This window comes from Gymnogyps californianus, chromosome 11, assembly GCF_018139145.2.
Source record: "Gymnogyps californianus isolate 813 chromosome 11, ASM1813914v2, whole genome shotgun sequence".
In the NCBI taxonomy this organism is placed as follows: domain Eukaryota; kingdom Metazoa; phylum Chordata; class Aves; order Accipitriformes; family Cathartidae; genus Gymnogyps; species Gymnogyps californianus.
Window position 1 is genome coordinate 632,424 of NC_059481.1, and position 69,586 is coordinate 702,009.

The window sequence follows — 69,586 nt, forward strand, 5'->3', positions numbered from 1 at the left end:
CTGCTTTGGGAAGATCAAAGTACAGTGGTAAACTACGCCTGCATGAATCATAGAATCATAGAATGGTTTGGGTTGGAAGGGACCTTAAAGATCATCTAGTTCCAACCCCCCTGCCATGGGCAGGGACACCTTCCACTAGACCAGGTTGCTCAAAGCCCCATCCAACCTGGCCTTGAACACTTCCAGGGATGGGGTATCCACAATCTCTCTGGGCAACCCATTGCAGGGCCTCACCACCTGAATCCCTGAAATGCAGGCAAAAACGGCAGGTTCAGTGATCCCCTAGCAAGGACCGAGCTCCATGGTGCCTGCGTCCCCGCTTGTGTGCCTCTGCCTGGGTGCTGCCTGGGGGATCCCCCAGTTTGGGAGGTAACAAAAATAAATTTACTCTTTGCATTTCATCCATGGTTTTGTGATTGTTCCTGCGTTCTGCCTGTGTCGGCTCACACACACGGTCAGAGGAACATGGAGCCCACCGGAGCCAGGGCTATTCGGCCTCTGCGGTGAAGTTACAGCCAGCAAAGCTCCCTCTTGATTCAGAAGTGACCACGGGCACCTCCAGGTGCTCTCAGTCCCCGTGCCAGGGATGGGGAAGCCCTTTTCGGAAGCTGTGTGACCATTTTGCAGAGCAGGGGTAGGATAGACCCTGCAACCAGCCTCGGCCAGGCCATGGCTGTGAGCACCAGCTCGCGTTTCCCAGACACAGACCCTGCCCTGGGGTTTAATCCTGCCCCCAGACCCACCCTCCGAGGGCTGCGCAGCACTTACCGACGATCACCACTCCCACGAGGAGGCTGAGGAGAACCCGGAGAGTCCAGTACAGCCTCTGCAGGGAGAGAGGTGGGACATCAGGCAGGGAGGAACAGCCCTGGTTGTCCTCCTGCCTCACCCCAAACCAGCCAGGAGTGTCCCAGCATCCAAAACGTGGGGAGCAGATGCTTATCCCCAGGGAGAGGGGTCACGCACCGCCCGTCCGCGGATGCCCGGGATGATGAGCAGGAAGCTGCAAGCGAACGTTAGGAAGACCACGATCACTATGATGGTGCTGACGTCGAACACGAAGGCCTTCCTCTGCTGCGGGTAGAAGGGGTAGACACCATTGAAGAGAGTCATCCTGCACCTCCAGGAGCCTGCGGGAGAGAGGCAGTCACAGTGGGGGCCCTGCACTGCCCTGCCCAGCTGCCTCGAGCCCGTGGTGGCCAGCCCCAGCTCAGCTCTGGAATAACCAGCCGTGGGAGGTCCACTTCAAAACTCCCCAGAGGGACAAGGAAATGTGATGCTGCAAGGAAACAGGCAGGGTGAAATACTCCCCAGCAGAGAAGCATGCCACCCAAAAGCTCTCAGTGGAGGAGAGGAGGTGCCTGGGGCAGGGCTCCACCAGCCTGGAGGGATTGTGGCAGCCCAGGGAACCATGAGCCGCTGTCCTGCTGCAGCTTGAGGAGCAGTCCAAGTGCAGAAACCTGTTGAGCAGCTCCTCCCCAGACAGAGCCGGGTCTTTCCCTCCAGCAGATGCAGCTAGGGCTTTCCGCTTTGTGGCACGCCCTTAGAGGAAGTCCACAAGCTGGCAGCCACTGGCAGATGCAGCCTTCCTCCAAAATGACAAGGAACTACTGAGAACATCGATTTCACAGTAGCAAAATTATCCCCAGCCAGGGGCCACCGTTGCCAAGCGGAGCAAAGCCCACCACCCCCATTTCCACCCCCTCTCCTCGAAGAGGCTTTTCCCCAGGAGCTGCAAAGTACAATCTGGGGAGGGAAGACTGTTCCTGCACGTGGTCCAGAGGGGCCAGAAGCAACCCCTAGAGTTGGGATGTTGGTCCAAGGAGCACACGAACATCAGGAGCACATCTCAAGGCTAAAGGAAACTGAGCTATATGAGACGACGAAGTGTGTAATTCCCATAGATGGCTTCGAACTCCCATCAACACTTTAGTTCTAGCAATTACAGAGCTTCCCTCGTTCCTAGGTTAGATCTTTTCTACCAAAACTGATTACATGCTTACTCCATTTATTTTTCTTATTTAATAGCATCTCTGCGTGTAACTACCCTGGGAAGTCTTCTAAAGTCAGGGAATGCCAGAGCTAATGTGACTCATGACCAAATACAATTTCATTCTGTCCCTGCATGGAGGAGTTGATTTTATTCTCATTTTCTGAAAACGGTATTAATTATATTTTTAGGTAAGATCCAATCCAGAGCAATTCAGCCACAAAAAAAAAGAGGGTCCCAAATCCCTAGAAGTGGGTGGAGATTACAATAAGTATCATAAAACAGTTTACCTGGGCAGCTGAAGTCACTTTTCAATGCATAAAGCAATATTTGGTTTCAGAATAATTCTCTGTCCAGTAACCCAGATCATTACAGCAAACAGTTTAACAGAGACTGGGTTTTTACAACTGGCTCACAACTGATCTGGACCTGACCTTATCTTGACTCTCTGCTCCGGACTAACAGAGCTATCATGTGTACTTACAAATCTTGTTTTGGGCTATTTTGCTGCAATTGTTTCAGGCTATTTCCCTGGAACTGTTTCAGGCTATTTCCCTGGAAAGCGAAGCCCAGAGAAGGGCAGCCTTCAAGCGCCATTCCTGCTATGATTACCCAGCAAGCAGGAGCTGTAACTGATTCCCAGTGCTACAATGTCAGACTGAAGTCCAGCTGTGGGGTCCCCAGCCCAGCAAATGTGCCCACAAAACAGTCTGAGTGGCTGTAAGAGAAGAAATAAATGAGCAGTTTAGCCTACACAAGTTAAATCTTGATCACTTGAATTCCACTGGTTTCATTGTATCTTTGCCCAAATTTCATATGAGATGCAATGAGGGAAGGAATGATTTCTAAGTCTGTATTCACCGAAACGCAACTCTTCACAGCTTAAAGCAGATCAACAACACATAACAATAGAAAACCCAGAACGTAACATAGAGAATGTTGCCTTGTTAAATCTAAATTTAACTTTCAAGCAATATCAAGGGATGTTTGCATTTCCTCTACGCTTTGCAACTTCTGGGAATAGTTTTATAGAGAATTTCCGGAGAAACAGCTCTTTATGTTGCTGTTAGCCCAATCTTTCTCAGTTGATTACCCTGCACAGAAGACCAGCTCCTTGGCATTTTTGCAGCTTTGAAGTGGAAAACTGGTGCCTGCAGCTCAGGGCAGGAGAAACTGAAGTTGTTGCACCTTGGAAAGCATCCTCCATGCAGAAGCATGGCTGTGGCCCTAGAGCCCCTGTGGTTTCCTCTGTCACAGTGTATGGAGAGGGAAAAGACTAGAGACGTCTTCAAGGAAGAATCAGTAATTTAGCAGAAATGGACAACTTATCTCTTGTTTAAAATATTCTGGACTGGCAGGGGAGAAAGGCAAAGGAGGCAGAAAGTTTGCCCAAACTCCAGAAGTTTCTCCTTACAGAAACCCCATTTTCCTGCCCCAGAATGAATGGAGCTGGAAAGGACCTTTTGTAAGTGCCCAGCCAAAACCCTCTCAAAGCAGAGCCAACAGCAATCCTAGATGGGGTTGCTCAGGGCTGCAGATCGGTATTTTCCATTGAATCCTGTCCCCTGGAAATTGAATGATCAGAGCTGCAATTCAGGGATGGAGGGGACTCCCTGCATTTTCCTGCCCCTGCAAGAGGGTCAAATCGGGATAGGAAAAACCGTCGGGTTAACTCAAGATGGGGATGCATCCTCTCCTCCCCCCCCTCGCCTAGCCGGGACCCCTCGAGCGGGGTAGGCAGCGTCCCGGGGGGCAGCTCCCCGGAGCGCGGAAAGGGCCGGGGCAGGAGCGGGGCGCCCCGCTGGGGGGCAGGGGCAGGCGGGCAGCGGGGCGCGGGGAGGGCGGCTCGGGGGGCGGCGGCCCTTTCCTATCTATCTATCTATCTATCTGCCTACCTACTTACCTGCCTGGTGACGGTGACGACGGTGACGGTGACGGCGGCGGCGGCGGCGGTGGCGGTGGCGGCGGCGGCGGCGGCGGGGCTCGGGCGGGACCGTCCCGCACCCCGCTCTTATAGGCGGCGGCGGGCGCGGAGCCCTATGTAAACGCCGGAGCGGCCCGCCCCGCCGCACTGCCCGCCGCACCGCTGCACAGGTGAGCGCCGCGACCGGAGGGCCACGGACACGCATGTCCCCGTTTGCGTGCAGGCTGGGGGCCACGCGTGTCCCTCCTCCCCCCGCATGGGGAACTGGGAGCCAGGGCCATGCACGCTGCTACCCCCGGGGGGGGGGGTGGGGGGGGGGTCGGGCTACGCGCGTTGTCGCCAGTGGAGGGGGCAGGGGTTCGTGCTACTCCGGTCTCCTCCTGCTTGGGGGACAAGTTGGGATGGGGCCACGCGTGGGGGGATGGAAGGGGTCGGGCGACATGTTTCTTTCCTGTGTGATGGACAGGGTGGGATGGGACCATGTGCCCCCCCCCCCGACTTGCATGGGAACCAGCGTGCTGGGCTACCGGTGTCCCTGCCTGCTTGGCACAGGGTGAGATGGGGGTACACGTCCCCATCTGCATGGGAGACCAAGGGACCAGGGCCACTGGTGTCCCTGCCTGCTTGGGGCACACACCTGCATGGGGCACTAGGAGATTGGGGCCACCCATGTCCCTACCTGCATGGAGGACTGGGGGCGTCCGGGTCATGTGTGTCTTCACCTGCAGGGTGCGATGGAGCCACGCACATCCCTGCCTGTGAGGGAGCAGGGCGCAGGACAGAGTGGGTTGGGACTATGCATGTCCCTGCCTGCATGGGCACAGGACACCGTGGGGACTGGCAGGGACCCCTTATGTCCCACCGGGGGAGGGATTCCCTGCTGTGCACTGTGGTGGCGCTGGGGCATCTGGCCCCAGGGGTGTCCCCAGGTGGGAAAGCTGGAGACACCGCTGGTCCCTGTGTGCATGCTGTCCATAGCATGGGCACAGGTTTGGGATTTTCTGGATGACATCCAAGGCTGGGGATATGCAGCCTGTTCTGAAACCCCAGGGCTGGGGGAAGGTGGTAGTCCTCCAGTCTGTCCCACCAGCACTGGGGAGAGCTAGAACTAAGCTGTGACTAACAAGGACTGTAGGAATCAGGCTCCAGGCTTCTTGAATGCCTTGAAACTGCTCTCCTCTACCTGTATGGTCACACAAAGTTCTGCAGTGGGGCTGCTGCTCTCTCAGGATGCTGATGTGTCCCACAGTCCCAGCTGACATGTGGCTCTGGCGAGAGCTCAGGAGACATTTGGAGGCTGAAGCCCTAACTTTAGGGGAGCCAAATCTGCTGAGATCAGGTGGAGCAGGAGATCCTTGCTCTGGGGGGAGCCATGTGTTTGCACTCTCTGCAGCACGGTTTTTGGAGGGATGTGAAACTCCAGGCCTTGAAGGGGACAGGGATCCTCTCTGATGGGAGAAGACAAGGCTGGGGAAGCAGGTGCTTGATTTCACTAGGTGCAGAGGGAGGGAATGTGTGGAAAAGCAGAGACTGGAGGGCTCATCAGACCTTACAAAATTCCTGGAAAGCTTGATAAGTCTGTGGAACTAATCCAAGCTTGCAAAGCTTTCCCTCAGCAAGCTGCACCATGGGCTTCCAAGGTCAGTCTGGTTTCATTATGTCAAGGAACACCCTGGGTGGTTTGCAAGATTTGGGAGGCAGGTGTGAGAGCAGGGGGCTCTTTCTGAAGAAGCCTGGCAACTGGTCCTCAACACATGGGAGAGCACACTGGGGACTGTGAAGCTGGAGCGCTCAGCTGAAGCATGGGAAAGGAGCTTGTGGGACAGCTGAGTGCCACTCATGAGATGCCCATCTTCCTTGGGCATGAGGTCCATAGCCCAGATCTCCATGTTCCTCTTCTTGAGTGCATCCTGTAAGGACTGCTGTGACTCAGCCTTGCCTGTGAGGAGGTTCCCAGCAATAGCTGGAGAAGGTTTGATGGGCAGGGGAGACATGGTGTCAGTCTCCTCATGCCTTTACAGACCAAGTTCTGCCAGGGAGAGCTGCTCCTGGGGAAGGGAAATGGTTCTTGAGGTTTGGTTGGGAGACAAACTGCTGATGTGCCCAGTAACTTGTAGGAAGACATAAAGGCAGTGTAGAGGCATGGAAGAGAAGTTCCACGTTGGTGGGAAAGGCCCTCAGAAGTCTGTGGCCCAACCTCCTGCTTGGAGCAAGACCACCACTGTCACTGTATCACGTTGGCCATGGTCGAGGCTGGAAAGCCTCCAGAGACCTCCCCACAGTCTTGGATTGACTAGGCAATAAGTGGGTTTTCAGTGCTAGGCCATGGAGAGATGAAAAGTGCATGAGAACTGGCATGCCATCTCATGGCTTGGGTCAAGAGCAAATCCCATATCTGAGGCAATGGGAGGTTTGCTCAGTGACAGAAAGAATTTTAAAACATATCTTCTGCTGGAGCCCTGTGAGAAGACCCAAGGGGAAGGGGGAGACGTGCTACGCTGTGACGGTGGTGATGTGCTTTGAGCCTTGGCTTTGCCCCATGTTTCCTGAGCGACTTTGGTAAATCTTCTGCAGCACCTTCAGGCCTCAGCTCTAGATGGGGGTTGCGACTCTGTACATTTTGAGTCAGCAGGAGATAAATGCAGCTGTGTCTATGGGGACTTCCTTCCTACAGCGCGGGAGGTCGCGTGGACCTCTGCGCGCAAGCAAACCACAACTGCTGCAGGTTGCTCAGGGTGTCTCCAGCCACCCAGCCCTCCATGTTGGTTTCAGCAAGGAACAGGCTGTTTCAATGGGGAGAGCTTTCTGGCAAGGAAGTCCCATGTGGTGATGGTGACTTGGCTCTGCCACTCCTAGCAGAGGTCCTAGGCATCTCCGTGCTTCACCCATTGGCCAAACTTTCATGTTCCTCCTACGGGATGGGGCTCACAGAGCCTCTGCTTCCCACCAGCTGCACAACCCAAATCTCATGTCCAGAAGACCACGCTCAGCAGAGGGCTGTGGGATGGAAGAGCTCTGGGGCCCCTTCCACAGGGCTGTGCTCCAGGAGGGCAGGGGTGGCACTGGGTGACCAGGAACACTACTCGATGCTGCTCTCAGCAGCTCTGAGGCTTTCAGCAGCCCCAGCTCCCATGTGCATGGAGGTGAGGCCACAACTGAAAATGCAATCAGTGCACAAGTATTTCAACAGTGATTTAATGTTAAATCCATGTTATGGAAAGCTAACAAAGCAGTTTGCCTGTAATAACATTTTGTGAGGTGTAGAGTGGAGGTGAGCTGTTGTGACAGAGGAGGAACGTGGAAATGTCACTTCTTGAGAAAGAGCTTGTTTTCTAATGCAAAAGGCCAAAAGTAGAGAAATCTCTGGTGGAAGGGAGTTAACACAGGTTATACGCTATGCTCACAACCTGGCAATGAGCGTTCAGTTTTATGAACACAATTAATGTGAGCGCAAATGACAATATTTAAGTAACAAACCACTTTATTTGCCAAGTGGATAGTGTATTTAGTGACACATTTTACAGTTTGCGCCACTGGTAGTTCTAAGTAAAAAATCTCCGCTGCAATTCCCAGTAGATAAAAAAACCCCAAAACTTACAGAGCTGCTGGCAACGTGTAAGCCTTTCTGAAACTATCATTTCTTTAAGTTTTGATTAAAACAATGAAAGAAAGAAACTAAAAGCATCACTTTGGCTTGCGACAGAGCGACGTAAGAAAAGCTGAAACCTGTGCATCGCCGCATCTCTTGGCAACACAGCTCCTCTGAAATGATGCTAGTCTTTGGATGCACACCCGCAGTGCTGGAACAAGGGACAAAGAGCCATATTTAGTGGAAAACCCTATCTTGGAGTTAAATCCAAGTTTGGCATTCCTGTGCATGGAAAGCCAGCGGCAGCACTGTAGCATTTATGACTGAAAAATGTAGCCTTTGCTGTTCATGGCTGGGAATCCCTCTCTTCAGCCAGGTGTTGGCCAGGGTTTTAAAGGTTCAGGTCCCACTGATGAAATTTGCTCTGGATCCAGGGCCTTTGTGGAAAGTGAGATGGTAAAGCGTCATGAGAAAGGCTGGTCATGAGAGAGTGCCATCGAGTTAGCCCAGAGGTGATCAAGAGGTCTTGATCTGCAGTACTAGCACACTTTGGGATGCCTGACTGCATGCTGAGGCTGTTCCCATCGTATTCACAGCTGGATTTTGCTTGGATGGGACAACACGTGCGCAGAGAAATTGCCAGCTGAAACCCGTCTGTTTCTGTAACGAAGAGTGTGTTTCTATAACGGAGCTGGCATAGCTTAACATCTTCCTGCCGTGGATGATGAGTTGTGAACCTACCGCTGGAGCACCCCAAGGCAGGGGTACTGGTGCTGCTCCAGCAGAAAGGTCTTCTCAGGCCAGCTGACACCTGCTGACAGAGCTTTCCCAGGGTGATTGGGTCTCGCGTGCCCCCTGCCACCTTCCCACAGCCCACATCGGGAGACACTGCTGATGGATGATGATGGCAGCGGGGTTTTACCAGGCAGCAGAAACCAGAAGAGGGAGCTGAGATTATGGTCTGTGCATGCTCCCAGCCTCCGGGAGCAGGCCAGCTCCAGCTTCCTCCTTCTCCTCTCCGTTTGCAGGTCGCTGCTTCCAAAGACCCAGTGGCCGATGCAACCCGCAGAGATGATGTTGAGTTCGACCGTGGTTCTGCTGGTGACGTGGACCTTGGGGAGTAAGTACGGTTTCAGGGAAGGGGATCCAAGGGGAGATCCTGGATAGTTTCTGCCCCTCAGAGCAATTTCCTCTAACTCATGGGGCATCATATCAGAGACGGGGATGACTCAGTTTGTGATAAGAAAAAAATGGAGCAAAGTGCTGAACTTGCAGAGCCTGCAGGTTGGGAGACTGTTTATATGTGTACACAGCTTGTAACCAGGAACTGGAGCTTCTTGCTAGTATTATAATAAAACCAATAGAAATTAACACAAAGGAAAGAAAATATATTTCTTGACAAAGGCTGATGCTGATACACAATGCACAGAGGAGAGCATAACTCCAGCGTCAAGGCCTTTGTTTGACTCACATGGACATTGTGGGGGTCAGAAGTAAGGAGAGACTTCTGATACAATGAGAGAGAAGGAGAAAATGAAGATCCTTTGGGAGTAGACTGGTGGGGGTCAGAAATTGATTTGGGGACATCAGGATCACAAGCATGAATTTCTAATTTTAGACATTGCTTATCCTTCAAAAGGAATGCAAAACTTGTCTAAAAAACTGTTTGTACAGAAAGTTTCAGAAAGAATATGGGAAAATATCACAATATAAATATAATCCTGTAATGGAGATGCTCGTTTCATGCATGTTTTTTTGCTGCTCACCAAGTGGGTCCGGTCTCTTCCAGGAGCCCAGGAGAGCATCTCCTGGGAGGTCCAGCGCTATGATGGCTGGTACAACAACCTGCTGCACCACAACCGCGGCTCAGTGGGTGAGTGCCAGGCCTGGGGATGGGGACGGCAGGGTGGGGCAAGCTGGCACTTTGGCATCTGGCTTGCTTTACGATTGAGAGAGAAACCCTTTCTGACTTGAGCCTGAACCAGGCAGGTGACCAGGCAATGCCACCTCCCGTGGCCCTGAAAGGTGGCTGTTTGCACTCAAGGTAGGTCCCTAGATGTACCTAAGAGCCCCGTTAGAGCAGTCTGGAGGGACCAAGCAGCCCAGCTTTGTCTCCCATGTCCTGGCCTTGCCACTTTTACCTGCTGCCCAGGCATCATCTGCAGGTCACACTGGTGTTGGATCAGTCCCAGAGCAGAGCTGTGCCTTTGTGGGGCCATTCAAAATATTCAAGGCAGGGAGGACCCAGCTCTTCCCAGCAGGCATTTCAGTGATAGTCAGGGATCCCAGAGCTGGGAAAAGGCATCTTTAGCCAAAATCAGCATGCAGTTCAAGCAGCATTCAACACAAGGCCAGAGACAGAAGAGTTCATGGTCCAGGCATGCTGGACCTACTCCTTTTCTGCTCTGCACAGGGCAGATATTGCGCTGTTGGGCTGCTGTGCAGCATGTACTGGTCTGTACTGGGACAGGCATACAGGATTTCCCTGTGCCAGTGGTGAGCTGCTTTCTCATGCCTACAACCAGCCCATGTGCCCACCTCCAGGAGATGTCCCTGAGCCAGGGACCAGGGCAGATCAGGCAGGATCTTATCTAAAATATTAAAGATTATGAATCCTCCTATTTGCTGCAGCCCAGATTGGTCACCTGCACGGTGACACAAGGCGCAGTGGCAATTACACAGCTTCCTCTGAGTCCGAATGGCTCTCCAATGTGACACGTGTTTCGTCAGCCCTTTGGTTACACTGAAGCCTGTCAGGGAGATCCAGTGGGTCCCTGCCAGACAAGATGTCCCTCTTCCAGAGCAGACAGATCAGACCTTAACATTTGGAAACAAACCTATGGAAACTAAGCCCAAAACTAAGCCAGTAATTCAGGATTTCCCCCAGATCTGGGGAGCTCCAGCAAATAAAGCCCACCACGCTGGTGAAGAGCCTTTCAAAATGAATTTGCTCATCAGTGAGAAATGACATCCCACCTCTGGGCTTTTCAGTTACGGGACAGGCAGTGGGTGCAAAGTCAGGGTGTTTCTCTCTCATCTTCTCCCTTGTCTCTCTGCCTCTCTGGCTGTTCCCTCTCCTGTTTCTTATGGTGTTAGCAATCACCATGCTTGTGTAGGATTGCATAGTCAACATGGGCAGCTTAACATCATTCCAGTTACCCACTGGAGCACACCACCGCAGACCTCCAGGAGGCAACGGGGATGCACATGGACCAGAGAAGGACAACTGGAAGGGAACATGCCCATGGAGGATCCCTCCCAGTTTTAAGAGGACTGATCCCAGTATTGCAAGAAGTTTTGGGTGTTCGTACCAAAACTTGCATGTTCTTGGCCACTATAAGCATCTATGCCATCCTCTTGCTCTCTTCTGGGACCCTTGCACACGTTGGTGTACCCCGCTATTGCTGCGTCTCCCCTCTGTTGGGTGCCGCCGGACCCATGCTGTGTTACTTTGGTGCTGCAGGTGCCAGGCTGCTGCGTCTCCTGCCGGCCAACTACGCAGATGGCGTCTACCAGGCACTGCAGGAGCCCCACGTGCCCAACGCTCGTCAGCTCAGCAACGCAGTGGCACGGGGACCCTCCGGGCTGCCCTCCCGCAGGAACACAACCGTGCTGGCTGTCTTCTTTGGTAAGAGCTGGGGCCTGGCACCGGGTGGAAAAATGTTGATTTGGGTGGAAAAATGTTGGTTTCTTGCACCCCAAGGCCACGCGTCAGAGCGCTCCTCACCCACCACTTCATAGCAGACCCACACCTGAAAGATAAAGCCTTGGGTATCACCATACCAAAGTACTGTCCAGCCAAGAGAGTTTGCATGAATTTTCGGTGACCTTTGGCCCCAAATGCTGATATTTATCATTTGCGAACTTCCTCATTTGTTTTAGCAGTAGCGTTACCCCGTTGCAAAATGCCTCACAGATGCAATAAGAGCCGCGCCGTGAGTGATTGCTGGGCAGAATTGCTGCAAGTTGGAGCAGTTTTTGCTGCTGCTCAGGAGCTCGGCGGTGTCTTGGGTGTCCAAGCCCGGGGATGTCTGTCTCTGACAAGCTGAACTTGTCAAAGAAATGGAGTCATTTAGCTCCCCATATAGCTTAAAGTTCATACATGTCCCTGGACACCCCAACCAGGGTGCTCAGCCCCAAGATGGGCCACAGGAGGGGCAGACACTAGTGCAGTACTGTTTAACTTCTCCCTGGAGGTAGTTTTTCCCATCACAGCAAAGCTCAGATGGGCCAACAGCAACAGCAGCCACCGGGCTCAGCATCAGCAGCAACCCTTGGCCTTGAAGACCACTGGCAAGGAGGAGCTCAGGGAAATAGTGGCTAAATGCAGAGCCTTGCTCCTGGTGAAGTGGTGGCCAGCAGAAGGTCCAGCTGCCGGTGGTCTCTGAACATCCACTGGCTGAGTTTCTCCACCCTGGTCCCTGAATGACCCTACCCTACTCATGAGGTCTGGTCACAGGCACCTGAAGCCCTGTTCCTGTGGACTGGAGATCAGCACATCTGGGCTCCAGCCCAAAGTGACTTTTTCAAAGTCGTGGAGCAAATCAGCAGTGAAGGCAGGAAGGAAACCACTCTTGCTGCACAGGGTGGCCCCCTCAGCCCACATATGGCTCAGGCCCCCACCATCATGTCCTGCTCCAGGTGCTGGTGGCAGCCCTCCCAGCTGCTGACCATGCTTGGGTCTCTGGCAGGTGTCCACGTGCTCTTGGACATCCTGGGGACAGAGAAACCCGGCTGCCCTGCTGAGTTCCTGAACATCCACATCCCATCTGGAGACCTCGTGTTTGACCCTGCAGGCACTGGAGATGTGGTCCTGCCCTTCCAGCGCATCCACTGGGCGACGGAGACAGGGCAGAGCCCCAACAGCCCCCGGGAACAGGTAGGTAGCGTTTCCTTTGCTCTTTGCCTTTCGGCTAAATTCCTCTTCACCCAACATTGGGGTCTGTAGCAGCCAAGACAGTGTTTGCAAAAATAAAAGGAGAGCACCACTGTTTCCTTAAAAATACGCATCTCTCAAATGTTTGAACCAATTGCAAATGAACCCAAAGCACAACTTCCAAGATACTGGTTCACACGGAGCAACATTTGTGGTTGCTCAAGGTCAGTGCTTTTCTTGGCCAAAGAAAAAGTAATTACTCTAGATCTGCCTCTTTCATCTATTTTAATGCAAATTTGAGTATCTTGCATGGCTATGGAGGGCAGAAGAGGAAAGGGTAAAGCAGGAGCAATTCGCAGTCTTCCTTGGCTGCCAAAGTTTTTATCACTTCAGTCAAAATGAGCAAGGGTAGGGCTGTCTGTATCTGGTGAAACAAGTGATAACTGGAGCCTTTTTAGTACAAGTGTAATGAACTTCCATAACCAATTTATACACTTGTGCCACTCTAGAAGGTCAGTAATTATGACACATTTTTTTAGGCACCAACTCTTATCTTTAATAATGTATCACAAAACTGAGCCGGTACTGTCATAAAGTTGTAAGGTTGTAAAGCTTCTCTGAATTTCAGTAATTTTGGAAAAAATCCAGATTTTCCCCCAATTTCTCCGTATTTTGCTGTGCTGAGGCTGGATGTGTTCCCAAGCCCATGTGCTTTTTCTTTCATGCTGGAAAGCTTCCCAGTGAAAATCACTGAAGCAAAATACCCCCCCGAACTTTTTACGTGACAAACCATGATGAGACCAGATTAGCAAGTCATGTTTTTAGCAGTATTTCAAGCCTTAGAAAAATGAAAACTCCAGTATGTTTTCAGACTAAAAAGGATGTTTTCATTAAAACATTTGGCAGGGGAGATATTCAACGTGCTGCCAGGGCAGTGGGACTCCCTGCTGCGAGGACAGGGCTCCCCAGAGGGGACAGCTCCAGTGTTTCCAGTTTCCCCAGAGATGGGTTTAATCCCCTGCCAGCTTGATCTTGCCTATGTAAGGATTCACAGGTGTCTGCTGTTGGGCATAGCTGAAAATAATTGGGAAAAAAAAACCCAAAATGTACTTTTGAAAAACCTGTACCCGGTCTTTTCCTGTAGCTGGCACTAATTCCTGCAGTTTGCATAGAGATTGTCAGTGTATATATTTGCATCCTGATAGCTCTTGTTAAAACAGGGGATGGGGTGGCTGCTTTGCAAGACCAAAAGGGCCGGGTTGGGGCTTTTCAGATCTTTTTTCTGCACCTTTCCGCCGAGACTCCGGCGCCTGTTAATGCCCATTCCCTGTGTCTGCCCTAGACCAACGAGGTGACGGGCTGGCTGGACGGCAGCTCCATCTATGGCCCCTCACACTCCTGGAGCGATGCCCTGAGGAGCTTCTTGGGGGGACAGCTGGCATCGGGGCCCAGCGGGCACCTCCCGAGGGAGACAGACGGGAGGGTCCCCATGTGGAAGGCGCTGGATCCGTCCACGGGACAGGGTGGTCCCCAGGGGATCTACGGTAATGGTGGCATCCTCAATGGGTTTTCACCTGCTTGGCTCCATCCCTGACCAGGAGCAGGAGGTCCCTGGAGCTGAGCCCAGAGGGGACACCAGGAAAGGGCAGGGGGGTATCGTGAGCCACGACACATGGGTCAGGAGTCCTGTGGGAGAGCAGGCAGTTTCCCAGCCCATGGGGGAGAAAGATGCATGCCCCAGCGAAGGCTTCCCAGCAAAGACACGCCGTGAACTTAAGGTGCTGCATCCCTGGGAGGCAACTGGTCATATCTCAGCCAACATGTAGAGACCGGCGGGTGCTGGTCCCTCTGATCTGAGGCAACCTCCTCTGGGGAAAGGGGCTGCTGCCGATAAAAACCTGCTCAGCTTGCTTTGAATTCCTCACCTGCCCGACCTTTGGTCCATGCTGGGGGTCCAGTGCTGCTTCTCACTCGCTTAGGCTGCTTGTCTCCCTGGGGGGGAAGGAAGGGCGAGGGGATGAGGGGATGCTGGGCTGCAGCCAGAGGGCTGGGGGTGCTCCTCCAGCCATGGACAAAGCTAGACCCAGTGGCAGCATCCCCCACTGATGGTCCTGGCGGCTCTTGCAGACCTGGGGAGCGCCTGGGGGAACGAGAACCCCTTCCTGCAGGCTGAGAGCATCGCCTGGTTTCGGTACCACAACCACCTGGCTGCGGCGCTGGCCCAGGCACACCCCACCTGGTCCGATGAGGACATCTTCCAGCACACTCGCAAGCGAGTCATCGCCACTTTCCAGGTGAGGGATGGGACCCCCCGGCTCTGCTGGGACCCCAGATGTCCTCCCCAGCGCTGGCCCTGACCCAGCTCCCCTGTGCCCTAGAGCATCGTGCTGTACGAGTGGCTGCCGACTCTGCTGGGGAGACGTGTCCCGGAGTACAAAGGTGAGGGGCACGGCAGGCGATGGTGTGTGAGGAGCAGGGGTGGGGGGACCAGGGGAGCCAGGGGATGGAGCAGGAGAGGGAGCTCGGCCCCCTTTCCCTCCAGCCTGGCTGCTGGACCGTCGCTGCTGCCCCGCAGGTTACCAGCAGCACCTGGACCCCAGCCTGTCGCCGGAGTTCATGGTGGCTGCGGGGCAATACCTGGCCACCATGATGCCACCAGGCGTTTACAAGAGGTAGGAGCGGCCCAGTGGGGCTGTGGGAGAGCGGTGCCCGTGCCAGGGAAGGGGATGCTCAAGCTGGGGTGGTGGCTGGAGATGGTCCCTGTCCCTCTCCCTTCCCTGCATCCTGTCCCTCGCTGGGACAGCCAAGCCCTGTCAGCTCGGGGCAGCCTTGGCCCAGGGCTGTGGGTCCAGCCCTTCTCTGCTGTTCCAGAGACCCCAAGTGCCAGTTTCAGAAAGTGCCTGGCCCCAGTGGCTCATTCCCAGCGGTGCGGCTCTGCAACAGCTACTGGAGCAGAGAGGTATGGGGAAGGGAGCGCAGGGGTCCTGAGGACATGGCAGGCTGTTCGGGGGGGCTTCATTCCTTGCTTTACATTACGGAGGAACCCACAGGGGTCTGAAAGGGAAAGGGAAATTGGGTGCAGAGCATGACAGCCAACCAAGTGGTGTGAGATCCTCCCCATCCAGATATCCCCAGATGCCGCCTTCAGCTGTGGCAGGCTCAGACCTCAAGGTTGAGCTGACATGGAGAAAATGAGCCTGGAAGAAGTCTCTGGTACCCCTACACCCAGGGTCTGCACCCCTATGGGCAGCAGTTCAGGGGTGTGGGGCTGCCCCACGTCCTTGGTCCTGTGAGGAATCACCTGCTCTTCCCATCTCCCCTCAGAGCACCGGGCTGCAGCAGACAAAGGATGTGGATGTGGACAACCTCCTGCTGGGGATGAGCTCACAGATTGCGGAGCAGGAGGACAACATCGTGGTGGAAGATCTCCAAGGTCTGCACTCCCCTGCACTGCAGCTGGCGCGTTGGTGGGGGACCCTCTCTCCTGGGGCTGTGCATGGGCTGCGGTGGGGAGGCAGGTCCCATCACCACTGCTTTCAGCACCCAACCACACGCTCAGACCAGCTTCAACCTTGCTAATGGAGGTGCAGAGAAGCTGCAGGGCATGTTAAGCGTGTTCATGGGACTGTCCTGGCAAGGGCACGGAGATGATCTCCATGTTCAGCATGGCCCGTGGCAGAGGGACAAGGCCAGCCCAGCAGCTATGGCAGTTGGCGTTGCTCCCCTGGCTCTGCCTTACCATCACCACAGCTTCAAATCCACCCACAGATTACTGGTATGGGCCCCTGAAGTACTCCCGCACCGACTATGTGGCCAGCTGGCTTCAGCGCGGGCGAGACCTTGGCCTGCCCACCTATAACCAAGCCCGGGAGCGATTTGGGTTGAAGCCTCTCCAGAACTGGTCAGACCTTGCCCCACACCTGGAGCAAAAGGTAACAGGGAACTGGTCTGGGCACGGAAAGTGTGTGGGTGAAAGGACGTCGGGGCAGTCCAGGCAGTAACTGGCTTCTCCAGCAACATAAGAAGCGGGACATCAGTACGCATCCTGCCCTAGCTTATTTTCATGCCTGTGGAGCTGTTGCATTGGGGTAACTGTGTAATTACACGGCATGAATAAATATATCCTGCCCCGGTGCTAAGCTCCCATGCCACTGGGTGCTCTGCTCCTCCTGGAGCTGAGATGCTCTGGGAGTGATGTTTAGTTGCTTAAGTCCAAGCTCAAGGCTGCATGGGACTGAGTATCCCTCCAGCCCACGGACGTGGGATGCCTGGGAAATACACGTTCCTTGCTCCTCCTGAGGCTTGCCAAGACTTTCTGATGCCCTGGCAGAATTCCCTGTGCTCACATGAGTGCGGTGGGGGTTTCTGGCCAGGTCCTGGAGAAGGTCGCTGCCCTGTATGCCAACAACACGTCTGGGCTGGAGCTGCTCCCCGGAGGCATGCTGGAGGCTGACAGCTCCCTCTTCAGTGCCATCATCCTGGACCAGTTTGTGCGCCTTCGTGATGGCGACAGGTTTTGGTTCGAAAACACCAAGAATGGGTAAATGCCTCTTCCCCATCTGGCAGGCTGCCCACTGCTCTGCAAGCCCCAGTAACACAAAAAAAAATGGGGCCGGAGGAAAAAACATCCTCCAGCTTCCTCAGCTCCTAAAACGGTGCAGGGAGTGAATTCCTCCTGCTGCCGGCTCGTGACACCCAGGGCCACCACTTGGCCCCATGTCTTTTTCCCCAGGCTGTTCACAGCGGAGGAAACCAGGGAGATCCGTAACACCACCTTCCACGACGTCCTGGCTGCCGTCACCTACGCAGGCCCCACAGACCTCCAGCCCCACGTGTTTGTCTGGAGCGAGGGTGAGCGCTTCGTGCAATGGCAGGGCTCAGGGAGCAAACGGCACCAGCAAGTTAGGCAGGAAAGCAGACCCATCTTGGTGACATGGTGACACAGTGACACAGGGAAAGCATCGGGCTGGCAGTTTCTCAAGCCTGACACCTGCTATGCCCCTAAGCCAGCGAAATGTGTGCAAAATGCAAGGGTTGCTTGTAAGCAAGGCGGACAGCGCTGATGTTGAAAGTGGGCTGAAGTCCAGGCATGTGCATCGCATGAGTCCTGGAAGGATCTCTGGGTACAAAAATGCAATTGATGCTCTGGAAGGTCATGCTGAGGTTAAAACTCAGCCTCTGCCTACCCCATGCTGTCACGCTCCTCACTGATGCGTCCTCTAGCTCCTTCTATATACAAGCACACACAGGTCTGCAGGTTAAACTGAAGAGTGACCCGAAATGTGATGAAGTTTGCAGATGAGTTAAGCTTTGCGTACCATAACTGTGTAACGTTGCCTACTTTTGCCTTTAATTGCATCAACGCCTGACTATGCCCTGGGTGCTGTACTGCAACGCCCACTCCTGCCCGGCTGCTCCGCTGACGGCGTTGTTGGTTAACTAGCGCTGCTGGAAGGGCTGGCCAGCCTTTCCTGAAGATGTGGTTGCAACAGCAGCATGAACTGCGCCAGCCAGCTTTCAGCCTGGGGAGAGCTCAGGGCTTGTGTCCCAGTATGTTTTGGGTTTCCAGCAGGCTAGGAGCAGCCTAGTCCCGTGCTGATGTGCTCCCCTCACTCTGGTGCCCTCCTGTGCCGTCCTTGAAATGAGCTTTCCTCTCCCTGCCAAGACCCAAAAAGAGTCCTGCTGCCATGCTCAGGGTGAGGTGTGGCCAAACACAGCAGTATGCCTTTTCCTCTTAGGATCTTGCCACACCCTTCCCATTTGCCAAAAGCATTTTATTTGGGGCACATTCCAGCCCTTGCAAGGCGTTTTGGTTCCCTTGGTGCACGCTCCATGCAATTGCACCAGGAGGACTCTCTGGACTTGCAGCATCCGGATAAGCAGAGGCTCTGAGACCCAATTTGCTGTGGCCCAGGGTGTTTCTTGCTCAGCCCATCCCACCGGGAGAGGTGATGGTGCTGAACTCCCAGAGCGCTTGAGTCCAGTTCTGCGCTTGGTTTGCTGTGGCAGGCAAAGGTTCAGCCCGAAAACGAAGGTTGTCCCCTAAGATCTGGAGCTTAACTCAAGCATCCCAGTTTTGCAGTGCTCCCTGGGTCGCTCGGCAATGAACCCCACCAGCATCTTAAGGCAGAGGTTCCTGGGGACAATGGAGGTGAGGTGGGTAAAAGGTCCATGACACTCACAGCCTGTCTCCCCCCATGCAGGGGACCCGTGCCCCCAGCCCCAGCAGCTGACAGCTCAACACCTGGCCAACTGCACACCCATGATGGTGCTGGACTACTTCGAAGGCAGCGGCGCAGGCTTCAGCATCATCATCATTGTCCTCTGCTGTCTGCCTTTAGGTTTGCCACTCCGTTTCTTTACCCATCTCTTCTTCTACTGGAGAAAGGGGCTCAGTGCCCATCGACAAAGCACCTTCCAGCTGCAGCTGCTGAGTCTTGGTCACTCCTGAGGTCCTTGAGGTGGCAGGGTCCTTGGGCACCAGGAGGGAGCAGGGCTTTCACGGAGCAGCCCTGCATTAAATAAATCCATGCAGCACTGAACTGGGGGGTGACAGGGAAGAAATAAACCCCTGTCTGCCCCAGTCACACAGGTGATGCTGCTGAAGTGGGAAGGAGCTTAGTGATATCTCATGCCTCCTTCTCCCCTGTGTCCCCAGTGACTCTGTTTGTTGCCTGGATCGTTGCCGTTCTCCGCAAGAGAGATTTCAAGAAGCTGCAGAACAAGCAGAGCTCCAGTGTGCGGAGGGAGGTGTCCTGCGAGGCGATACACGGTGAGGTGGCACCATCAATCCTGCGATGGCATCTGGTGATGCTGCTGAGGTCAGGGCACATACTGAGGCAGGGCTGGGCTTGGAGCTTATATCCAGACTGGATGTAAGGAGAAACTGTTTCCCCAGGAGGAGAGTCAAGCAGTGGAGCAGGTAGCCCAGAGAGGTTGTGCAGTCTCCATCCTATCCAAGACCTGACCAGATAAAGCCTTGAGCAGACTGGCCTGACCCTGTAGCTGGTCCTACTTTGGGCAGGAGGTTGGGCGAGAGACCCTTCCAACCTGAGTCATCCTATGACCCTCAAATTCCAATCCTCTCCAGATCACACCTTACCTGAAGGAAACCTATGTAGAGCAATTGCACCAGTAGCTCCAGGACAGGGACTGTATCTCCTTGCTCTGGACACTGGAAAAATCCTGCCTCCCTGCTCCATGGTCTGTACTCCTCCTGTGTCCATGCGCTTGAGCTCTGCAGTTGGGAGATCATTGTTTTTCCCTTAACATGTGTCTGGTCCTGAAATCACTCCCAAACTGCATCTTGGTGAAGGAGGTGCTGGGATGAATAGGAGCCCAGGTGCGCCTTTCCAGCTGAGTCCTGTGCTCTCTCCCATCAGCCATGGAGTGGCACGGTCCCAAGACAGACAGCTCTCCCGTCTACATTCAGCTCCAAGCTGACAAAGTGCTCAAAGTGCTGGATGGGAGAGGGTCTGCGCTCCGGAGTATCAGCCTGAAAGCCCATCAAAGGGTGGAGGTGATCCTCTCCAGCAACAAAGGGAACAAAGCTCTGCTCCTGAAGAGCCCCAAGGAGTACGACCTAGTGAGTACCATGATGCCTGGGGTATGATATCTTCCCCTGGTCCCTCCACAATCCTCTGCCACTGGTCATGTACACCCTGCACCACTCAGCCCTGGGCACGGGGAGCAGCGTAGGTCCCCGAAGGGTAGCTGTGGCCTCCTGAGAACCACCAGGTCCAGCTCATACCATGGAGTGACCACTGTGGCGAAGAGCAGCAGCACTCACATCCCAACTCTGCTGCTCACAGCCATTCGGTGGGGTCTTTTGCAGGTGCTGCTTTTCAGCGAGGAGGCAGAGAGGAGCAACTTCATTGGGAAGCTACGAGGCTACTTGGAGGAGAGCGGCCTTGATCTGCATATCTCTGAGATGAAGGAGCAGAGCCTGATGAAACGGGCAGTCACCCAGGAGCAGAGAAAACAAATTCTGGAGACTTTCTTCAGGCACCTGTTTGCTCAGGTATGTAGAGGCTCTGATGCAGGGAGGAAGGTGTTTCTGTATCAACATGACATTGTGTAGGAGAGACACAGGACTTCCCCATGGTATCTGCCATGAGTTTTGTGCCAGGGGAGCCACCGGGCTTTGTGCGATAGGTCAGACAAGTGAACACCAGCCTTCTGCTCTGCCAGCACTCACGGGATTTCTTTTGTGGGACACATCCTGCAGGTGCTGGAAATCGACAGGTCCAATGCCGGAGAGCTCAACTTTGAATCTTCACAGAAGGCAAAGGAGTCTCTAACATGTGAGCTGAGCAGGGCTGAGTTTGCCGAGGCCCTGGGGCTCAAAGCCCACTCCATGTTTGTGGACTCCATGTTCTCCCTGGCTGACAAAGACGGCAACGGCTACATCTCCTTCCGGGAATTCCTGGACATCTTGGTGGTCTTCATGAAAGGTGGGAGCTGGAGCTGGTAGTGTCTTCATCTGTTGCCTTCCATCCTGTTCCTAGGCTCTGGCAACGCCACCAGCAGAGTGAAGAACAAGATCCATCCAGCAGGTCAATCTGTAGACACTCCTACAGATTAAAATTCCCTTCACTTAGGACAGCTTCAACTTGAGTTATGGGGCAGTGACAATGTAATTCTGTTTTCTGAAAGACTGTTCATGAGGGGAGCTATCTTTCGCCACCATAGACAAGTCTGCCCTGTCTCCTGAACAGACCATGCATCCTGTCCTTGAGAGATGATAATAACTATATCTGATATCATATCTGATCCTCCCTAAATGACCACTGGAAAGGTGGATTCATAGATGGAGGTGGTGAATGCCAGATTCAAAGCAGCTCCCAGAAAAATCATTGCTGTGCAAAAGCACGTTTTGAGTTTGCAAAATAATGCACATGAAAGAATGTGTATCTACCCGATTTTTCACCTTGCACTTGAGACAGTCAAGTGGAAGGGCGGCACGCTATTCACATTCAGTCACTATTCAAGCTGCGATCAGCAGTGTGCTTTTGGTCTTTTCAGAACTGAGTGAGGCTTCACTGCTGCAGGTCCAGACTCTCAAAGATAATGTTTGAAAGCATCTTTGTTGATGAAAATAGGATCTTGTTCTTATTTCGTCCCTCTCCCTCCCCACCAGGGTCCCCAGAGGAGAAGTCCAAGGTGATGTTCAGGATGTATGACATTGATGAGAATGGGTTCCTCTCCAAGAAGGAGTTTCTGAGGATGCTCAGGTACTTCTCCTCATCTCTCTAGATGTTTTCACAATGTCTGTAAACATAGATGTCTTCAAAAGCAGCTCCCGCTTTCTGTGCTTCACTCCCCAAGGGTGCTACGTGAGAGCCCGTGGGCTCAACACTCGCAACCAAGAGCCCATTTCTCCCATGAAACTGGTCTGGGGCTCTGCCCTGTGTTATTTGAAGGACTCAAGCTGTGGTCCTCTGAAGGTCCCGTCTTCCCTCCTTGCTCCAGGTCCTTCATCGAGATCTCCAACAATTGCCTGTCGAGAGACCAGGCAGAGCAGGTGACCGAGTCCATGTTTCGGGCCTCAGGGTTTCAGGACAGGGATGAGCTGACATGGGAGGATTTCCACTACATGCTGCGGGACCACGACAGCGAGCTTCGTCTCACCCAGCTCTGCATCAAAGGTCAGTGGGCGGGAGCACTGGGTCACCCCAGGCACTGCAGGGCTGGAGGCGATGGGCAGCACCCAATACGTAGCTCCCAAATCTTGTCCCATCAATCTCTCCAACCCAACTGCAGTAATGGGGCATCAGCTGTCGCTCCATGTGCGACACGTTTGGATCAGCTCAGAGCCTCTCCCCACCGCACCCCTGCCCAAGGGAGATGCCTAAACCTTGTCCACTGCATCTTGCACGCCCTGAACGGCTGTTTGTCCTTTTGGCTCCTCAAAGGTGTCCCTGAGGTGCTCAAGCAAAACCTGCACAACCGCGTCTCCTTCATAAAAAAGAAAGAGCCGAAACGGTAAGCTCTCCTCCTCAGTCTTGCTGCTGCTGTTATTTCTTCTTCTCTTTCTGCCCTGATGCACATCCATCCTTCACCTCAGCCCCTCCAACAAATGCTCCCACCGGGTGTTCGCATGCCCAGCGCTGGGGAAGGGGGATGGCCATGCTGGGACATGCCCGTGAGTAAGATGGACGCTGCAGTGGGGCTGCTGCCCTCCTCCTCTGGCACCCAGGCAGGCAGAGGGGAGGAACTGCCTCCTGCAGAGCCCCCATTGCATCCACTACGTGGAGATGGGAGTCCTACCTTGATTTTCAGAGGGATGGGTTATCTTGAAGTGAATCCAGCCCGTGTACCATGCAATTAACTCAAGCAGGCTTGCAGGAAAGAGCTGGACACCTTCTCAGCTGAGTCTGAGATGGGAAGTGGAGAAACGGGGAAAATTTTGGCAAGCCCTTCCTGCAAGTACAGCTTTGGGCTAGACATAGCTCTATTTCCAGCAGAACCATCTCAGAGGAGGAGAAAGACCCAAACCTGGACACCGTGAGGCACTATGTGGAGCAAGAAGGGGGAGAGTTGAGGAAGAGACCAGGCAGAAAGTGAGTACACCCTCTCCTCATCAGGCGCACTTCTTTTAGGTTCAGGTTCAGCCTGTTTGCTGTTTCTCATGTCTCTGTGTCAGACTGGGTAGCCCTCCGGTCAAATGGCACTGCTGCAAGGAGCCAGCACCCCCATGACGGCGGTGCAACATAGGGAGGGGATGCGAGACCATCCCTGCAGGAGATGCCCCAGCCCAGGCAGGCACATCACAGTCTCTCACTGGCCGAGGAGCTATGGGAACAGCCCTGTCTTGGTGGGGACAGTGCTGTAGCTGGGTCTGGGTGATGTGCCTCTATAAAAAAAAAAGTGGCCAGCGCCAGAGCCTGGGATAGTGGTTTTTAGAGCGTATGCCTTGCCCGCAGAGAGGGGCTTTGCCTGGCAGGTCCTGCCTGCGCTCCTCTGCCCCTTGGGACACTGCTGGTTCACCCGTGGGCTGCCTGCAAGAGCTGCAGGAGAGACTCTGGTTCTCACTGCTGTGGCAGCAGCAAATATTTTTACAAGGAAGTGATTAAGTGGTTGTTATTCATGGCCAGAATATCCTGATTTGCCTTCACAGCTCCAAGGATCTTCCCTTACCCCGGGATTGATTTGGAGGATTGAATATTACTATGCAAATTATCTTTTACAGTTCTTATCTATGGTTTCATTTATGAGTCACTCTCTGCACATTTGTTATCAGCTTTCAAAAGTGTATAGACTGCAGGATGACCTGAGATCAACCGCTGACACTGTGCTCTGCAAGGTCACTGCCATCACCGGTGTGCAGAGGTGGTCACAGTGCCATACAGAGAGGAAGACCCAAACCTGGGCAGCATGGCCCTGAGCCATACCTCGCCAGCTAAACCTCAAAATGACACCAGCCCTCCTGTATTTGCCAGGGTGAATCAGTACCACCTGCATTTGTACACTGAAGCACAGCGGAAGAAGTACGAGCGCAACAAAGTTCAGCAGAAGATCCAGGAGTTCAAGCGCTTTGTTGAGAATTACCGGCGCCATATCGTCTGTGTGGTCCTCTTCTCTGCCATCACCGCTGGCGTGTTCGTGGAGCGAGCGTACTGTGAGTGCCTGATCCAGCCCTGCTGCCCCAGACATGGAGGGGTACGTGGGCTTGGCTCCTCAAATTTGCTGGTTGCATGGGGCGTGCTGGGGTGTGAAAGGTCCCGGCACAGCTTTGGGCAACAGTGTTGATCCTCCCCTGGAATAACCAAAGGATTACTGAGGTTGGAAGGGACCTCTGGAAGGATCTGGTCCAACGTCCTGCTCAGAGCAAGGCCAGTTTCAAAGCTGAATCAGGCTGCTGAAGGCCTACTTTAGAGGAGGTTTGAAGAGCTCCGAGGTTGGAGATCCCACCACCTCATTGGGCCTGTGCTAGTTTTTTACCATCCTCCCTGTGAAGAGTTTTTATTTTACATCAGACCTGAATTTCCTTCAGTGAAACTTGTGCTGTTGCCTCTCATCCTTTCACTGTGCATGTCTGAGAGAGAGTTTGGCTCTCTCCCCTCTGTCACACCCATTAAGCGGTTGGGGACAGCCACAAGGCCTTCCCTGACCCATCTCCTCCAGCCCAAAAGAGCCCATTTCCCTCAGCCTTTCCCCTACGTGACGTCCTCCAGCTCCCACCCATCCTGGTGGCCTCCACTGGACTCGTTCCGGTTTGTTGATGCCTCTCATATTGGGATGCCCAACTGAGGACACAGTACCAAGGTGCAGTTTCACAGTGCCCGGCAGAGGAGGACAATCCCCTCCCTTGACCTCCAAAAGGAGACCCTGTCACCCAGCAGCTCTGGGGGGTCTGACACGGAGAACCGTGCCCCTGTCCCCACACAGCCCCATCCCTGGTGACCTTTTCTTGGTGGAGCCACGCAGGTGGCTGTCCCCTTGTTGCAGGAAGGGTCGTGGCCCTCAGCGCTGGGCACGTTGACGCCCCCTCCGCTCTCTCTCCCCAGACTACGCTTTCGCATCCCCCAGCACTGGAATCGCACAGACCACCTTTGTGGGGATCATCATCTCCCGGGGATCGGCTGCCTGTATCTCCTTCCTCTACTCCTACATCCTGCTTACCATGTGCCGCAACCTCATCACCGTCCTGCGGGAGACCTTCCTCAATCACTACATCCCATTCGATGCTGCTGTGGACTTCCACCGCTGGGTTGCCATGGCAGCCCTGATTTTCTCAGGTAGGTGGGCTGCTGGGGGACGTGCCACCCACGAGCCACAGCTAAAGCAGGAGGACCAGCCCTTCATGGCACAGCAGAACCAGGCAGAAGCTTGAAGACTTGTATGGAGCCTGCAGAGACACAAACGCTTTGCACCAGAGAAGAGGAGGAATCGCCGGGTCCCTGGGCACATCAGCAGCGTCTGCCGCATCTCCATCCACAGCAACAGTGATGCTTTTCTCTCCCGGTTTCTGTCTCTTACAGTGCTCCACACTGCAGGTCATGTAGTGAACGTCTACATCTTCTCAGTCACACCTCTCAGTGTGCTGTCCTGCCTCTTTTCCAGTGTCTTTATGGATGATGGGTAGGTGAAATTTAAAGCACAGTCCAGACAGTGTCCTGGGCATGGACAGGAATGAAAGTGGAAACCAGGAGTTTGCTCTGGCTACTCCATGGTGCAATCTCTTGTCCCTCTCCAGGTCACAGCTCCCACAGAAGTATTACTGGTGGTTCTTCCAGACTATTCCAGGTGAGACCACCTAGCAGGCAGACCTGCACGCCCATGCCCAGGACAGGCAGCCCTCTGCCCAGCTGAGATGGAGCCCCTGTGGGGCTGCCCTGATTCCCCCTGGGACCTCCAAACCCCTCCTTTCATAGGCATGACGGGAGTGCTGCTGCTCGTGATCCTGGCTGTGGTGTATGTGTTCGCCACCCACCACTTCCGACGCGTCAGCTTCCAGGGTTTCTGGATCACCCACCACCTCTACGTGCTGCTCTACGTCCTGGTAAAGCTTTTGGGCTGGGAGGGAGGGGTGGTGCCGATGCACTGCAAGCCCATGGGTTGGCCCAGCTGATGAGATGAAATAGCTGGGGAGGTCCCAAGGGACCTGGTGGCCCCAATCCCGGCTCCTCGCTGCTGCTGAGCTGCCACCAAATCAGCCACAGGGTGATGGCTTGCCATGCTGAGCACCGTGCTGATGGGGGCTGCTCCCTGCCCAGGTCATCATCCACGGCAGCTACGCGCTGATCCAGCAGCCCCGCTTCTATGTCTACTTCATCATCCCGGCTCTCATCTACAGTGCGGACAAGCTGCTCAGCCTGAGCAGGAAGAAGGTGGAGATCAGCGTGGTGAAAGCCGAGCTCCTGCCCTCAGGTACCACAACATCCCTGGCTGCACGGCACCAGCTCAGCCCAGGCTTTTCGCAAGAGCATCAGGGGCTGCAGCGTTGGAGGAACCTCCACCACTCAATGTCTCCACCTTAATGAAGTCCCCATCCCTGTCCCCCCCCAGGTGTCACCCACCTCCGGTTCCAGCGGCCGCAGGACTTTGACTACAAGTCCGGGCAGTGGGTGCGCATCGCCTGCGTGGCCCTGGGCACCACCGAGTACCACCCCTTCACCCTGACCTCGGCGCCGCACGAGGACACGCTGAGCCTGCACATCCGGGCCGTGGGGCCCTGGACCACTCGCCTGCGGGAGCTCTACTCCCCAGAGAGCCTGGCCCTCATCGGCAGGCTGCCCAAGGTGAGCCCTGTGCTGCTTCTCCAGGCACAGGGACATCCAAGCCCGAGAGCATCTCAGCAATGGGTTGTGCCCAGCCCGAGGCGCTTCTCCAGCCTTGGCGACCAAGACCTGGGCAAGCAGAGGCAGGAGATGCTCTGCTGATGGCTGGCTCTCTTCCAGCTCTATCTGGATGGGCCCTTTGGGGAGGGCCACCAGGAGTGGAACAAGTTCGAGGTGTCGGTGCTGGTGGGAGGAGGCATCGGGGTGACGCCCTTCGCATCCATCCTCAAGGACCTGGTCTTCAAGTCATCCATAAGCTCCAAGCTGCTGTGTAAGAAGGTAAGAGAAAGCATCTGAAAGACAAGAGCCCTCCCAAGATGCCTCCTGCTGCTGCTGGCCTCTTTAGGGGTAAAATCCTCCATGATCCATCTGGGAAGGAGCCCCACGGACATGCATAAGGGTGCTGGCCCCACTCTGAGCCTCATCCCCATGTGCCACAGATCTACTTCATCTGGGTGACGCGCACACAGCGGCAGTTTGAGTGGCTGGCGGACATCATCCGCGAGGTGGAGGAGGCAGACAGGAATGACTTGGTCTCCGTGCACATCTACATCACACAGCTGGCTGAGAAGTTCGATCTGCGCACCACCATGCTGGTGAGCCTGGCCACCCGCCGGGGAGGCTGCCATGCTGTGCTGGGCCGTGCTGGGCCATCTGACGTGCACTGATCTCTCTTCCAGTACATCTGCGAGCGGCACTTCCAGAAGGTGCTGAACAAAAGCCTGTTCACGGGGCTGCGCTCCATCACCCATTTTGGGCGCCCTCCCTTTGTACCCTTCTTCAGCTCGCTGCAGGAGGTGCACCCTGAGGTCAGTGCCCAGCTGGGGACAGGAGGAGGGGCACCCACCAGCCAGTATGGAGGACTGGTCCCAGTCTGTCCCTGAGGCTCTGGAGACCTTGGTGGCATCCGCACCAAGGGCAGGGCAGAAGGGGCATGAACCCCACTTTCCCTCTGGAGCCAGGATGAGCTGCAAGAGTCAGCAATGCCCCGTACCAGCCAAACACCCCCCGCTATGGCGAGACCCCAGCTGCAGCCACTGCCCGGAGCTGGCAGAGACCCTAGGGGATCCCATCCTTCCTCCATGGCCCCAGCAGCTCCATGGGGAGATGGCAACCTCCCCAAAAGCCTCCTCAGGCTGGGACAGACTGCTCGGCCAGCATCCGTGCCCAAAGCTGCCAGAGGGCAAGGGGCCAAGGGGGGACTGGGCTGGGGGGAGAGCTGATGCTGCTGGGTTTGACTCCTTTAGCTCCCTCCTTCCTCAGGTGCACAAGATCGGGGTGTTCAGCTGTGGCCCGCCAGGGATGACGAAGAGCGTGGAAAAGGCTTGTCGGCAGCTGAACAAGAAGGACCAGACCTACTTTGCACATCACTACGAGAATTTCTGACCCTATCCCATGCCGTTTCACCCCTGGGCTGCAGTCTTCATTGGAAATGTGTGTTCAACCCCAGCACCTGCATGGCAATGCTTTGGGTCGTCATGGTCCTGGGCTCCCGGCCACCACCATCCCCAGGAGAAAGCCATCCATGGCCAAGAGCATGAATGCTGAGACCCACAGAGCTGAGACCAGCATGCGGTGCACCAGTAAGGTGTTGCCATCGCAACATTGCCTCACACAGCCCTAGTGTGAACCCCTCAGGGCATCCTGCCATCATCCACGCACTCCTGCAGCCCCCCGCCCAGGGTCAGGCTGGTGTGTCCCAATTCAGAAAACCCAGTGCCCTGCCACCTTAATCCCGCAAGACAGAGCTCGTGCTCTGCCAGGTGGATTGGGGAACGTCTCTGAATAGCTTTGGGGAACAGCTTGGTGCCTGCACAACCCGAATTCACAGCACTTTGCCCCAAGACCCAGGTGGCGGGCACATGGGGTGAGGAGCCACAGAGCTCCCCACCATCCCTCTCCTTGAAACAGGCTCAGCTTTCCTAATGAATGCACTCGTTTGTGCCTGCTCGTTAGCACTCTGAGCCTCCGCTGGGTTTGCATAGGGCCTTAGTTGTGTTTGCGTTGGCTTCTTTCAGCAGCATCACCATCCTTTGATCAGGGATCATTTATGCTTGTTTAACTAATGCCTGGCTTTGCATCGCTGGGCTGCCACTCTGGCAGGCTGTGATTGAGCTTAAATAAAGCTGATGATTGAAGTTTTAAAACACTTTCTTGCCTCCTGTATTTGGGTCTCGGTCACCTGGAGACTTGCAATACTTGTGGCATAGTGCTGGCCTTGCTCCTGTAACAGAGTATTTACGCCAGCCCACTGGGAAATGGGTTAAACAGGAGTGAGTTTCCCCTGCACTGGTGATGTACATGGGGGGGGGGGGGAATACAGATTTGAGCCCAGGTACAGCCCCCATAGACTGTGTCCTACCAGACCCATCACCCCCAGCAACGCCCACACAGTGGCATTGCCCCCAGCAAGACCTGGCGTGGGAGCAAATTACAGCCAAGCAGCCCGAAGAGGCTGAGCTGTGAGAATAGCTTCAGCCCCCAGGGTGTTAAACAGCCCCTCAAGACCACAGGGAGTAGGTCTCCATTTCCCAGTAATAACATGGTCTTGCGATGGCCAGTGGTCCCCCCAGCCATGCCAATGGGGCTCCCCGCCAGCACTGGGCCACGAGAGCCCCAGGGCTCAGCAAGAAGCCCCGGCTCACACCCACTGCTGAAAGCCAGGCAGCCTTCCCCTCCCGCGGCCATCACACACCCTTCAGCAAGGTGCTTTTTAGTAATTCTTGGACAGGCTCTACTAACACCACATCTGGTTACGGGGCCAGGCTCCCAGGTAGGTTTTACCTGCTCAGGCTGACACATTAACAACTCCGTTTACTCTGAGCAGTACTTTGACCGCTTCTCCTTCTGGCTACGGAAAGTTCCCCTGGGTTTTGTCTTAGCCCTGTAAAACACAGCATGGACTTGCAGGCTTCTACCTCTGCCAAGATTAACTTAGCCGCCTCTGCGATAAATACAAGCTTTGATTTGCAGGTGGTTGGGTCATTTAAGGTTTCATGGTCCTGCCAGCACGAAGCTCACCTGCAGCCTGGCGAGACCCAGCAGTGCAACAGCCCAGGGGTCTGCACAGTCCCCAGGGCCCAAAGTCCCTTCAAACCCCTTCAAACCCCCCACCCCACGCTTTAATGGACACAGACACATCAGGTACGTAGCATTTATTGAGGAAAGTTCAGTACCGGCCCAAGAAAGGGACTGATCTCTCAGTACTAAAATTAACATGACTGTAATCAAAGATTAGATTTTGTTATCCGCAACCTGCTGCCTCGTTAGTATCTCATTCACAGCTCACAAGCTCAGCAGGAAGGCCCGATATCCCCGAAAAGATATGATTCATTTGCAGTGGTAAAACCTTTGAGTGATGCTGTCCCCTTACTTCTCACCTGCGCTCCCCTCCATGCTAAAAGCGAGCTGTGCCCCCCAACAGCAGCCCCTCCTTGGGAGCCACATAAGGACAGGGGTCTCTGCGGTCCCAGCCACAGACAGGGCAGTTTCCCTGCAAACACACTGCAACCTGCTCTGCAGCGGTCCTCCTGCCCCATGGGGAGCTGCTGGGGGGGATGACAGAGCAGATATGGTCCCAGCTGGCCTCCAGACTAGCTTCTTCAAAAAAGCCCCGGGCTCTGAGCTTTGGGCCTGCAGTTTGCTACTTGCAAACAGCATGGAGAGAATGACCTGAATGTGCAGATGCTTCATGTAGAGGTGAGCTGGCCAGGCTTTGTTCCACAGGCTGTTACAGTCCCTGAGCATCCCCGAGGGACGGTGTGATTGGAAGGCGGAGTATTCACATAGGGCTATCCCGCGCCCAGGGATTGCCACATGGGAAGAGCTGCGGCAAGCACAGCCCCAGGGCAGTGCTGGGGCAGGAAGGTGGAGCACCAGCATCTCCGTCCCGGCTTCACCCACACGGCTGGTGACACCCTTCCCCAGCGCGTCCACGTGGACAAACCCTGCGGCCACGCAGGCAGCTCTGCCCGATACATGCAGAGACACCCAGGCTCTTCTGCATGTGGGGTCTGCCAGAGAAGAGCCAACTGTGTGAACCATTGTCTCTAACCAAACAGCAGCATTTTGATTCAAACTATTCTCTATGGTTCTCCGTTTGTAGTTACCTGTTAATACTCTAACAGTGTATCCCTCAGTGCCATTCACCCTCATTATCGTTTGATTTTCTAGCTCTATTACAAAGCAGCGCCTGCCTAAGGTGACTGTGTAAACATGCAACAGCCATACATCAGCCTCCTGCGGCCTCATGCTTCGCATCTCAGGCAGGCGGTGTAACGGGGGAGAGGGCCGGGCACCGCGGCATCTCAGGGGTTGTGGTCAGTAGGGTCACACTTCAGCATGACTTTGACTCCCTCACCCCTCTTGGTGGTCTCAAATGCCTCAAGAGCCTTTTCCAGGGGGAAGCGGTGAGTAACCAAGGGCTTGACGTTGATCCGCTTGGATGCGAGCAGAGCAATTGCCACAGGCCACCTGCAAAGGAAACGGAGAGCAGGAGATGAGAGCAGTCACCAGTTTGGAGCCCCGAGGAAAGAGCACAGAGGAGCCTGGTTTCGTTACAGTAATTTCCTTAGCCCAGGCAACCAAGGGGAGTTTTGCCCGCAAACAATCTTCCAGAGGGGGAAGGCATCAGGCATGGGAGATGGGACAAGCCAACTGCTTCGGGCTGTCGAGCACCGAGAAGGCAGGCACGGCCATACACAGTTGGCTGTGCTTCACCCGCAAGAGGCTGAGTAAGTGAAAATCACAGGAAACAACTGTACTTCTGAAGCACTGAATGAAAAACAAAACTGCTGTGTGCCACTCTCCTCTCACCTGGCCTCCTTGCTTGCAGACTGATCACTGTGGAGTTCAAACTCACCAACTCGGTGCAGGGAGAAGAAAGGAAAAGTCTCAGTCCGCTTCCAACCTCTTCTCTGGCAGAGACTTGCTCAATTTGATTGCCTTACCGCTCCATTTGAATGGGCCAAATTAGAGTGATGGGGATACAAAGGGATACAGCAGCTAATCTAATTCCCAAACTGCCTACTTAAAAGACATTTCTCGTTCTAAGAAGGAGCTTGACTACATCTCGTAAATCCTTCCTGGAAAACAACCTCTACAGACTAAGCAAAGATTCTTGCTCCACTAGCAAGAAACTACAGCTCTGAACAGAGCAGAAACCAGGCTGCAAACGTGCAATGCTGGGTCTCAAGCCCTGCCCAAGGAGTACAAGATCAAAGAGAGGACGGCTGAGCTTCTGCCTTCAGGGCGAGGCCAGCTTTCAGTACACTCAAAGACATGCCTGTTCACGAGCCATGCAGTTCAGTTCTCTGTAGAGAGCACATACGCCTTCAGACTGGCTCCAGATGTATCTTAAGCTCCAGCAAAATGATGGAAACTAAACAAGGCTCTTGCTCATCCCAGCATTCGCTGATCTCCAACAAGACTGACGATGTGATTTCCTTCCATGATGAGCAAGGAGAGCAGAGCTGGGCACGGCTTCGCATAGGATGTGGCGCCTGGGATTTTGACTCTTTGCCCAGAATTAAGATTCCCCATATCCTTTGCCTCGAAATGGACAATATAACAGTTAGGAAGGTGGATGCCAGGAGGCAGCCAGCTTTTCACAAAGCAGTGTGTAGGGTCAGGGTCAGGCCAAGCTGCTGCTTAGAGATCTCCCAGCACAAAGGGTTGAAGCAGCTAAAAGTTGTGTGTTCCTCCCTGCCATGCCATGAGCCAGCACACTCGTGGACAAGCCCGTCTCTTCCAAAACACCCCAGCACACTTCCCTTTCTATAGGGCGTAAGAGTTGAAGGCACAAATGTTAATTATGATTTTTTTTTCCACTTTGGCCTGCTTGCTTGCAGCAGAGTAAGGGTTTATTGGGTCTCTTCCTTTCTTCGCACCAAATGCTGCATGAAATGGGAAGGTGGGACAAGCCAGCTGAGCTGCTTTGTTGTGGTCAAGTTTGCAGTGCAGGGCTCATCCAGGAACCAAGGCATAAAACGCAGGACACATCACTCAGACTGTCTGCACTGCAGCGCTTGTATTTCAGAGTGACATGAGGTTTAACCAACTGTAAGGAAAACCAGCCTTTTCCATGTCCTCTCTCCTTATGGAAAGCAAGAATTTCTTAAGGACAGACTTGGAGACACATCAGCCCACCCTGCACGAGACTCACGTGTTGCAGTAGCGGAATATCCCCCGGATATCCACCTCCCGCACGGCGGCATTCACAATGGGCACAGTGACCATCTCAGGCCCCAGTCCCACCAGCACCAAGGTCCCACCAGAACGAGTGGCCTGGAGAACAAACACACAAATATGTTATATTTTGCAAAACACAGTCACCAGAGCCTGTGCAGCAGTCTGTAAAAAAATAAAGCCACACTTTGTGGCTGTAATGGACTGCCCGGGGCACGGCAGAGAAGCCAGGGGAGAGGCAGGATGCTGTCAGGAGCCCATAAGCGTGAAACACACAATAAACAAGGCTTAAAAAGCAATCTTTAGAAAATCTCTGAAGGATTTCGGTATCTAAATCTCATTCTGAAAAATGACTGGCACTTGGCAAAAAAGTATGGCAAGTACTTTTGGATTTCAATGAGAGAGATTTAAAACTAAGAGCCTGATGCTCCACTGGAATTTCTCTTTTTGCAGCTTGTCCCATTTGTCTCCTGTCCTTTCAGTGTGAAACTCTGCACCACCTTTTCCACATCCTCCCTTTAAGACAGTTCAGGACAGCAAAACATCCCTTCCTTAACTGCTTTCTTCATCTGCTGGAATTAATTTTCTTAATTATTCTCCTTATTTTGGACATAACTTCAACTTAATGGTGTCCTACTTGTACCAGCTCCCATAGCCATGCTTGGGTTTCGGGCTCTTACTGTAGTCTCTTTGGTAAGTGGTTGTGGCGGGTGCCCCTGCCCCGATAAAGGCCGAAACTTCTCGACCACTGGAAGGAAGGAGTTAAACTAGAAGCTGCGCTTTGGGGATCAAGCCAGCCAGCCGCATTGTGATTGGAGTCCCATACACAGAGTGCCCCAAGTCACGCACCCCAGCTACCCAAGCCCACCAAAAACACCTCAACCAGTGAAACCCCTCAGTTCAGAGAAGCTTCCAGACCGCTGACCATATATGACCACGAGCCCCGATCTGACCTCGGGTACAAATGGAGCCCCGCCGGAGGGCAAATGGAGCCAGCCCTCCTCGGAGCAGCGGGTCTGCAGTCGGGGACTCTCCCTGTGGGTCGGGACGCCGCCCACGGAAACTCCTGCAGGTTGAGTGCCTCGCCTTACCGGTGAGTGAGTGCGCATTTTGAGTCATCATTCTAAGCTTAGATTTGGTTACAGCTCATGTAGTAATAGTTCCCAACTGACATCCTGAACCTGTAAATAAGTTGTGTTCGTCGCAGTGTTTACAACCTAATATTCCTGTCTAGTCTGGCTGTTACATCTCAATACAACATAACATTCCTGTCCAATTTGACCGTTACATTCTGATAGCATTAAGGAAAATTGACTTTTAAAATATATTGCTATCTGTCCAGTGTTCCTGCAACAGTGGTAAAGCACCTGAGCACCGAATCAGATAATTATTCCCATGCTGCCTGCAAAGACGTTAACTCTTTAATTGTCTCTCTTAGTTTGTTGTCTAACGAGCACCTTCTCTCCCCCACACCAAGCCCACTGAAATTAAGCACTATGGGAGCGAAATAACTGTCATTCACTGCGGGGTCCCAGAAAAAGAAAAGCCAATGCCATCACTGCTCTACCTTGGGGACAAGTGGTACTCACATAAATGCCAGCCTGGATGCAGGCTTGCACTCCCGTACACTCCACAGTTATCTCGGGCATGCAGCCAAGCAGACTTTCCACTTTGGAGGCCACCTCCTGCGGGGTCTCGTTCTTCACCTGAATGGTGAAATCTGCCCCCATCTCCTTGGCTTTTTGCAGGCGAGAGGCAGATAAATCTGGGGAAAGACAAAACAAGTCAAGAACTGGAGCCTTATGTGAAGCAGAAGGGGAGAAAGAACCTGAGCCTGCAATCTGCTTCCTACCCCCATCTGACGTCTCAACAAAGCCACCTTGTTTGGTGACCAGCTCTCAACTCTCTCAGGAGAGAAGACAGTATTTGTTATGTGGTGGGACAAGGTGGGAAACTGCAGCCTGCTAGTACCATCTCAAGAATCTATGTAGACCACCCAGATCAAAGGGCTTCCCACCCTTGATGCAAGTAGGCCACCATCAAGGAGACCTGATGGAAGCACACATGTCTGGGGTCTGAACATGTGTCCGCAGGGCAGCACACAACTAGGAAAGGAAAGGGTCTACGTTCCCTTCCTCAAATTCACGCCGCCTTCAGTGAAGAGGCCCGGAGGAGACCTGCTCACTTTTCTGGGCAGGCAGAGAAGGGTGAGTGATGAGGACAACACAGGAGATGCCAAAGGCTTTCCAGCTGCAGAAGAGGGTGTGCTGCAAAGAGTCTAAAGCATAAACTCACAGATGAAATCCACCCCACGCAAAACAATGTCGGAGTGAAGGAACAGCCGCCACTGCTAGACTCGAGGGGTGTCTTCTACGACAATCAGTTCATAGATCTCCCAATTTCTCTTTGGTACTGCAGGAACACCGAGAGTGTGCCAAGACAAACTAGAAGGCCAAGCTTAACTCCAAAGGGCATGCACATCGATGCCACAAGCAGGAACCACAGCAGGAACAGCCATGGCCAAGCACTGGTGTGTTGCCGTCCCCACACTGCAGAGCAGAGGAACCTCAGGGCAGGCAAAGGCAAAAGGCAGCAGGAGGGCAGGACAGACAGGGCAGTGCAGAGCTACACTCACCCTGTCTGAACAGTGCGGCTGTGTCCTACCAAAGCTGCCACTGTCTAAGACTGCACTGCCCAATATCTCTCTGGCAATGACTCTTTCATGAAGCAGCTTCACTAATTCACGTGGGACCTTAATCCACTAGTGAAAACAGACTGTAAAAAACCCCATTATACACACACTCAGCGAGTTAACATAGGGAGGAGCCTATAATGAGGCAAAAAAACACCATTCGCTCTTGCATTTTCCCTCCCTGGCTCTCAAGATTATTTGCTATTGCTCACACCCTCAAGGATACCTCTCGAAGGGCACTAGGCAGAGGCAAGGTTGCTCTGACCTTGCTTCCTGATGGCCCAGAAATCACCTGGCTATGGACAGCACAGCACCGAGAAGCCTTTCTGACAGGAGACATCAGGCTCAGAGGATCATTAACATGGCCATTTCACTTCTAACGGTACCAGATGAGAGCAGATCACGAGCTCTCTGAGGGCTTCCTCAATGAACCATCAGCAGATGCTTTCAGCTGAGCGAACTGCAGAATGCATTAGCTGTCAACACTAAGTGCGTCCCTGCTGTTACAGACCTCTCTCCCATCCTTTTACCCTCCTTGTAACAGCACTGGAGGCTGCTGAGCATCTCTCAAGCAGTTTCTGTCACAGATGAATCAGCAGGCAAGCCCATAAAAAAAAGAGTGGATCTGGTAATACGGTGGACCTCAGATACCCCATTAACACAGAGCAACAAAGCTGGTGATGATAAATGCCTGCAAGGACATGGCTGTACTCTGGTACTCTGTCCAGAAGGAACTTGCCAGCCCCGTAAATACCTTTTGAAGATCCATAAAATGGTTTGTACCATGGAGCGAGCTGCCCTGGCAGGTAGCCACGCTGTTTGTCTCTTCTCTTCCACATCCCCTGGAAAGAAGCCACCCATCCCTCTCCTGGCACCACTGGTGACCAGGACATCTCTGGAGATAAGGAGGTGGACAGCAGAGAAGAAGAGTGGCATTTCCCAGGCAGAAACAACCTCTTTGCCTTGCACTGAAGCAGCGGTCTACAGGGGCCTGTGTGTTGGCACTGGAAAAGACGTCCGGATCAAAGGTGGAAACTGAGCTGTAACAGCCAAGATTTCCTAGACCCAAAATTGAGACGTGAGCAATATCTCCTGCCAGAGGTCCTAGGCTTGAAGACTCAGAAAATGATGCCTTTGCCAGGGGCAGACTCCTCTCCAGGACACACAGCGCACCGACCCACCACAAAGAGGAAAATACCCCTCTCACCAGGGCACAGTCTTCAGAGAAGTCAGAGATGGGGGTGGGGGGAAAATATCAAGGGAAAAGAGAAGGAAGATGAGGCCACTGCTCCGACATGAGCCGCTGTGACTCAGCCCCAGCACTGGGAGGAAGCCAGGCCAGAGGACCTATCCTGCCCATCACGTGGTGAACGTGACATTACTTACTGCCAGGGCAGGCAATGGACATGCCCCCACTGGCAGCAGGAGGGCTCAGGATGCCGGGTGCAGGCACACCCACCAAGATGAGCACCCAGGAGACCTGTGGAGGGAGTTTCAAGAAGAGGTAACAAAGGGTAATACAATGCAGACGAAGGAGGAAAAGCCAAGGCTGGAAAGTAAGGGCAGTATCACCCTGGAAGCCTCCACGTGGGCTCTTGTTCCTGTGGCTGCAGGAGGCCTTAGTCATGTCTGTCCCTCCCAAGCTCTGAGCATTGGGCCTCAAGCTGTGGGTACGATCATGCTTAACCCTCTGCTAGCTGAGCTGCACTCAGAGACGTCCCACGCAGCACGAGCATGGGCATTGGCATTTTTGAGGCACCTGAAGTGCTAAGAAACACTTCTGCCTGGCATGGCTGGCGTCTCCCAAATCTCAGTGTATGGCAAGGAGACCACAGGAGCTCAACAGTGCTCCCAGCAATGGACCGAACTCCCCATGAAGTTTGGTCTCAAAACACCAGCTTGCAGCAGACACAGCTGGATTCAGCCATTTATAGTATCTGCCCAGTCACTAATATATTTTATACTGTCTCTTTGGCAGAAATACATCCAGAGGCAGTGTCCTAGAGCAACAGGCCCTGCCAGCCAGTGCATTTCAAAGTGGCCACAAAAGTCACTCTCAGGCAGCAAAAAACCCCCACACCTTTCCTATAGTCAGCCTCTGGTTTGCTGACCTGCTTGGGAAGGAAGTCCTCATGTCAGAGAGGCATCCAGGACGCAGCAGCAATACCATCAGACCTGGTCAGGGCTGTGATAACATCTTGGTACACCTGGCCTAAGTGAATCACCACCAAGCGCTTAGTGAAGCTGACAGATCTGCAGGTTATCAAATGAGAAGGTTATCGTATTGTTTAGAGCTCCAGACACTTGTGAGTCTTCAGAAGGACCAAGTTGTTTGGATTTTAAACCTTACTGTGGCTGAATGCCACACAACTCTTGGGAAACTGGTCAATTATACAATTAAAGGGTTGCATCTTGCCTCTAGTCAGAAAATTGTTTTCACTTCCCGGCTGCTGAAGCTAATTAAAGTTCTGGCTGCCAGACTAAGAGTAGCCCGTTCTTGTACCTCTGGTCCCACGGAAGTTATCAAATTACACTTAAGCTTCTCGTGATGGTTTATGAGCCAACTTAACAGGCAAATATTCTTGAAGCTCTCACACTTTCTATGTTGATCTTCTTTCACAAAGGAGTTGAACTCTGTCCAGTTATTCATCTTCCCTGACCTTGAGTTCCAGGGTTTCTGAAGGCACTGGCACCCAGGACTTCAGATTTAGATAGCACAAGGGGAACAGTTTCCCTTAAATAGGAATTACTAAGTGTACCTTTAGTGACAGACAGAGTAAGGCAAGACAGCCCAACACTGCCATACGAATACCCAAACTGTCACTTCACTTGCTAGGGAATAAAGCTGCTCTTTTACATGCCTCTAAGGAGAAAAGCAGCTTTTCAGAGCAACAGCAATGTCCACAGCAAGGCAGAAGGACAGGAGAAGGTTGCCCATAAATATCAATCACACCCACTCAGCAGCGGAGTGGAGAAAGCCATAGACCTTAGGGAAGACTAGATGAGGACCCACGAAACAAACCAATCTTCTGCACCCAACTGCAGTCCATTAAATACATCAAACACCCCACCACCAAAAGGGAGAACACTAGTCTGCCAGGAATAAAGCACTTCAGGGAGAAGAGCAAAGGTTATCATCAGAAGCACTAATACCTTTTATCAGGCAAGCTGCTGTATCTGGGAGGAAAGGCAAGCTTTGGCACACAAAAGCCTCTGGAAGGGTAGGCCTGAGCATTAGTCTCTAGCTACAGTGCCAGCCGCTCTCCGGGAGTCCCAGAGAAGGGACCCGACCCCTTGGCAGAGACGTAACTTTCCAAAATTCATTGACTCCCGGTGTGCCAAGGACACTCACCACAGAAGCTGTAGGAGGTGAGTTCTCCCCAGGTCAAGAAAAAGCTCTTCTAGGTAATTCTAGATTTGTGTGCAGCTTGTCAAAACAAACACAAACATTTAAAGCCTAAAGTGCTGCACAGACAAAGCTCTTCACAGACAAACACATCATAAAAATGCCGAGCAATGAATTCAAAGAATCTGGTAGCAAAGTACAAGAAGGCCTTTGTGGGCAGACAGTCACCTCACAGGTGTTGGCTCCTAAGGCCAATGCAAAAAGTAGTTCCTGGAGACGGGCAGCAAAATCCCCAGCGGCAACGAGCCAAACTAAACCCATTCCTCAGCTCATGACACGTACAAATATTTGACTAGGGGCAGCACCTCCATGGGTGTCTCTGAGCATCTCAGCCAAACACCTCTCAAGTGGGACATGTCTACAAGTCAGGAACGTTACCTAGGCCAAGGCGTAAAGATAAGAAGGGGTTAATTCCATGTAGCCGAGCTTGCTGACCCTACAAACCAGGCACCAAGAACTTCCTATGGCCACCTGGAGCCCTGTGGCACATGCTACACCGACCCGCTTGCCAAAGGTCCCCAGGAGCAGTCTACAGGCAGAGGCAACAGCAGCTCTCTGTTACAGGGAAGAATACATGCAGGCAGGACCGGGGATGGGGCAGCAGGCTGAACCAGCTGCCTCAGCCCCACCAACCCCTGCCAGCTCACCAAGCCCTTCCCCACCCAAGGACCAGGTCACCCACCAGCCCCTGCACCAGCTCAGCTCGGCAGCGAGGTTCCTCATACATGATTCAAGAGGCAGAGCTGCTTTTCCTGCTATAGCAACCATCATCCTCAAATGACAATGCTTCGCAAAATCTGAGGCCTGGACTGATCACATCCACCAAGCACACGCCTGCAGGGTGGGGCCAGCAGAGTGAAAAAATGCCCTGGACTTGGCAGCAAGAGGATTTAGGGAGGAGAAGGCAATAATCTGCCTTAGGTTTTGACATGAGCTATTACTGAAGGATGTTTCCGCAAAGGCAAGAGGGGTGGGACTGAAATTTTGTCTCTCAACCCGAAGATGGAAACACAGTAATCGAGAGGTCAAAAATACACCTGGCCTGAAGTGTGGGAGGTGGAGTAACAGCCCTCTGAAAGGTCCAGGTTGGAGCTTTGGCCCAAAAATGCTGCAGCAAGCTGTGCTCGTTGTCTAGTCATACCTGTAACTGCTCCTCCTGGCCATCGCCACTCTGAAGCATTAAACAGTAGCAGCGGGAACTGGAAACACCACTTCCAGGCCCTGTTCAAACCCCAGGTGGAAATTTCAGCCAGCGAACATCCTGAGGTTACTCCAGCTCTCCATTCTTCTGGCCAAGCTACAAAGAGAAAAGCCTGAACCTTTGAGGAGAGGTGGAAGGAGCTGGGCTGGGTTAGCACAGCAAAGAGAAAGGGGGATCGAACGGCTATCTGCAACAACCAGAAGGGCAGCTGCAAAGATGATGAAGACTCATTTCTAGTTGTTGCAGACAAGGGGAAATACCCACAAATGACAGTTTGTGAGTGGACCCCAGAAAAAGCTTCTTCATTAAGAGGTGGTGCAATCCTGGAGTAGGTACCCAGAAAGGTGGGATCTCCGTCCTCAGAGGTTTTCCAGACGCAGCTAGACAAAAACATGGCTGCAAGCACCAGCTGCACTAGAAACCTCCAGCACACAGTTATGCAAGGAAGGCCCATTTCTGAAATGCAGGGACCCTGAAAAGGCCATTTCAGTCATTGCGAAAATGAACCCTCCAGCAGGACAGCAGAAAGAAGGGCAGCAAAGGAGGACTGGAGAGGCACAATGTGGCTGCACACAGAAAGGACTGTGCAAACACTGTGTCCAGGCCATCACCTAGCACTACAAGAGGAAGGAAAAAAACCTGCTCAGAGCAAACCTCCAAGAATGGCTCCAAACAGGGTACAAAATGTGCTGTGTTGCCTGGTCTGCATGCCTAGGTGAAGACTAGAAGCAGATATAATCAAGGTCTATAAGCACTACAGGGAAGACAAAACCTGATCCTCAAGGCTTGATGTACGAGCCAAAGGCAAAACACAAAGTTGAGGTCAGAAGAGCTCAAAACGGGAAAAAAAACAGAAAACAACCAGTGATCAGAGGCATCAGGAGTAAGCAGAGCTTCTGTAGCTCAGAGCTTTGTCATACAGACACATTGCCTTTTCCCAAAAGACCTGCTCAAAGTCTGAAAAAGGTCCCTAGGCTTGATCCGAGGACTACTCATTAGCCTCTGGTTTATTCTCGTTGAAGCACTGTAGCTATTCCACCCACACAACTTGTCCGTGCTAGGAAGCAGAAGTTAATACCCTGGTCCGCTAACCTAGCAGAGAAGCACCAGTGGCAACCTGCATCTTCTTATAGATCCCAATTACCGCAGAGATCAAAGTCTTGTCCTGGGGAATGAAGTGTTTATTAGGATTCCCTCCAGACAGGTGCACGCTACTACTCCATTCATGAACAGACTTTCCATTGTGCTTGAGCTGCCTTCCCCATCAGTTACTTTGAAGGAATAATTTGGACCTAGTCAAAGTGTGGTATTGTGGGAAACAGGCACGCTCTTAAGGGTTAAAAGGACTTACCTGTAATCACCACAGCCGCTGCACCCATCATCTTAGCAACAAGCACATTAACAAGGCCAATTGGTCCTGGGTACAAAGGGGAGAAAGAGAACATATACAACTGCCAGACAGCACCAGCCGCAGGCTCTGAACGTGCCCAGAGCTCAGCACGTTCCTAGGCTAAAGGAGGCTCCGACTGTGTTTCCAGGTGGGCAGCTCTGGGATCACAGCACCACCACGATCCCAGGGTAGCGAGAGCAGCTGCTGAGAGAGCAGCTATTGCTACATGAGGGGCTCTGCAAGGAAAACGCCACCCGCTCCTCTGCTCCCTCGAGCTGACAGGCTCAGCACGCCCAGACACTGCGCTTTGCATTTGCGCTGCTCAAAATGCAGCACTGTAGTGCAGCATGGGCAAGGACAGCCTCAAGCTCCCCCTCGGCATCCCTGTAACTCTGCCATGACCCACGCTTACAGCAGAGCCTAGAAGCACAGCGTGCACCCTGTCCATCCCCCTCCATGCCATGGCAGGCAGAGAACCCAAGGACTGAATATGTTCACCGTACCAGAGCCGGACACGAAGACTTTGCTTCCCAGAGTGACTCCCGCTCTTTTGCAGGCATGGATTCCCACCGAAAGGGGCTCGATAAGGGCTCCTTCTTCAAAGGTGACATTATCTGGAAGCCTGCAAGAACCAGACACAAGCAACAGTCACCAAAGAGGTTTCTGAGGGTGATGAGGAAAGCTGTGATACTCGAAGACCAAACAGGGGTCTATATCACAGTGGCAAAATACACTCTCACCCTTGGTCTGAGAAAGGCAGGGCTGGAACGCATTTCAAGAGGTTATATTGCCTCTTTCCCTCCTCTGAAGCAGCATCAAGTGCACCTAAACCATTTACCAGTGAGGCTTCCCCAAGCACCACACAAAGGGACCCACAAACTTCCCCACATCATCTCTCCAGTACTTGGTGAGTCAACCTTTGCCACTCATTCCCTTTGGAATAAACCCCACAGTTGCGTATGCACCACCCTGAAGGCTGCCCTACGGCTGGGACCCATCAGTGAGCTCCCAGACCCCCCATCTGGGTTGAATCATTCAGCTCCATGCTTTTCGAAAACATCTTGCTGCCAATGGTGATGCCACATAAAGCAAAGGCAGCCAGATCCAGGTCTCCCCATCACGCCCTGGATGTCCTCCCCTGATGCACCAAGTGTTTCAACCAGTGGACTGGTCCCAGCACGCACCCTCCCAGCAGTCAGGGAAAATGTGTACAGTGGGTATCAAACACCTTTTGGACAGAAACAGCACTGTAATGCAGCTAGTGTAAGTGATGGAAAAAAGCAGAGGGGGGTGAAACCCTTCTGAACTGCTGACAGAAATAAATCTGAGCCCCACAATGCAGCCCTCCAGAAAGCCACCAGCGTGGGCTCTCACACAGCAGGTGCTGGGGGCTGTGTCTGCGAGGAAGGTGTAGGAGACCAACTGGAAGAACAAACAATCTAACACCAAGGTTAACTTGTAACCTCCTGGAACAAAGAACTGTTTGCTCAGAGGGATACGGACAATGGCAGATGACCCTTGAAGAGGAGCTAAAGACTGGTAAGAGGGAACAGCCTGCAAACCCAGGCCAACACGAAGCCAAAGTAACAGAAATGACAGCTGTGGGAAGACAGCTGTAAGATATCTATATGTCCCTTATCTCCAGGAGGCATTAAAGGGCTGACTCCAAGAGTTCAGTTGTCTCAGAGTTTGGCATCACATTTGCTACTACTGGGTCTGGGCACTGCCCCGTCAATGGGGAGGGCAGCTTTGCAGCATGATCCCACCTCCATCAAATTACTCAGAGCTTCCAACACAGAGTCTGCCCGCCAGCAGAAGGACGGACAACATCTGCCCAAATATGCGAGAGCCCACTGAGCTCAGCCATCATCTTTTCTTAGCAAATCTGCGCTGGCAGAGCAACTTCATGCCAGGGAATCTGCTCTGCATCAGACAGCCACGGCACCGCTGATCTGAAACCGGGAGCACCAGATCCAGGCTCTGCACTTCAAAGCATTAAAAAAAAAAAAAAAAAAAAAAAAAATTAGCCAAAGTAATATTTACTCAAATTGGAGAAAAAAGCAAAACCCTGGAAGAAGACAGCTACAAAGCAGCCACTTCCTCCCAAGCAAAAACTTGTGATGTTGTCAGAAAATGTTATTTTAACAACACACAGGAAATCAGTGATGGCGGGTCTGGACAGTGAGAAGTTAGTCCCATCCAGACCAGCGTCTCATCCTGACAGCAGCTGCTTGGGATCTGCTTTGAAAGAAGCTTCCTGCCTGAGGACTCTCATGAGAAGAGCATTCAGGTGCCTCCTTCCGACTGATGTGATCCTGAACACTTCCTCTGCAGGCACCAAAGATCAATCCCAAGGACGTTCCTGCTCATGGAAGTACCAGCTCCATACAGACTGAGAAAGAACAAGCTCCACAGGTAGACCAGTCTCAGGGGGCCACTACCTTAGACTATTTGTAACTCCTTGTGTAAATGCATTTACGTGAGTATAATGTTGCAGAGGTTTATTCGGGTTTCTAGTGCATTTGCCAGTACTTAAGCACAGACTTGCTTTTAAGCAAATGTGTCAGTCCTGCCACAATTAAGAACATACTCAAGTTTGCTGAACTGGATATGAAAACGGATATATCACGCTGGTGGCTTAGTGGGGCCACTCAGCGCCACACAAAAAAGCAGCTTAGCAGGGACACTGCTTTCTGTTCCTGTTCTGCTCTAAGTAGGATGACTTTGTTTCAAATGACAGAGCGAGGTGTCAGCAGTCAAGGTGGTGTTTCCTGAAAAGCAGCAGTAAAGCTAGCTCAGCTCAAAGAATCAGACAAAGACCTTCAGGCACCGTCCTAAGAAGGCAAGGATATAAAAAGAGAGCAGAAAAGAAACCAAGAGCAGGGAGCAAATGGGAAAAGGAAAATAATTAAAGGGTAAAACAGTGGTGACATCCCAGGAAACATGCAAGAAATGTTTGTTTATGTTGGCACCACAGGGGATAAACTACACCTGCCTGACAAACTCTTTGCAAAGTGGCCACCATCCAAGCCTTATACATGTTATTTATGGATCAGAAAGCAATAAAACCTGTCGTGTTCAAGTAAAGAGTGCTCACTGCAATACTCAAAAGGGCCAAGAGGCAATTACTTCAGCTAATCCCCCCAGGGAGTACATATTTCTCTGCAGAGAGAGCACCGACTAACTTGTAGCAGTAGCTGGCACTGTGCTTGTAGTAGTGGCACAAGTTCCCATTATCGGGAGGCGTCGCGCAGAAGAAGATGGTTGGAGACAGGTTATAGCGTCCAGTTTTGCAGAACTCATCCATCTCTCTTGGGACGCCAGGCTCGATGGCCACTCGATCACCTGCCAGGGTGAAAGCAGAGTGTGTTACTCGGGAAGAAGGTGGGCACATAGGTATGAGTAGCACTGAACAACCACGGAAGACAGCATGAAACCCTGGCACAAAAGAAGCATGAGGGACATCTGCTAACTGAGAAAGATCACGCTGCACACACCAGGCAAGTTCCTAACACTTCCTTCACGGCAGCCTCATCACGAAGATCTTCACAGTTACTTGAAAAGAGCCGGTGCTTCAGAGGCACAGACAGAGAGCAGATGGAAGCTCAGTCACATACAAACCTCTCTCCAGGTGCCTTGCACTCAACCTTAGCAGATGAGAAGGCAGCTCTCACCCCAGGCAATCACCCAGTGACCAAATTTTTTTCAGAATCTGTAGTAATCGGAAGAGGAAATAATAAGGGCAAAGCAGGTGAGCTCTGCTGGCCACCATGCTGCCAGCTGGAAAGGGCTGTTGCTTGGGAAGGAAGCTTATGGTGCAGAAGCACACCCAGGAGTCAGGCAGGACTTATCGGGGAACAGAGACATGTTGATGCTATGATGGAGTAGCCCAGACTGCTGGAAGGACACATGCTGCAGGACAAAGAGTAATTATTTAATTGCAATCACGAGGCAGGACAGACTAAAGAAGACAACTGTGTGACTGCAGTACAACTTGCAAGTGTGCAAGGGACACAAGACAGCCCATTTCATTTGGCAGAGGAAGCCAATCAAAGCCAAATCTCTCAGCGAAGCTCTTCACCAACAGGCTTGCAGTCAGACACGGTGACAAGCAGGAGGATGGATTGAAGTAAAGAGCCATCTAGCCCACTGTACCGCCTCTGATATGGCCAACGGGGGATGTCTGGGGGTGAGAGGAACAGGACAAGCACATACTGAATGTTCTCCCAGCCTCCCATCATATTCAGCTGTGGGGCCTCCCAAGCTGCACGTGGTTTCTTTGTATTTAGTAACCCTCGACAATTTCTCCTCCACCTTCCACCATGTAAACTGTTAGCATCCACGTCATCCTTTGCCAAGGAGTCCTGCAGGTCTGCTACATCTGAGATGAACGCTGCACCTGGCTCCCACTGTCCCTTGCTCTTGTATTGGAGGAACCAGAGAACAGGCAACCTTTATGTGCCCTCTCCCTGCCCTCCATGAGCCTTCAGACCTGTGTCACATGTCCTTGAGTTGTCTCTCCAGCTCCTAGCTCAAGTTCCTAACTTAGTCATTTGTCATAGAGACGCTGCTCCACATCTCATCATCTCTTTGTCCTCCTCTGAAACTTCTTCACTTCTTTTATAGCCCTTTGGAAAGGAGGAGACCAGAACTGCATGCAGAGCTCCACATGTGCAATGATGTCCGCTGAGTGAGTCTCTGTCCCCTTCCTAACACTGGTTCGCATTTTTCACCATTACTGAGCCAACATTCCCACGCGCTGTGTCAGAGCCAAACGTCTCACTCTTCAGCAGTGATGGTCAGCCCATCATTTTAGATATGAAGCTGGTTTTGTTTCTTCTGTTGTGGACACCACTTTACGTTTATCTGAATTGAATTTCACCTGCATCTTATTGCCCAGGCTCCCTTAAGGTCTCTCTGTAACCCTTGCTAGCTCTCCTGTGTCCTCTCCACCCCGCCTAAGTTGCTATCATCAGCAAACTTTGCAAAATTCACTGCTCAGCCCATTTTCTAGGACATTCATGAGCACAGTGAACTGTAGAGGTCACACCACGGGGCCTGGTACAGTTGCTCCAGTGACCTCTCTCCACTGCAGGAGGCCATTTGCTCCTTCAAGAACACACACAGTGAAGAAACATTAACAGCAGGTTGTTGGCAAGAGCAACGTACATGGTTTCTGAAGCTTTATCTAGCTTCCTCAAAAGGTACCCTTGTACCAGCATACACTTTGTTCTGCATTAAAATAAAGTTAGACAAGCTCAAGATATCCCAGGATAAAGCATACCTAAGAAATACCATAAACTACAGTGGCCAAGCTGGGTGATTAACAGCAGCACAGTTGCACTCTTTGAAGGAGAAGGTCACACTGGGCAATTCACAGCTCAGAACATGACATAAATTTACCTAACAGAAAAGCACAGCCTGTTATCAACACATTCTCAGGAACTGATTAGCAGGAAAACAAACAAAAAGACAGTTTTGATTCCAATTACCTGGTTTCAGATGAGTCACCCCCGATCCCACTTTGACGACAGTCCCGGAAGCTTCGTGCCCCAACACCATGGGGTCCTTCACAACGAAATCCCCAATTCGACCGTGCTGCCAGTAGTGAACATCAGACCCGCAGATCCCAACAGAATGCATCCGCAGGAGGACCTCTGCCAGAAAAGGAACAAAGATTCCTTGTACACAAACTTACCTTCTCGGGCACTGGGAGAGTGACACCTGTGCTGTCCCTGTGCCCCACAACAAAGGCCAAGCCAGCATTGAAACATCCGAATTTACTAGCATTAAATAAATGTACCAGAACTGCACGTGCACGTATTAGGATGGATAGCATATTCATGAGACACCTGCTGAAATACAAAACTATACAAGGATTTACAAATCAGGAAAGCTTAAAATATGGTAAGACCCCTGTCAACAAAAGCTAATACAATCTAAGAGGGGCATGACTATTACTGGAGCAGGAATAAAAGAGCAAGTCCGTTTCATTTTTCCTTCTCCCTAAGCTATGATTTCAGCCCTGGCGAGTCAGTGAATCAAATTTCTATCAGCCCATATGCCTAGCCTGTTAATATTTAGTCCTGCAATAAGATCATCTGACATGTCCCAAGAGCTGTTTAACATGAAATACATGAACTGATGAAACAGGAAGCAAAAAAAGCCAGATAAAGGGGTGTATCTGTGACTGCTCCAGCTCTTCTTTTCAAGTGGAAATGCAGCATTATCTGTTTCAGCCACACATTCTTTTTTGGATTATTTTATACTTTCTCAGAAATATTTTATCTCTTTATAGTATCAAGGAGTGACAAAAGAGAATGAGAAAAGAAAGAGATTAGTAAAGAAAGCAGACAGAAGCAGTCATCTCTAGACCTACCATTGGGACCCGGTTCCGGGATTGGACGGTTTTCCTACGGACAGAAAGAAAAAAAAAAAGCACTCAGCTGCCTGTGCATAGCCATGGGAATACCTCGTGGAAAGTCAGTCAGTTAGCTCAGGTAAATCCATAAGCAGATCAGGTTTTTGGTTCTGTCTGCTCCATAAGACATTGCTGCGCAATGAGAAGGGATATAAATGTGCAGTCCACACTTCCTCCCTAAGCTCACCTCATTTTGCTTGCACAGTGGAGTAACATGGGCATCCGTTACGAGTGAGCACACAGCCAGCTTGTAAATCTACTCTCCAAATTATTTTGCAGTAATTTCCCCTTCCCTGCCCAGACAAGAGCCACATACTAAACTTTCCTGCCCTGGAACAGCCTCAAGTTTCAGCTGAATCCTTCATCCCACTGGCTGACAAAAAAATTCACCTTCTGTAATCAGGAAGATTCTGAACCACCTATTTCTATAAAGCGTTAATATTGCAGTGTTTATATTATTATTATTATTATAAATAATAGGAAATATTTTTACTATATAATAATAACTCAATGTATAAATCAATTGTAAACACTACTGTAAAACACATTTAAAGTCACATCCTCTTGTAATTGGCATGACACCTCTTTATGGGATGAATGAGAAAACCAGAATTATACAAGTAGTCACTTGGCCGGAAGTCACCCTTCCACCCAAAAGGTCTGCAGGCCTTTTGCCTTCACTGAACTCCCTCAGCTGCCTCAAAAGACAAAGGAATAGTTTTGTTGGGTTTTACAACATCAAGACAGTACGATACCCACCTAGCACCCACCTCTAGGATCATGTCTCTAAGAAAAGCCCCACCAAACTAGTCAGTGCTAACAATGAACTCTTCATAATCTATTTGCTGCTCAAATTTTCATGCATCTTAGACCCCTTTACCCACAGCTCAAAATTGGACACAAGACCTTTGAGGAGACCTCCTATTCACACAGTTCCGCTTCAAAAATTTGGTGCATATACATTAGTGAGCCCACGGTTGGTTATTTCTCCTTGCAAGAGCATCTTCAGTTAGCAAGAAAACTGATCTCTGGATTTGAGAGATGAGCAATGGCTTTATAGCAGTCCTCCACGTATGAGCTTCACCAGTTAGAAGCTGCTGCATAACAACGAACACGAGATTTTCTGCTGCCCTACTGCAGAGAAAGCGAGGTGTCCCTTCCTGCTTTCGGGGAGCACTGTTTTGCGTTTTAGCTAATTAAATACATTCTCAATCCCAGCATATTCCTCAACTCGTACTTTGTACTTCACCAATCGAAACATCACAAAGAGAAATTCTGGAAACGTATTCTCAAAGCACTGCTCTGTTACAATACCTGCTGAATAATCAGTGCTGTAAGTGGGCAGGATGGCCCAAATTCTGTTGACTGGAGTGCAAATCAATGTACAACTCAACCTACTGACATTTTCAATGTTCAGAACTGTATCTGCATTTTTTTCTATGATGTGGGGTGTTTGTTTTGTCCCACTAAGGACACAGCCCAGAGCATTATTTTTAAAAGGAGTTGATCTAGATGTAACCTCTTATACAGAAAATGTCCAACAAGCGTGCAATCTGGTAACACGTCAGAGGTACAGACCACCTCAGCTATCTCAAAGGGACTGAACAGAACAGTCCATGGTGAGAGATAAAGCAAGCCAACTTCTAGCTGAAAATGTGCATGTGGCATTCCTCAGCCCAGAAAAAAACTTTTTTTTCAATAACAGCTGTGCCGAAAAACAGACATCTTGGTGGAAAGTGAATCCTCCAACCTGATTTGTAGAAAACAGGGAGTGACCAAACTGGAAGACCCCAAAGTATTTCAGGACGCATGTTCTGCTCGCTGTCCATTGTTCACTGAGAAGTTTAGAGACAGCAACTGGTGTAACTGAGGATGTGAAGGAAATGCAGCAAATGTTTTCTGTGAAAGGAGACATATAAAAAGAGGATATGGTACATGCATAAAAAACCAATAAATCCTCAAGGGACAGCAAATGGGAGCCTGTGGCAATCACCTAAGATCAAGAGAGTCAACAAAAATGAAGCCAACACATTTTCGCGTAACGCAGGTCAGCTGTTGAAGTCACGGTGACTCTGCCCATAGGAAACACGTCCACAAGAATCAAGAAAGCTGTGAGAATTACGGGGAAGATGATCTCACCTAACTTTAGGTATCAATGCAGATAACAAGTTCAGACTTGCCTAGACTCCTTTTGTGATCAGTGGAGCAATGCAATAAGTGTCATTCACATCGTGGCAAAGAAACTTTAGAGAAGCCCAGGAGGATCACACCCCGAGGGGCTGCCAGTAAGGCCAGGGGAGTACTGACAACCACCTCCAATGTCTCCATCAGTACGAATACCCCAAGGAAAAACCATGCATCTGGGGGTAAGCCACTTTAGAGACCAGCAACATAGATAGGATAAAGCCAGCATCCACCCTCACAAGTCTCATACACCTTTCTAAATCACAGGGGTTTGGAAACACTTTCTTGAACTAGAGGGACCATCTCAATTCTCACTCACTGTGGCGATGCCTTTTATTTCTAGTCAGGCTGCACGTGCTTCTAGTGAAACTGCAGTTTTATCAAAGGTGGCTGGGGGCCACACAGGAGTTAGCCACATGAACACCACTTAGCCTTCGGCACGTGTCACTTGAGCTGCGCAGGAATGGCAAAAAATCAACTGCTTCCCTGATAGTCATCCCCCAAATGAGCTGCTGCAGGTATCCAAAGTCTGCATGTTCATAAGAACCCTCCTGTCAGAACTGTCTGTAGAGAAAACTGCCTGTTAATGTTTGCCCATGTAAATATTCCTTCCCCGATTTGGCACCTGCCAAACTGGCAAACACCAATCTCCAGCAGTGCCGCAATGATTCAGCACCCAGAACATCCAAGCGTTCGCCGTCAGAGAAGCAGAATCGTCTGAAGCACCGACCGAAAATAAAGGCCCCCCTCTCCACGAGGGTACTCCAGCACAAGCACAAGCGTGACCCGTGTGGCTGCTCCCTTTGAACCCTCCTTCCTGCTTCTCACTTGGGCTCTCACGAGCCTGAAGAAGCAACAGGTTACCCTCCATTTCTGCTTTGCAGGAATGCCTTGTTCACGGGACTGTCTACCGAACAGCACCCGCTCCCCGTCCCTCCACTCCCCGTCCCCTCCTTTCCCCCGCATGACCCAAAGAGGGGCTCAGGCGGCCCTTAGCCATGGGGCACCCCCGAGCTTTGGGCTCCCCACACTCTGCTTGCCCCACGGGTCAGCCCCCCGAGCAGAGCAGTAGCCGCTGCCCTTCCACGCTCCCAGCCCGGGGCCAGTTCAGCTCACTGACCCGGCACCGGTCTGGGGGGCCGGGGGGGGGGGGGGGGGGACGGACGCCCCCACCACCCTCGGTGCCGGGGGCTCAGCCACAGGGGGCTCTGGCCCCGCGGGGAGCTGCCTGCCGGCGCGGCGCGGCGGGGCGGCCCGGCCCGGCTCCCCCCCACCCCGGCCCGGGCCGCGCTGCGGGGCCGCCCCCGCCGCCATCCGGCCCGGCCGCCCCGGATCCGCAGCGCCGCCGAGCACGGCCGCGCTCCCGGCCTCCTCCACCCGGGCCCCGCCGAGCCGAGCCGTGCCGAGCCGCGGCGGCCCTGGGGCGGCCCGCTCCCCCCGACCCGTACCAGGCGCAGGTCGCCGGCTCGGTGCACCACCACGGCCAGGTTCTGCCCCGGCGCCGCCATGGCTCGGCTCGGCGCGGCGCCCGGGTCCAAGGGCCGGCGGCGGGGCCTCCCGCGGTGGGGCCGCCTCTCTGCCCCCGGCCGCCCTCCGCGCCAGGGCCGGCGCCGCCCCCGCGGCACGGAGCGGGCAGGCCCGGCCCCAGGCCCCAGACCCAGGCCCCGGCGTCAGGCCCAGGCCCCGGCGCCAGGCTCAGGCTCAGGCCCAGGCCCAGGCCCAGGCCCAGGCCCCAGCTCCAGGCCCCGGCCCCAGGCCCCGGCCCGGCTGGGCCTCACCCGCGGGGCACCCAGGGCCCAGCAGGCCGCAGCATCAGGCCCCCTCAGCCCCGCAGCCTCCCCCTGGCACTCGCTGTGCCTGGGGAGCAGCTTCAGCTGGGGGCCCGCTGGCTGCCCTCCCTGCACCCCCACCCTGGCCAGACGCGGCTTGGGGATGGACGCAGCGGTCCAGGTGTTTCAGAGCGTAACTGGGTGCCACCAGGCCCTGTCCCCTCTCACGTCGTGTCCACCCAGGTGCATGCTGCTTCTGTGCTAAATGGAGTGACTTGGTTCAAACCACCACTGGCGTGAAGCCGGCGGCAACACGGCGCCGTGCGCTTTGACTAAAATTCAACAAAATGTGGGCCCGTGGGCTTGCCTGGACCCAACTGGACACAGCATCGTCGGAACATGGATATCTCAGCTGTGAGAACGGCTTATTGGGAAAAAAAATTGAGATTTCGGGGATTCTGGGTTTCAGGGATAAGAGGTTTTCCACCCAAACGGAGTTGGCAAAGATCTCAAGAAGATTATCCACTCCAGTGTCCCCTAAGAGCATTCTGAAGCTGAAAGCTTTCCAAGCTTGACTTCCTTGGAAAAATAGAAAATTTACAGGATATGTCATGCAAAGTTGCCAGATGCAGCTAAAAATAGCCTGCACTTCTAATATTATTGCTTCTTCCTGCTTGCATGAATGGGAGTATCTATGAATTTCCTTTCCTTCTTAGAAAAATGTTTCACCTTCCAGGCAGACGAGGGCCAATCCATTTCTTTTCTCCCTATCAGGGTCATTCCCTGTAATGCTTATCTGAGTCGGAGTCAACATCAAATTAGTGGCTGTGAGCCACCCCTGTGGTTACTCTGAGGGCAGGGGAAGGAGCGTGTGTGTGAGGGAAGCTGTGACAAAATGCCTTACTCAGTGTTTACACAGCAATACAATTCCTGCCGCATCCACTGCCTCAGTGGATGAAGCAGGAATATTTACATTTCTGCAAATTACGAAAAGACAGGGAATGGCTGTCTCTTCCTGGACATGCTCGTTTTCTCAAGGCACCCATTCATGCCTCTCCTTTTTAGGATGTATTTGCAGCTGGCCTCCAAACTTGACTTGCCACGCAAATTATCTGCGTTGTTCTGTCTGCGTCCCAGCATGGAGGTTGCTGTGAAATCCCACAGCTCTACCAGCAACGTGCAGCCTGGCCCTTTGGCTCCCTAAATCTGAAGAAAAGCTGGAGGCATGTACTGGGGGCTCTGCTGGGAACTTGAGGCTTTTGCTATAATGCAAGGCCTTTGGGTTCTTATGTCAATTTTGCTCCCAAAGTGCATTGCAGGGTGTTGAGGGCTCCGCTGGGAGCCATCACAGGAGTCGTCTTCAGCTCCTTCATCACTAAATCTCACTCTCCTGATGGACTCTCTTCCCCAATATTGCTGATTTTCAGATAAAACCCTGAATAAGTGGAGTTGCCTGGAATTAAGCATGTCTGGGGATGCCCAGGAAGCTGGCGATTCCCGTGCAGCCTTATCGCTCCTTATCTCAAGGGAAATTTCTCACAGACTCGGTGTTTGCCCTGGATAATTTCTCTCCATTTGAAACTACCTCCATTTCTTGGGGCACAGTTGCAGACTGCCGTTGCAAAAGCAGTGCTGGTTCCTTGCATGCTGCAGCACACACCGAGATTTCCTCTGTGTGAAACAAACAGACCAGGCCAATGGCAGGTGTGTTGGGCAAGCCCAAAAAATGTGCGTTTCAATTGCCACGGGCTTTGTCTTGCTGTGAAAGTGGCTTTTGTGCTGTTTTGATCTGCTTTTGCGCACCAGGGGATGCTCTGAAGAACCCAGCCCCTGGCTGCTGCTGTGCCCAGGGTGTCACTGCCTTGACAGGGCAGGGTGGCGGGTTTAAAGTGCTTTCGTTCTGTCGTCTTCTCTACCAGGAGGAACCGATGGTGCTGGCTCTTCTTCTCAAGGCGCGGTGATGCCCTCGGCCAACACAGCCCTGTGGCCAGACAGCCTCTGCTCCTGCCCTGCAGCAACATGGGGAGGAAGGTGGTTCCTTGCCAGCATTTGGGCAGACAAGTGGCTTTTTGTTGGGGCAGAACTCGTTCCTTCAGCTCTTCTGCTCCTCCCTGCCATGACTGTCAGCACTGTGTCTGTCTTCAGTTTCCTCCCCTTGTCTTTCCCGCTTTCCTTCTGGATCAGATCCACTTCACATTTTCCATCTGTGTTTTCTCTGCCAGTATTTGCTGCCTGGCAGCTAGCTCCAGCATGCAGACTGGGTCTGCTCATGCTTCAAGATCACAAGGACTTCGCCAGCCGCTACAAGTCCTCTGAGATCCTCATTTAAAAGAAGTTTTGAAGCTGTTGCCGTGGTCCATTTCTCTTTGTTTGCCTTCAACACTGCCTGGCAAGCTCTTTTGACTGCCAACCGAAGAAACAAAACATACTTAGGACTTAGTTGCACATTCATTTCTTTTTCACTTAGGCTTATGGGCATCCGGCTTTTACTGACCACAGAGTTCATTCACATTCCTTCAAGCATGCAATAGCAGTGCTATGAAGATCATATCATAACCATAAGTTGACCTTGCAAAACAATCCTTATTGCCAGAACAGTTTCACTTTGCATTAGTTCAACAAAAATACGTCTGCCTTTTTAGTCAATGGTCAGGATCATTGTTGCCTCACTAGGTGAGAAGGTAGGTGCTTTGTTGACATGACTATAACTCAGTTCACTTATAGCAGTCAAACTCGGCATGTATTTTCCTTGTTTGCAAGTTATGAAACACCTCTCTGGACCATCTCAGGTGAGGAGAGGGATGGCATGACCTCAGAGGGACTCATCTCCATGTCTTGGAGGAGGAGCTCCCCCGAAACAAAGGGCGACATTGCAGGTCACACACCCGCCGGTTCCCCGTGGAGGGTGAGGACAGTGTTTTGGACCCCAGGCTCCTTGCAGTGATCCTTCAGCAGTCCCACGTGGTGGGGGAGCCTCGGGTGTAGTGTTGGCTTGGGGGCCCTGTGTGGAGCAGCCAAATATCTGCTGTAAGCATCAGACGTCAGTGCAAGCCTCTGCCTGGTCCAAAATGTAACCAAAGGGCTGAATTCCCTGTAGCCTGAGCCCAGTCTCTCTGCCTTCATGAGTTCTCCATCTCCATGCACAGCTCAAGCAGGACTTACGTTGGAGGCAGCTACTTCTATTCCCCTCCCCTTATTTACCTGTATTGGGTTTGCGTGGCAAGGTTTTGGTAGCAGGGGGGGCTACAGGGGTGGCTTCTGTGAGAAGCTGCTAGAAGCTTCCCCTATGTCCGATAAAGTTAATGCCAGCGGGTTCCAAGACGGACCCGCCGCTGCTCCAGGCCAAGCCCATCAGCAACAGTGGTAGCATATTTAAGATATAACATATCTGTGATAACATATTTAAGAAAGGCAAAAGAAGTTACAGGGGAGTTGCAGTTGCAGCCAGAGAGAGCGGAGTGAGAAGATGTGAGAGAAACAACTCTGCAGACACCAAGGTCAGTGAAGAAGGAGGGGGAGGAGGTGCTCCAGGCGCCGGAGCAGAGATTCCCCTGCAGCCCGTGGGGAAGACCATGGTGAGGCAGGCTGTCCCCCTGCAGCCCATGGAGGTCCACGGTGGAGCAGATATCCACCTGCAGCCCGTGGAGGACCCCACGCCGGAGCAGGTGGATGCCCGAAGGACGCTGTGACCCCGTGGGAAGCCCGCACTGGAGCAGGCTCCTGGCAGGACCTGCGGCCCCGTGGCCCCGTGGAAAGAGGAGCCCACGCTGAAGCAGGTTTGCTGGCAGGACTTGTGACCCCGCGGGGGACCCACGCTGGAGCAGTCTGTTCCTGAAGGACTGCACCCCGTGGATGGGACCCATGCTGGAGCAGTTCATGAAGAACTGCAGCCCGTGGGAAGGACTCACGTTGGAGAAGTTCGTGAAGGACTGTCTCCCGTGGGAGGGACCCCACGCTGGAGCAGGGGAAGAGTGTGAGTCCTTCTCCCCCTGAGGAGGAAGGAGCGGCAGAAACAACGTGTGATGAACTGACCCAAACCCCCATTCCCCATCCCCCTGCGCCGCTCGGGGGGGGAGGAGGCAGAGAAAATGAGGAGTAAAGTTAAGCCTGGGAAGAAGGGAGGGGTGGGGGAAGGTGTTTTAAGATTTGGTTTTATTTCTCATTATCCTGCTCTAATTTGACTAGCAATAAATTAAACTAATTTTTCCCCAAGTCGAGTCTGTTTTGCCCGTGACGGTAATTGGTGAGTGATCTCCCTGTCCTTATCTCGACCCACGAGCCTTTCGTTTTATTTTCTCTCACCCTATCCAGTTGAGGAGGGGGAGTGATAGAGCGGCTTTGGTGGGCACCTGGCATCTAGCCAGGGTCAACCCACTACATTACCCTATAAAGGATTTCTGTGTTTGCCTGGGAGGTGGTGTCACCCTCAACAGGTTTCCTCTGAAGCTTCTTGCACATCCCAGCGTAGCAATTCTATTTCTGACCAACTAGATCAAACGTTTTCTCTGAAATTTATGCAGAAAATTCTAAAAGACGACTGTCCAGATCTACCAACACCTTTGAAAACAGTTAGAAAAAGAAATCAATTAAATAATACAGTAATAACTTCTTCCTCCCAAAGAGAGGAAATGCCGTAACAGCATCTCAACCATAAAGCCACCATCCTGTGACAGCCTTATCTCACCTCCGAAACAAAGTGAGCATGAGTGTTAGGGCTGCATAAAGTAGGTCATGGCCACCACGCTTAGATTCAGATTAAGTCTGCAAATAAAGTTCAATAATCCTATGGAATATCTCCAAGCGTGAGCAATTATATTCTGAAATAATAACACCAGCTTGTATTTTTAAATATTAACTCCCTGCAGAGACAAGCCCTGAGATAATTTTATCTTGAGGGGATTTGTTCCAAAAAAAAGAGCTCCTGTTGCTGAACGTGCCAACAAGGATGCAGCTCAAAATATCTATCAACACTCCTTATTTTTAAATATTTACTCATACTCCGAAAAACAGTTCCTTTGCTGTTTTGGGTTTTTGAGTGCACAACCACAGAGCTTGCCCCTGCTCCTTGTCCTCAGAGCGCTTCACAAGATGCTCCACTGGGAAGATAGGTAGAGGAATATATTGGGATCCACCATTTCCAACCGCCCAGCCAGCTGGGTGAGGGCAGGAGAAGATCCTGAGAGACTTTGTGGCTGCTGGTCATAAATTTTTGCAGCATTGTTCTGTTCTGGGTCAAGACCTTCAGCCATCCCTGCATGTACGTGCAACCACTCACTCCGCCTTTTCTATGGATGCCATGATTCCATCAGTCAGATATTTCCTGAACACATAGTTACTTTCATAGCTCAGATTTATAATTTCCTGAGAAGCCATCCTCAGCTACTGAATTCATTGTCCACACCTGCTTGCACCCTTGCATGCTGATAAAACATCACACTTCATATCATCCCATCAGTTAATATTTAATGTGGTTTTCCCCAGAAGAGTACAGCTCGGGGAATCATTTGAAATGTCCTTGTGAGACAATTGTTTAGCAGTTGTGTGTCAGCTTTGTAAGAACATGAAGGCATGTGCATTCCCCTTTCCTGAGAGAGGTGGCTGTACCCTTCACGTCAACCATCCGGGTCTGTCCTGGCCCCAAGCCTGAGGCAGGACCAGAAGTCTGGTGGCTGAACAGCCCCTCTGCACAGCGTGTTTATTCTCAGAAATACGGAGCTTACAAACAAGCTCTTTTGCAAACGAGCTTTGTCTGAACGGCAGCAGCAGATCTGGGACGTGTTGTGTGGGGTTTCTTTGGTGTATCCTTCCCTGGAATATCCTGAGCCCGCATATGCAGTAGTGTGAGTCACCCAAGAGGCTTGCAGGCTGCGCAAGGGCAGGGTGCAAACTGCCACGTAGTCACCCAAGACAGTTTGGTGGAGTTTAGGGTTTCAAGGCCAGGGCCACAACCCAAAGAAACTCTGCTTTACTCTGTGACTAACTCCCGCTTTGCATACCCAGAAACACCCCTCTTCAGCCAGATTTGCTAAGTCATCGGACAGTGGCAGAGCTCTGTACCTTTACATAAGTGCCTAGTGGTTAAAGCACTGGCTCAAATACAAGTATGGAGGGGACTGAACCCAAGGCTGATGGGAGCGGAGAGCCCTGGGCTCTGGTCCTGCTCCCGAGAGCTTATAAGGACAAACGATTCTCCCAGACATCTGCGGTTATGAAACAGCTTTACAAGCAGCAAGATCTTCTTGCTAATGTATTTTGAAGTCTCCCATACCATTTCCTTCCTTGCTCTGACATTGCCACCCCAAGAGCAGGTATATCCCACCCTGCCATGTCCACGCAACAGCATCGTTCTGTTAACAGTGTTGCTGTGCCCCCATCCGCCTGCTCTGATCCCCTTCTGTTTCAAGTACAATTTTACTGACTTTACGGCCACTTTTCGGTCAAGAGACTGCCAAATCTCCTCTGTGTTGTGGTTTAATCCCAGCCGGCAACTAAGCACCTCACAGCCACTCACTTACTCCCTCCAGTGGGATGGGGGAGAGAATCGGAAGAGTAAAAGTGAGAAAACTCGTGGGTTGAGATAAAGACAATTTAATAGGCAAAGCAAAAGCTGCGCACTCAAGCAAAGCAAAACAAGGAATTCATTCACCACTTCCCATCGGCGGCAGGTGTTCAGCCATCTCCAGGAAAGCAGGGCTCCATCATGCGTAACGGTTACTTGGGAAGACAAACGCCATCACTCTGAACGTCGCCCCCTTCCTCCTTCTTCCCCCAGCTTTATACGCTGCGCATGACGTCCTATGGTCTGGAATATCCCTTTGGTCAGTTGAGGTCAGCTGTCCCAGCTGTGTCCCCTCCCAACTTCTTCTGCACCCCCAGCCTACTCGCTGGTGGGGTGGGGTGAGGAGCAGAAAAGGCCTTGACTCTGTGTGAGCACTGCTCAGCAATAACAAAAACATCTCTATATTATCAACACTGTTTTCAGCACAAATCCAAAACATAGCCCCATACAAGCTACTGTGAAGAAAATTAACTCTGTCCCAGCCAAAACCAGCACACTGGCAACTACCTCTCCAGCCTTACTACCATTTGTGGGAGCCAAGCACTAGTATCAGTTCCATAGGCTAGTAGTCTGCCTGCATGTGCTCATGCTGCACGTTGGTGGACTATAACCAGACGTGCTTCTTCGTCCAAACTAGCAGAACATGGCATTTGGGCAGCAGGTGTTTAATACAGGAGACTTGCCTGGATTAATCATTAATGTTTAAACCACAACCCCCCATATGCCACAGCCATACAATACCCTACTGAAATTCCTGCCTGAATTCAAATCTGGTATTAACCTTGCACAGGTGAGCAAAAGACACCAACAGTCATGTTTTAAATGCCCCTGTGTCGTGGCTTAACCCCAGTCAGCAGCCAAGCACCACGCAGCTGCTCCCTCACTCCCCCCTGCTCCCAGTGGGATGGGGAGGAGAATCGGGAAAGAAGGTAAAACTCGTGGGTTGAGATAAGAACGGTTTAATAACTAAAGTAAAATATAATACTAACAATAATAATAATGAAATACAATAATAATAATAATAATAGTTGTAATGAAAAGGAATATAACAAAAAAAAAGAAGAGGGGGAAAAAAGAAAAAAAACCCCAGTGATGCACAATGCAATTGCTCACCACCCACTGACCGATGCCCAAGCCGTGATCCGCCCCTCCCGGCCAACTCCCCCCCGTTTATATACTGGGCATGACGTTCCATGGTATGGAATATCCCTTCGGCTAGTTCGGGTCAACAGTATTCTCACACTAAATCCAAAACACAGCACTGTACCAGCTACTAAGAAGAGAATTAACTCTGTCCCAGCTGAAACCAGGACACCCTAAGAGCCCGAAGTCCTTTGCCTATGTCCTCTCTCTAGCCGTGACTGATCTGCAATGCATCACAGCAGCAAAATAAAACGCAACTATCTGACCCTTTCTGGCCCCTCAGGAGCCTTACTCATGGAATTTACACAAGATAAGTGGGACAAAGAAGCGCAGTCATCAGAACCTATCACCGTATAATCACAGAGAGATTTAGCCTACAAGGACCTACTGGGAGTCTCTCATCCATCTCCTGGCCAAAGCAGGGTTAACTTCAAAGCCACGCGAGGTTGCTCAGGGCCTTGTCCAGTCTGGTGGTGATGTTTTCGTGGCTGGCGATCCCTTTCGAAATCTTTGGGCCTGTCCCACAGCTGCACCATGCTTGTGGTGAGCAATTTTTTCCTGTCCTGGAATGTCCCTACTGCAGTTTGAGCAGTTGCCTCTTGTCCTTTGTCTGGGCATCTCTGAGAAAAGTCTGAGTCTGTCTTCTCTATATCCTCCCTCTAGGTAACTGAAGGCAGCGTTATATTCCCTAGAAACCTCCTCTTCTCCTGTGAGACAAGTCCAGCTCCTTCAGCATCTCCTCATACGCCATGTACTTCACTCTCAACCATCTTAGTGACCCTCCTCTGGACTTTGCAGTCGACCAACCTTACCAACACCCCTCTGGAAGGATATACTCAAAGTCCTGCTTCCATGAACACAGGCGAAATCAAGTGGTCAGTGATGTTACTTCCCTTCCATTGCAGCATCCCTTTCTCCATGTACCACCCTGAAGCTGTTTGTCTGCATAAGCATGATTATCTTGTTTGTGTCTTTTTCTGTTTTTTTCTGCTACTTGTCACACACCATTGACTCCAGAATGGTTTAAGACCCAGCCACACGGTACTCACATTCAACCCCAGAGAAATGGCTTGGTCCAGACTCACCAGTGCAGTCAACAGCCTGTGTTTTCGACTTCTGGTATTTCTATTTTTCCATAAGAAAAGACCATGACTTTTGATGAAGGAAGGACAGAGAAGCTGCCTGGATGCTTTTCAGAGCTTTTCCCAAGTTCATGATATAGCCCTCTCTGAAATCATCATTAAGTCCTCATGGGCAGCTGGGCCCTGATAGGTCCATGCGGGAGAGATGAGGTCAGTTTTGGGGGAGCTGTTTCATACCTGGGGGACTGGCTGAAGGAACAGAAAGCTCCCTGTGAGTGAAGCAGAGAAATGGGACAACAGAGCACAAAACGAGTGGGGCTTGGTGAGAGATGCGGATCGGTAACTGGAGAAGGACTACCTACAAGGAGGCCTGAAGGCAGAGAGGGGACCCTGGACCATGGTGTGATGAAGACAGGGACAGTGGTGAGGAGCGGCAACAGAGCTTGGATGATGCATAAGGAAGCTACTACGTTCTCCACACAGGAATCAAGCTATGCGGAAGGTCCAGCTACTTCTTAGCAGGGATCAATACTCCAAGATAGGCTCTGGGTGATACGAGATTTTTGCATTTTGTCTCTCTCTTGTGCTGGGTCATTCCCCAGCATGTGTTTCCTGGAAGACTCTGGCCTTTTTTAGCACTACCAGCACTGGGCTGGAGGCAGTTGTTTGCTTTGTTTTGTAGCCATATCTAATCCATGCCTGCGCCATCCACCAAGTTCAATGCCAGCAGTACGAAGGAATACTAAAAAAACCCCACACGTCTTTAAACACATCTCAAATAACTAAGCGCTGTGGAATGAATCATAAACCACACTCCCTCAATAGATGAGGAAACACAGGGAAACAAAAACATCAAGTGCAGCAAGGAAGCTAGGTACTAGTTTGTTGCCCTGCCCCTCAAGGTTTGTTTGGGAAGTTAATAAAGTGTTGACATTCTTTCTTGTTAAACAAGGTGACCTATTTACAATACATCCAACCACCCAGGGCTAGAAATTAATGCTAGATCTCACAGAGGACTGAGTAACTTCCTCTTCTCCAGAGGGTGAGGGGGTGAAGCTCTTGTTTCTGATGTGGCGTGGACCCCATTTCTGAGACAGGTACGAGCAGGGGGGCAAGTATTGACCCCAGTGGAATCTTGGCCCTTGGATAGCATTAATAGCCCATATGGGCAAAAGAGGTTGAGACTTCAACAAAAACGATTTAGGGTATCTGGCTAAATGTCCAGGGAGAAGGTGCTGAGAGAAGAAACAAGCACTGCACCATGAGCAGATGAGATGAATGCAAGTGGTCCATGCTGTGAACATCCCCAGGAGCAGGGACTTGGATACATTAGGAGCAGGGACAGGCTCCTGAATGCCTCCTGGGTCCAGGGGAGATTGGATGTCAGTGGGGTAGCATGCCACTGACATAAAAATCTACCCAGACAGCAGGAGCCCTGCTTGGAAAGTAAAACACAAAGACAGACAGAAGACATGTCGTGAGTCCAGTGATAACCTGGGTAGCTGCAGCATCCAGGTTTCTCCTTCCTCTGGCAGCACCAGACGCCTGGAGAGCTTGCCCAATGTCACCAAAAAGGCCTCGGACAGCACAGCAGTTCCTTGTTCAGTGGTCTTCCCAGAAACATGAAGAGTCTAGCAGTGAAGTCTCCCAGGAGGGTTTTCCTCCTTGTTTAATCTCATCCTGAGTACATAGAGGTGTGACATTCTTGTCCTTCTCTGCTCCGCTCCCAAGAAGGAAAAAGATTAACCAAACATCATGTACAGTAACCATCGGGGTGGACTGTGGCAGTGCTAGTCTGTGCTCCAACCCAGATGGACGTCAAGAGCAAAGAACACCTCATGACATACATTTCTGCAGAAAGTAACCAGAAATTAAACAAACATGGACAAACCCTGCTGCCACCTTATGTCTGGCTGATTGCTGCACAAAACTCCAGTTCCCAAAGCATCAGAAGGACTCAGAGAAACCTCTCGTACTGATGAGAATAGCAGGATTTGGGGCCAAATAGACTCCTCCTTTCCAAAGGCTGTGGATCTTCTAACAACAGATGTTTATGTGGTTCTTGCTTGCTGGCCAAACTGCCCATGACTTGAGGCGCACCTCTGCCAAGGGGAGGGAGCAACCCAGGGAGATCACAAAATCACTGCCCACCCTGAAATCTTCAGCCACAGAGGAAACACGGTTCCCATTCTGGCCCTCTCTTGTCTACTGCTAAATGGCCATTCCCATTTATAAGCCTGGGATGATATCCTAGGGACAGGAATGGCCTGTCCTACATACCTTTCATAAAAGTAATGCATAGTTTCTACCATCTTCTAATGCGAACACCTTAGAAAAAAAGTCAACATTAGATGGAGCAAATGCGTAACAAAGCCAATATGTGAGAGTTCAGCAGCTTCTCACTTCCAGAGGTATCCAGAGAAGAACGTGGGAACACTAGGAACATCCCACCCTTCCAGATCTCACCCTTGGAGAAGTTCTTCCCCTTTCCAGTCAACCCCAAATGTCCTTCTTGGCAACCTCCCCTTCTTCTGCAAGGCCTCCTCCTCTCTTTCCTCTCAACTCTTTTGCCCCTTTGGGGTCTTGTACAGAGTCACAGGCAGCCCTGTTCCTTGCCTTCAAGGCTAACAGCCACACAGTAAACATCTCTCCTTGCAATCACCTGCTCCCTCATACCCCACTCCTGCCAGACTTCTCCCTTGGCTTGCCCTTTTGGTTCCTCCTGGTCTTGTTGTCACCTACAGGCGTTGGGCAGGCTTCCTGTCTCCTCTGCAAGAGGTGGGGAGTTCCCAGACCTCAACATCTCTCGTATGCTACTCACCATGGCTGAGGGCTACAAAAAACCTCTGCTGTTTCAGTCTTGGGTGGTTCTTTACCAGTCTGTAGGGACCACTGATTAAATTTTCTCCATCCAAGTGTTGTTCAACAGTATCATTTCAGACAGTCTTGGAGTATCTCCAGTTTCTGGAAACCACCATGATGAGATGTTCTGACGTTCCTGGTGTTCCCACGTTCTTCTCTGGACTCCTCTGGAGGTGAGAAGCTACTGAACTCTCACATATTGGCTTTGTTATGCATTTGTTCCATCTAATGCTGACTTTTTTTCTAAAGTGTTTGTATTAGGAGGTAGAGGAGACTATGCATTACTTTTATGAAAGGTATGTAGGATTTGCATACTCACCCTTACACCGTGAGCAGCAGGAATGATGTGGAACATCCTTTTGGGGCCAAATAACTAAGAGTTGGGTGTGGTTGGAAAGGCGTGCTGGGCTTGGCATGACAGCCCACTGTCCACGTACAAATGGCATTCCTTCAGAAATGCAATGGAAAAGCAACCACTGAAGGAGGAGGCTGAGCATGGAAAGCTGGCTTGAGTTGAGCTGGGGAGAAAGCCTAGCACACCAACGCTCGAGTGGGCTGGAGCCCGTTGAGCCGCAAGCCAGAGATGTTGGGCTGCCAGCGGGACTACAATGTAGCTCTTCTGCACCCGCCTGAAGACCAGTGGGACTGCAACTGATGAACGCTCAGCTTTTTTCAGCATGTGGGCTACAGACTTTCTCCCAGTGGCAGAAGACACTCATGGGCTGTGACTTCTCTGCTGCTGCATGGCTGAACTGACCTGCATGTGCATGGTGATACATCCTACTCCGGAACTTGCTCTGGAGACCAGTCTAACAGCTCATCTGCAAGGCTTCCCCCAAACAACTCTCAGCCCTGTGTGATTTGCTTGTTCTAATTTTGCACATCATGTTCCTTTTGGAAAGCAGTGGCTGGTTGGCTTCTTCCCTGGGGAGCAGCTAAGCCCAGCTGGGGAGAAAGCCCAGGAGTAATAGCCACAACAAGGAGATGCGAAGCTGCATCTCCAGAAGAAGCTGCAAGGAGGAGCAGGGAGCAGGCATTGGGGTGATGGGGAAGGACCAATGGTCTCACACAGAGTTGAACTCAAAGCTGCAGAGCTGACTAAACCCAAGTCTGGAAGCAAGGACACCTGCAAGGACACAATGCTGGAGGAAAATTTTTATAAACTTCTTGTTTTTCTATTCCAGCCTTGCTACTTTGAGTTCCTTTTAGTTGAAAAGTGATCTGTTCTAGTTTATACCTGGGTTTGTTATGCTAGCAGTCTTTGTGGGGTGTTGGGAAGTCTGAGATCCACGCCAAGGGTTTGGCTGACTCAGGGTCACAACATGCCCTGGCGAGAAGTAGAAGCCCGGGGCCGAGAAAGAAACAGGATGATGCCTTGAGAAACCCCATAAAGGCTACATCAGACTTGCTGGGTGGATTGGTGACGCAGGACGGCAGCTGCTCTTTTAACCCTTGGCAGATGGCCATCCTTTACGTCCCTGGGCTAAGATGGAAAGAGGCCAGGAAGATGTCAAGTCTGGCCCTAACTTGCAGGCTATAGATAATTAATTGGTCTTTAGGATGCTGAGTACAGCCTGTTCATTCCCTTCTTCTTTCCAACATACCAGTTGGCTTACACATGAGATTTCAGAGTTGACTCACTCCTGCGTTTTCTCCTCTTCCAAAGCAGCAATTGAGTTGGAAGTTGCTGGTCCTATTAGAGAAGCTGTTTTGTAATTGAATGCTAAGCCCGTCTCTTGCAAGGTGGTGCGCTCCCACAGCTGAGTCCATCGCTTCTGCTTATCACCGTCACATCTGCGTGCCCCAGCAAAGCAACTAGCAGTCATTACCTATTTCTCACATGCATATTGGTGGACACAGCTGTCAAAAAGCTGATCATGGCTAACATGCTGGCAGCTGCCTGCAAAGTCTGAGCCACCAGTCTTTGTGTACCTGCTCACCACTTACTCCACAAAACCAACTTGACAGAGCACTTCAGCTCTTGCCTATAGTTTGCGTTGCCAACCCATTTTGGCAGGGCCACGCCACTCCTTCCCAAGGAGTGCGCATTTCTGCACACAGGTATTCTTACAGTGTTGGCCATGACCGCCTCTGCCAACAATTCAGGGGAAGAGAATTTATTTTTCTGACATTTTTGTCATTATGGTTGTCAGGTTTTTCAAAAGACTGGTTAAAAGTGCACTTTTGGTTCCTTTGAACTGGATATTTACAAGTGGCTTCGTGCAGCCAGCGCTGTGCTAAGTAGCCTCAGAGGCAAGGAAAACCATTACATTAAAAACTTTTTAATGCAATTAGCTCAACTCAGAAATGGAGCAGCAAGTATGACATCACTAATTTTCTTATTTTCAGGTGCAAACCTGTTTCAATTATGCATTTCTCTGTGAGGTGTTTTAGAACTGCACAAAAGCCGTAATATATTGGTGGTAGAGAAAATGTAGTTTTAGACTTGAGTACAGTATGATTCAAATCCCAGCTGTCCTCCAAAACCTTCATGATCTTGGCAATGGCTCCTTCCATGCAGTAATTTTGGCAGTTAGTTTTAAAAGCCTACGGTGAGCCTCTGAAGTTATTGTAGTTTGCGTTTTTCTCATGTTGTTCCCCCAGCCCTGCCAGGAACCCATTTGGTAAGGATGCCTGCGTACCCATCACCAGCTGAGGGGTGGGAGAAGATTTCAACAGCACAATAAAGATGATTTCACAGATGTTTGTTACCACGGGACCTGGCATTCAATAGGACAATCGTTGTCTTCTGTCTAGGACTTTAGCAGAGTTTTTTATACACAGATGCTTCTTGCCTGAGCCTTGGGGCAATTCTCTGGTTAACAAACTGAGTTTGCTGTACCAACTTCTCCAGCAAGAGGTCCTGCAGGATTAGTGTGCTTAGCACACATGGAGACTCCGTGTCCCAGGCACAGCCTGGAGCGCTGCTGACGCCCATGATAGCTCCTAGCTGAAGTCCACGTTGACATGGACATAACCAGGATTGTGTTTCTTAGCTGGGAAACAGCTGATAGGGAAGGGGAACCACGTGGTTTTGGAGAAACAAGGCCGGGGAGAACCTCAGGATGCGAGAGTTGCTGGATTGGAAGAAAATGATTTCTCAGAGCTGTGAATCAGCCCAGGGCCCTCCCTCACTGCTAGAATACTCCAAAAGACTTCAGCTGAGGAAGACGAGAGGATCCTAGTGTTGCTGCGGGCAAGGATGACTCAAAGGGAAAGGCATGGTGTGGCTCCATGGGTGGAGGAGGGTGCTCCCCTCCAAGAAGGCAGCAGAGGTATTTTTTGTTGCTACTGTGAGCTGGGCCGAGTTGCCTGTTGTTTTCATTGGACTGAAGCGGAAAGGTTGCTTTGAGACACCTAACGAGCAAGGCGGCGGCTGGGAGGCAGCACCAGCCTAACAAATGTCTGCCGTTCCCCATCACCATGTGCTTAGCCTCTGTCAGGTCCCACCTCCTCTAGTCCCTACAGCTCGTCTAAGACCTCCTGCTCCTGCAGGTTGCCACTGTTGGCACTGGGATGAGCATCTCCAGGGCAGAGCTTTCACTCTGGTGCTTGAGCCTCACCCAGGAGGGTTGGTTCTGGTCTGCCAGGGCAAACAAGGAGCAAGGAGAGCAAAGCAAAGACAGCATGAGTCACAGAGACGTACTGAATTGCCTGCAGCAGTCTGAGAGTGCTCATCTGCGGCAAATGAAACCTAGTCCTTTAATTTTGTATTTTTTTCACACTGGAAGGTATCTAGAGTGGCCACTTCTGTGTAAGTCGAGCATGACCTACGTCCTGTGCAATGTGCCTGACTCACCAGCTCAGCTTCTGCTCTCTGCTGGAGATCTTTGTGCAGTTATTAAAAGAAATTTGATTTAAATGCATAATGGCACAGAGAGGGGGTTTTCTCCTAAAATGACAAAAATACATTCTGTGTATTTGCTTTTACTTTTCTTTATTCATCTTCTTATAATATTATTTTCAATTACCATTATTTAGAACTTGTCCCTGTAGCATTTCCCTATCAAAAGACACGTTTTCCTGCACAACACTTTGTCGTTTGTTAGACCAGGCTTTGCTCCTAACGGCCTCAGTCACGCAAGCATCAATGCTGGTATAAAGTCTTTATTTGCTCTTCCCTAGAAGAACATTTTCAAAATTATTTAAAACCATTTTTCCCCGTAAAGAGTTAATACACATTTTAATAGTGACCAGAAATAGCCACAGTAGCAGGAGATCCTAGAAAAAGAATAAAAGAGTGGGATGCAGGTGACGGAGAGAAGGGATATGGAAATGTGTCCAAAATCCATGGGAGGAAGAGGTACAGAGGAAGGCGTATATAACAGCACTTTCAGGTGCTGGAGATGAGTGTGTGCATTTCTCTAGCCCCATGATCTTCACAGAGCGGGTTGGTTTTGCCCATGTTTACTCTAAGGCTGTGCTTTAAGCAGCAGTGGGATTTCTGTGGGCAAGTCAGGACACCTCAAGGTACATCTCTGTAAGTAGAAACAAAGACTGTCAAATGCTTTCTTGACACCAGTTGCATTTCTGAGGAGTGTCTGCCCTAGAGATCTGTTACCAGGTAAGAATTGGGCTACACATGGCTTGCTGTGTTGACGTGGAGCTAGTTGCCCCCAGTCGGTTCCTCCGTTCTTTCTGGGACCATTTTGTGGACCATCTTGTCCAAGGAAGGGCATGCATCCCTGCTCCATTATCTCAGGCAAGGCACATGTCTTCTTTCCTAGTACCTCTTCCTCATCACAGGCTCTGGAGAAGATGTTCCTCACTAGTTCTTGGCAGTGCTCTATCACTTGGGTTTTCTCCTGCGACTGTCCCAAAACACTGCCTCGCATCCTGCCTTGTCCGTGCCAGAAGGTTATACTGGGAGGAAGAAATGTGAATTTAAATGGAAGTATTTATAACAATATTATTTTCCACCGTCCACTGCAAAAAGCATTAGATGTGGTGGCTCGGGGATGTTTTTAGCCTGAACAGCTCAGCCCAACTCTCCTCTTTCTCATCTTGACTTTGACTTTGGCCATTTCCTCTCTGTCCTTTGGAGCTGCAAATGCTTCAGATCTGACATTCATGCCTAAGACTGCCCAGAAATGAAAGGTCCATTTCTGAGAAATGGACATGAGAAAACCCGTCTTGTTTTTCTAGGGTTCGCCTAACACCACCCTCTGTGAGTGTCACCAGTGTTTGCTTCCACTTTCTAGTTCAGGAACTTCCCGTGCATCGCAGCTTTACTCTGATCCGATACACACACACCTCTGGGAGATCACCTTTCTCTTGACCACAACACATTTTCTTTAGACACCCAAGGTTTACTTACTGGCTTTGGATTTGTGTGTGTGTTTGTAATAATCTTTTTTAAGAACATAAACAGTTTAAAAAGCTCTTAGCTTCCAGTTTTCTTTCATGTAGTGCTTTTTTTAAGGGCAGGTGTGATGAGAAGCGAACACCAAGAAGTGCTTGAACACTAAGAAATGCTTAAACCCGGTGGAAAACATTGGCTGCATTCAGTGGGTATAATAAATTTAATCCCTAAAACAATAGGTGTTTTTTGTTCTGAGCTAGAAACTTACTTTTTTTTAACCAAAAATCTGTTCATCCAGATGTATTAAGTGATAAATGACTTCCTACTCAATGTGGCCAGAGAGACCTGCTTAGCCGCAGTTATCCCCTCTCCCATGCAACGTCCCCATAAATTGCAAGAATCGGAGAAGGTTTGAGGGTTGAGGGAACTCTGGAGGTCTTGGTCCACCAGGTGTGCACTGAAGGTGTCCAAGGATGGAGATACCCCTCCACTTCTCTGTCCCCTGTTCAGCAGCTCCACTGCTCTCAATGTGAATTTTTTCCCTTGTATCCGACTGGAATTCCCTCCCTTTCCCAAGGGAGGTGGTTGGTTGTTCCCCAGCCACAGGACCTCTCCATCAGAAATAAAAAATAATCATTTTAAACTGTTAAATGTTAAGAAAGGATTTTTAGCCTTAGTTAAATACTAAAATAGTTTTTAAGGTTCCGCCGCCAAAAATTTTTACATAT

General features: G+C 51.6%; 3 protein-coding genes across 4 annotated transcripts in view; 1 reads left to right on the forward strand and 2 right to left on the reverse strand.

Moving 5' to 3' along the window:
- The window catches only part of DUOXA2 (dual oxidase maturation factor 2), a 6,462-nt gene extending 5,347 nt beyond the window's left edge, over positions 1–1,115 (reverse strand). Inside the window, exons 1-2 of the mRNA XM_050903434.1 lie at positions 967–1,115; positions 769–826 (exon numbers count right to left, since the gene is read on the reverse strand). Of these exons, the coding sequence (XP_050759391.1) occupies positions 769–826; positions 967–1,113 (205 nt within the window). The 5' untranslated portion in view covers positions 1,114–1,115. The remainder of the gene's footprint in view (positions 1–768; positions 827–966) is intronic.
- A 7,444-nt stretch (positions 1,116–8,559) lies between these two features.
- On the forward strand, positions 8,560–28,047 carry LOC127020504 (dual oxidase 2-like). 2 transcript variants are annotated; one of them, XM_050903141.1, is made up of 33 exons: positions 8,560–8,623; positions 9,293–9,376; positions 10,967–11,131; positions 12,195–12,382; positions 13,722–13,923; positions 14,507–14,673; positions 14,758–14,818; positions 14,955–15,051; positions 15,251–15,338; positions 15,704–15,812; positions 16,148–16,311; positions 16,753–16,919; positions 17,112–17,230; positions 18,583–18,720; positions 19,038–19,151; positions 19,762–19,964; positions 20,214–20,399; positions 20,607–20,832; positions 21,519–21,612; positions 21,851–22,026; positions 22,294–22,363; positions 22,846–22,941; positions 23,821–23,999; positions 24,889–25,119; positions 25,363–25,462; positions 25,578–25,627; positions 25,756–25,883; positions 26,098–26,251; positions 26,390–26,622; positions 26,782–26,940; positions 27,102–27,257; positions 27,342–27,470; positions 27,925–28,047. In XM_050903141.1, exons 1-33 carry the CDS (start codon positions 8,560–8,562, stop codon positions 28,045–28,047), a joined length of 4,620 nt encoding a protein of 1,539 aa, XP_050759098.1. The 2 variants fall into 2 exon arrangements, with proteins under 2 accessions (XP_050759098.1, XP_050759099.1); XM_050903142.1 differs by having other exon boundaries at positions 8,575–8,623; positions 22,294–22,354.
- A 1,754-nt stretch (positions 28,048–29,801) lies between these two features.
- SORD (sorbitol dehydrogenase) lies at positions 29,802–51,649 on the reverse strand. Its single transcript, XM_050903198.1, has 9 exons — positions 51,590–51,649; positions 47,916–47,949; positions 47,029–47,193; positions 44,722–44,881; positions 42,040–42,158; positions 41,498–41,563; positions 34,437–34,612; positions 32,825–32,946; positions 29,802–31,134 (listed from the first exon to the last, which is right to left on the reverse strand). The coding sequence occupies exons 1-9, from the start codon at positions 51,647–51,649 to the stop codon at positions 30,969–30,971; spliced, it is 1,068 nt and encodes a 355-aa protein (XP_050759155.1). The 3' UTR covers positions 29,802–30,968.
- Positions 51,650–69,586: the final 17,937 nt, after the last annotated feature.

What these genes read in the sequence shown, in the direction of transcription:
- SORD (XM_050903198.1), bottom strand. Translation starts at nt 51,649, where the DNA reads ATGGCGGCGCCGGGGCAGAACCTGGCCGTGGTGGTGCACCGAGCCGGC. An exon ending in CCCGGAACCGGGTCCCAATG is followed by an intron (nt 47,194 to 47,915) that starts GTAGGTCTAGAG and finishes CTTTTCTGGCAG; the next exon opens with AGGTCCTCCTGCGGATGCAT. An exon ending in GCATCCAGGCTGGCATTTAT is followed by an intron (nt 32,947 to 34,436) that starts GTGAGTACCACT and finishes TTTGTTCTCCAG; the next exon opens with GCCACTCGTTCTGGTGGGAC.
- LOC127020504 (XM_050903141.1), top strand. Translation starts at nt 8,560, where the DNA reads ATGCAACCCGCAGAGATGATGTTGAGTTCGACCGTGGTTCTGCTGGTG. An exon ending in TTCGAAAACACCAAGAATGG is followed by an intron (nt 16,920 to 17,111) that starts GTAAATGCCTCT and finishes CTTTTTCCCCAG; the next exon opens with GCTGTTCACAGCGGAGGAAA. An exon ending in CCAAGCTGCTGTGTAAGAAG is followed by an intron (nt 26,941 to 27,101) that starts GTAAGAGAAAGC and finishes CATGTGCCACAG; the next exon opens with ATCTACTTCATCTGGGTGAC.